At 42.7% G+C, this 69953-nt stretch overlaps 2 protein-coding genes across 2 annotated transcripts; both read right to left on the bottom strand.

Moving 5' to 3' along the window:
• Positions 1-11920: 11920 nt before the first annotated feature.
• LOC135885416 (perilipin-3-like) lies at positions 11921-16542 on the bottom strand. The gene is made up of 7 exons (XM_065413104.1): positions 16474-16542; positions 15908-16103; positions 14504-14586; positions 13944-14196; positions 13298-13494; positions 12941-13060; positions 11921-12328 (listed from the first exon to the last, which is right to left on the bottom strand). The coding sequence occupies exons 1-7, from the start codon at positions 16534-16536 to the stop codon at positions 11921-11923; spliced, it is 1320 nt and encodes a 439-aa protein (XP_065269176.1). The 5' UTR covers positions 16537-16542.
• Positions 16543-21629: 5087 nt separating this feature from the next.
• On the bottom strand, positions 21630-28689 carry LOC135882392 (perilipin-3-like). The gene is made up of 6 exons (XM_065409323.1): positions 28627-28689; positions 26735-26933; positions 26381-26454; positions 25615-25762; positions 23231-23367; positions 21630-21956 (listed from the first exon to the last, which is right to left on the bottom strand). Exons 1-6 carry the CDS (start codon positions 28687-28689, stop codon positions 21630-21632), a joined length of 948 nt encoding a protein of 315 aa, XP_065265395.1.
• Between the last annotated feature and the right edge of the window lie 41264 nt (positions 28690-69953).

The raw sequence follows: 69953 nt of genomic DNA, 5'->3' as shown, positions 1-69953 counted from the left end.
AAGAGGATTCCTTCTCATGGCACACAGTGGTTGAAAACCTTCTGGTTTTTTGAGACTACATTAAAGGCAGTAGGTGTCATTACTACTAAAGGCCATTTAATAGTTTTAACTACAGGGGAGGAAAGTTAAGAATGCGATCCTGTCTCACCAGCTAAGAGACTTAAGGCCAGTGAGCATTAAGCTCCCCAGACTCAGCTTCCCAACACCTGTCCTACCCACAGCTTCTTAATACAGACATTTACACATCCAAACATTTCTTAGTAGCATAACTGCAAAGCCCTGACCAAGGAATTATATAAACCATGGGGGGGAAAAAGACTAAAAAGCCTCACCAACAAGTCCCACTCTTTCAAGAACCAGCCCCAAACCAACCCACTGACCTTTCTCAGTACTCCAGACAGTGCTTTACTCCACTCACCCCCCTGGTCAGATTTTATACACCCCTGGTGATGTAATTGTGAGGGGAGGGAGTGAAATACTCAGGACTGACAGTTCAGGGAATCAGTGAAAAGAAGGCTTTGCTAACCAATAGGAGAATGCAAATCCTTTGGGGCCTGCAAAGATTGGGAGTGAGTTATTCCCCAAATGTGTTACCAATTAACCCCACTGGGTCTTTGCTGTCATCCAGCTGAACTCACTTTGAGTCCACAGCCTGCCTAGAAACAGTTGCTAGTTAGGATGGGTAACATTTTCAAAAACACCTGCGTGACTTAAAAAATCATTGATTTTCATTGCCCTTTCCAATGGGAAATGGGAGAGAAAAGTTTTTTTTAAAAAGGGTAAAAAATTGAAACAGAACTTTTCATTGTGTTAAGAAAAATCTAAAAAAACACCACCCCAAACAAATAAAAAATCAGCCAAATATAGACCATCTCTGGTGGTTAGGTTGCAGATAGCAATGTGCCTGCTTCACCTGCATGTTGGCTATAGTTTCAAAGTAAAAACTGGCACACTGGAACAAGGAGTGGCATATTGAAGACAGGTAGTTTTTTCCAGTGGTTAGGATACTAGCCTAGGATTTGAACTGGGTTCAATTTTAGGCTCTACCACAGACTTCCTGTGTGACCTTGTGCAAGTCACTTAGCCTCTCGGTGCCTCAGTTTCCCCTCTGTACAGTGGGGATAATATGGCTTCCATGCTTCATAGAAGTTTTGTGAGGTGCTCAGATACTCTGGCAATCAGGGCTATATAAATACCTTAGATAGATAGTACAGCATTTTGTTGGGGAACAAGAGTTAGGTAGGGTAACTGGAAGAACTTGCCCTTCTCCACCTTCATCCCCCTTTCAGAAAAAAGGAAAAGTGTGCCACTTTCTGTTTCAGGGAAGGGTGGGAAAAAAGAGTGTTTATCCTTCTGTCACCCCGTCATTGTTCTCCCTCAGTGTTTGAATTGGAATTGGATTGAATTGGAAAAAAAGGGGTGGTGCTGTCCCAAGTCCTGCCCACAATCCAAGCTCTCCCTATATGAGATGCTACTTTAGCAGATTGTGCAGGTGTACAAAACATGAGCACACATGCTCTGCTGGGTTCCCCTTGGGGCTTGGGTCCCTCTCTGTAAGGTTCAGCTACACCACTGGATATGACCAGATTAAAATGGAGGTACAATAGCCACATGCCTGGATCCCAGTCATGTGATTATGTCAATCTCAGCTGTCATTTAAAAATAAATGTTTCTACCCCACATGGCTGCAAAGAAAAGCTTGAGATTATCCATTGAATAGAACTGAGACCGTGATCATAGTATACCAGGATTAGAAAGGACCTCAGGAGGTCATCTAGTCCAACCCCCTGCTCAAAGCAGGACTAATCCCCAAACAGATTTTTGCCCCAGATCCCTAAATGACCCCCTCAAGGATTGAACTCACAATCCTGGGTTTAGCAGGCCAATGCTCAAAACACTGAGCTATCCCTCCCCCTCAAAGTGATGTCTGCCTGTATCTGCCCCCAGCCTCCTATGGAGGGAGAAGCAGCATCCATACCAAGGGAGGTAACTCTTTACCCCCCACTTGGCCCTTGCTGTTCTTGGTGTGCGCCCACCCACCTTCCCAGGACTTCGACAGGTAAATGCCTAGCTGGCCTCTGTAGGATTGGTGGCATCTGATCTTTTAGCCCCAACGGTCAGATGTTGGCCATGGGAGTGTGAATAGTTCCCTAATGACATCCACTCTCACCATGAAAATGAGATGCCACCCTAGGTAGATTATGCAGATCTGCAATCCTCCCTCTCTTTTCTTGCTTACTTTGATCAGCAGTGAAATAGTTAAAAATCTAGACATGTATATCACCAACACTTTGCATCGGAGTTACCCCACTTTGATGAATGGGGCAGTTCACACCTCTCTGAGCTTCTGTGTCAGGCTCTCTGCAGAGGCAGGCAGATGCCTGTGCATCCGTTTTTGCTCTTTTCATGTTTTCAAGGTTTTTTCCATAATCTGTTGCCACATTATATTGATAGACTTTAGCTCCATTAGCACTTGAAGACCAGCCACTCCAGATAATGCAAGAAACACAGAAATGTAAGTCTGGATGGGACCTCTGATGCACCCTGACTGTTTTGGGGTTCTCCCAGAATGAGGCCGCTTTATCATATAACTCTCAAGGCACAACGTTTTCCAAGTAACTGAATTTGGAAGTATTTTACTGTTCATTCTAAACATATGAAGCTGCATTTCTCAAATGTGCTTTCTGGCTGCATTTTGTAATGCTTAAGGAAAAGGCCTCTCCTCTCCATTGACAGTTTATATGCCTTCAATACAGATAAATATCAAGGAAATTGTAAACATTTGTAAAATGAGCATGACTGCATGAAAATACAATTTCCCATTGGATTCCTTCTTGCTCACTGGACAGTACAGCCTTGTGGCACAAACCACTTCATGGCATTCCTTGTGATATTTTTGAAGAGGTGTGAGGTTCTGGTGCAGTTAGTTGGGGCAGCAAAAGAGTCATGGATAATTCCAGAAGCAACTGAGATTCTTTAATTTTGATACCCTAGCCAGTGCTGAATCCATCTTAATTCCCACCCTTGTAGTCTTTTTATGTTAGTGCTATTGTAACCCACACATCTTCTGGGTGTGGTGTTCTGTCCCATCGAGTGGCACCGAGACCACTTAAAGAGAGAGCAATTAATGAGTCTGCTCTACAACCTTAGCTAAGGGCCAGTTGACTTTTAGCTCATGCACTAAGCTCCAGAGGTACCCAGTTCAATCCTGGTGACTGGGGTTTGTCAGCGTTACACTATCACCGTCCCTTCTAAATGTCTATCCCAAATGGGCAACTAGATTGAGATTCTGAGTTCCTTCCCCCTAGCTGCCACCTTTTCCACTTGACATTGTCAAGCAACATTAAAATATTTGCGTGCGGACTAGGTTTTGGGTGCTTTTTACCCCCTCCCTTTTTTTAAATCTAGCTAAATTTTGAAAAGAAACACCATTTCAAAATGAAAAAAAAAAAAGTGTTTCATTTCCAAATGGTCAAAATGAAACTATTTGAAATGAAAAGTCAAAACATTTCATTTTGAAATGACCAAAACAAACTGTTTTGACTTTTTCAATTTCTTTCCCCCATTGTTTACTTGAATTTGCAAATAACTTCTGTGTTCTGAAAAATGCATTTTTGGGCAAAAATATGATTAAAAAATATTTTATCCAGCTCTAGTGAGGATTCTTCATCCTGTGTCAAATTGAGCCTCTGTTACCTGTGCTGAAGAATCCAGGTTCCTTAGCAAACTCATACACCTCTTTAGGTGGACTGGCTACTGGGGTGGGGGACAAAATGCCCCACTGTGTTAGGCTGCGTTACACTACCATTCTGATGTGGCAGCATTTCACACCCACTGTGCACAAGGGTAAATGACTACACAAGGTGCAAAGCAGTGGAGAAGCAGGCCTGTATTGTGCAAGTGACCCAGGACATATAGTGAAGGTCTATATATTCTTCCGTCTGGTCTGCCCACTCTCTTCCCACCTGCATTGGGGAAGGCAGTAGCAGCCCCACAGAGCCTGATATCCCATCAGCCACAGAACAGTGATTCCCTACTCAGCCACTCCTCCTGACCTACCTGGCTATGTAGGGCAAATCTCAATGTTGCCCTTAAAGAGCTTTCTACTCACAAGAGTAGACAACTGGAACAGAATTTAAACTACAACAGGGTTCAAAAAAGAACAAGATATGTTCATGGAAGATAGGTCCATCACTGACTATTAGCCAGGATGGACAGGGACGGTGTCCCTAGCTTTTGTTTGCCCGAAGCTGGGAATGGGTGATAGGAAATGGATCACTTGATGATTACTTGTTCTGTTCATTCCCTCTGGGGCACCTGGCATTGGCCACTGTCGGAAGACAGGATACTGGGCTAGATGGACCTTTGGTCTGACCCAGTATGGCTGTTCTTATGTTCTTTAGGACTATGTATAGGACTATGCAATGGCACGTTCTGTTTGCTATCTGCTAAAATTCCTAAACTTCTATTAACCTCCCTGTTTTAAATTGATTCTGTTTGCCACACATTTAACCAAAAAATTTTGCTCAAGGTCAGACTTTTTATAGTTCCCTTTCCCCTCCCGCAGCCTGTATTTAAATGATTCCAAAGGGACTTTCAAAGAACCCAATTTATTTATTTACTTCCAGGCTATTCTGAGGCTCAGCTCTAATCTCAGAGCTGAGATCACAAAGATCAAAGCTTTCATTTGACAAACTTGACAGGTCTACAAATAAATTAGCTCCACTGGGAAGTCCTGTCCTGTAACAGCTTCCAAACGTATGCAGTCTAAATAGTGTCACTTGTTATGTGCGCCTTCTTATCCATATTCTGCAGTTTCTGTGGAGTCTGCTTATGTTCTACCTCTTAAAGCATTGAAGGGTCCCACAAACCAACAGAGATGTGTACTGTACACCACATACTCCAGCAGCTCATTCATATGTTCCTCCTCCTTGGTCACTTTCTCCCATATTTGGGAGAGGATTCGTCTAAACAGATCTTGGAAGGAATCAAGAGTGGAGACTGAAGCACGGAGCACTTCTGTGGTATGGGAAACTTGTTGCATCTTATCCTGAAAGTTGACGGGAAAGTGTTCAATAATAACCAGTAGGATCAGGTAGATGGTCTTCAGGGGTTGGGTAATTGTATGAATCAAGGCAATGATGCAATATTTCAGCAACTGCAAGAAGCAAATTAATAGTGTGAAGGTACAATTTTTAGAAATATCTCTTGAAATGGGAGACGTCTACAACTACACTATTGTTTGATCCTAAAACTGTTCCCCAATACAGAACCTTTGTTCCTGCTCTCTTTGATGTTTTCCATGCCAATCCAGCCCTGTTTGGTATAGTTCCCCCTGACCATTGAGGAGCTTCTGTTGAAACTATATACCGTGATACTCAGTGTTCAGTGGTCCAGGAGCCACATTAGAGATCAACATTACCCAGTAGTGTGAATTCATTGTTTCATTTACTAGAGTACTATATTACATTTAGTTTTATATATATATTACTCACACAGTACATCAGTTAATAACTTAGTGCAAGTGGATAACTTAATTGGTTAATAACATAGGAAAAGCATCCTGATTGGTAAATAACTTAGATTGGTTAATAATTAAATCACAGTGTTTTAATATCCCGTGTTGCAAAGAGCCACAGGAGACACATTAAAGAGACACTTACGGCTCGCGAGCCTCAGTCTGAGTATCACTGCTATATACGGTCTGGAATGGGCCTAGATAAATAAGAAGTCTTGCAATCTTTGACTCTCACAAAGACTGGATTGCTAAAGAACCTACTGGGACAAAGAACAACAATGAAACTGCCAAACCTGAAAAAGATAAGTAAAAACTGTCTAACTGAAGAAGCCAACTAACACTAATCCTAATGAAGAAGGCACTGGATGATACATTCTGACAAAACTGGGTCCATGGACCAGGTGAGGTTCCCGTTCCGTCTGCCACCATGGCTGGAAGGAACTGTGACAGTTGGTGCTCCACACCACTTTTATTGCTCTGCCCCGCAAACATTTGGAGTCACAAGAGGAGGGTGTAAGGTAGTGTTCCAATGGCGTTGGAAGGTTCCACTGATCCTGGCTGTGCCACAGGTACATTCAGTGCTTAATTTGTGTCAGGGCTTGCCAAGGCACCTTTAGGCTTGGCAGTTCATAACCCCGGCACTTCTGGGCTTGCCGTATCAGTTATGAAAGTAAAAAGATTCTTGATCGCCAGCACTTAATTGCTTGAGCCCCAGCACTGCTTTTATTACAAATTAAGCACTGGGTACATCTCAAGAGTGGGAATATGCAGAGGCCACTCAAAGAAGAAGATTAGTTATATTGTGGTCCTGCCCAGAACATCTCTGGGATAAGGATGAAGGGGAAAGAACTTTGTTCCTACCAGGGAACTAGTTTGAAGAGCCTCCCAGATGCTTTGGCCGGCATCTCTCACCTTGCTCTGGGAATGCTGGAAAGCACATTGCTGGAATTTGGTCATCATGGAGCCCAAACGCACCCAGTAACTGTCATAACCTTGCTGCTGCTGAGCAGAAGCCACTGCATGCCTTTCTGCAAAAGCTGTAGGTTTAACTGAAAGAAACAAGAGAATAAAGTTATGCTGCCAAATGAAAGGCGATAATGTCAGAATGGACCACAGCTTCGCCAAATCTTCATTTGAAAGCCTGACTCATAGATTCATAGATTATAAGGCCAGAAAAGCCCACTGTGGTCATCTAGTCTGACCTCCTGTATAACGCAGGCTATAGAACTTCCCCACACAGGGCCGGCTCCAGGCACCAGCGGAGGAAGCACGTACCTGGGGCGGCGAATGCTTATGGGCGGCATTCCATCCATTCTTGGGGCGGCAAACCGAGCGGCCTTTTTATTTATTTATTTCTTTTGCTTTGGCAGTTCGGGCAGCTTTTATTTTTATTTATTTATTTATTTATTGCTTGGGGCAGCAAAAATGGTAGAGCCGGCCCTGTGCCCACAATAATTCCTAGAGCAGAGCTTTTAGAAAACCTTCGCAGCACATGTTCTACCTGCACCTGAGATACTAAGGGTCAGATTTTCAAAAGTATTTAGGAACACAGAAAGGTAAATCGGCACCTGGTGGGATTTTCAAAAAGTTCCTAGGCACATAATTCCCATTGATAGAGATAGGCACCTCGCATTTTGAACATCTCACTAGATCCCTATCTGCATCTTTAGGTGCCTCAATACCTTTAAAAGGCTGGCCCTTTTGCAACAGCACTACTATTACCACTGTTTGCCACCAATCTAGTGATGGAATTGTTTTAATGAGAAATTGGGTAAACTATTATTGCTGTTATTTGAATTATGGCAGCGCCTGAAGTCCCCAACTGACTCAGGTCTTGTTGTGCTAGGCAGAAGCAGAAGACGGTCTCTTCCCCTAAGAATTTATAATCTAAACAGACAATGGGTGGAAGAGAAGATTATCCCTATTTTACAAATGGGGAACAGAAGCACAAAGAACTGAAATGACTAGTCTGAGGCCCTACAGGAACCCACTTCATCAGCTGCATGGAGTGGAAAATACAGGAGCAGGTATAAATACATGAAAGGATGGGAGTTGCCTTCCCAGGTCTCGTTAGTCTGACCTTACACTTGAGAAAGCAACTCCCATTCTTTCATGCATTTATACCTGCTCCTGTATTTTCCACTCCATGCAGCTGATGAAGTGGGTTCTAGCCCACAAAAGTTTAGACCCAAATACATTTGTTAGTCTCTAAAGTGCCACAAGGACTCCTCCGTTGTTTTTAGTTATGACTGTTTCTAGTCTTAGTCTAGACCATTTCTAATCTAATCTAGTGTGACTAATTTAGTAACTAACCAATTTGATTTGGTTTATCATAATTCCCAAACATCTAGGCTGAAACTGTGAAACACTCTGTAGGGTTTGCCTTACTAGGGAAAGTTTTGAATTTACTTCAGACTTAGCTACACCATGGTAGCTAAAGCCAACCTTTTTTTCTTAATATAGATACAGGAGCCTAGTCTAGAAATTGACCAGCTAATATGTTAGAGATGTTGCCTTGCGTCTGCACTAGGAAAATAGCTGAGTTTAGATCACTTAACTAGTATGCATTAGGTTACATGGGTCCAACCTAAACTCAAACTTTTTCTAGTTATTTTTATTCTCCTTTCTTCTCTCACAGCAGGTTGGGGGAAGAACTGGTAACTTTTCAGGAAAGAGAAAGGTAGGTGTCTTGGGATAATAGTTAAGGAGTTATTAACGGTAGTTTATGCATACATAAGGAATTCTGCAAGGTTAATAAATATCTTGTCTAGTCTGCCTTTTGCTGGCATAACTGAGAGTTAGGAATGCTATACCAACAAAAGCACCCTGTATAGATGCAGATATACTGGGGAGAAAAGCCCTTTGCAAATATAGCTTATTTCTAGGGCTGTCAAGCGATTATAAAAATGAATCACCATTAATCGTGTGATTAAAAAAAATATTGCAATTGTGTTGTTAAACAATAATGGAATACAATTTAAATATTTTTGCATGTTTTCTACATTTTCAAATATATTGATTTCAATTTCAACAGAATACAAAGTATATAGTACTCACTTTATATTATTTATTACAAATATTTGCACTGTAAAAAACAAAATAAATAGTATTTTTCAATTCACCACATACAAGTACTGTAGTGCAATCTCGATCATGACAGTTGAACTTACAAATGTAGAATTATGTACAAAAAATAACTGCATTGAAAATAAAACAATGTAAAACTTTGTCCCACAAGTCCGCTCAGTCCTACTTCAGCCAATTGCTCAGACAAACAAACTTGGATACAATTTGCAGGAAATAATGCTGGCTGCTTCTTGTTTATGTCACCTAAAAATGAGAGTGGGCATTTGCATGGCACTATTGTAGCTGGCATTGCAAGCTATTTATGTCCCAGATGTGCTAAAAATTCATATGTCCCTTCATCTTCAACCACAGTCCCATAGGACATGCTTCCACGCTGACGACGGGTTCTGCTCAATAACTATCCAAAGCAGAGTGGACGGATGCACGTTCATTTTCATCATCTGAGTCAGATGCCACCAGGAGAAGGTTGATTTTCCTTTTTGGTGGTTTGGGTTCTGTAGTTTCCACATCTGAGTGTTGCTCTTTTAAGATTTCTGAAAGCATGAAATATATGGCAGAATGTGGGTAGAATAGAGATGAAGATATACAGTACTCCCCCAAGGAGTTCAGTCACAAATTTAATATTTTTTAACAAGCATCATCAGCATGAAAGCATGTCCTCTGGAATGGTGGCCGAAGCATGAAGGGGCATATGAATGTTTAGCATATCTGGAACATAAATACTTTGCAACAGCAGCTACAAAAGCGCCATGCAAACACCTGTTCTCACTTTCAGGTGACATTGTAAATAAGCAGCAGGCAGCAGCACCTCCTGTAAATGTAAACAAACTTGTCTGTCTTACCAATTGGCAGAATAAGAAGTAGGACTGAGTGGACTTGTAGGCTCTAAAGTTTTACATTGTTTTGTTTGAGAGCAGTTCTGTAACCAAAAAAGAAAGTCTACAGTTGTAAGTTGCACTTCCCTGATAAGGAGATTGTACTACAGTACTTGTAGGAGGTGAATTGAAAAATACTATTTATTTTATCACTTTTACAGTGCAAGTATTTGTAAGAAAAATATATATAAAATGAGCACTGTACACATTGTATTGTAACAAATCAATATATTTGAAAATGTAGAAAAACATCCAAAAATGTTTAATTGGTATTCCATTGTTTAAAAAATTGTGCTTAATTGCACTGTTAACCATTAATTTGAGTTATTGTGTGAGTTAACTGCAATTAATTGTCAGCCCTACTTATTTGCTAAAGTCATAATGATACTGACAACAAAGATTTGCTGGAATAAGCTGCATTTCCCTTTCTAGTGTAGGCAAGGCATTCATGGTGGCTTTTATAGAACGTAGATATTCCAGAACCACAAGATCAGTTTTCCCCCTGTAGAAAGAGTGGCTTAGAAAAATGCATCTGGAACAGCTTCTCTCCCATTGATTTAAGGTTTGTACAATGTAGCTGTACTCAAGCACTTGTGCACATTCACAGCAGTAATAGTTGCAGTTGGGGGCCTCTGTGTGCTACCCTGCTTCAACTGGGCCCCTTTGTGCTAGTTACTGAATATAACCAGATTTCAAAATACTGCATGATTACAGAGAACAGTTATCCCCATTTTACAAGTGGTATCACGTGGCCCTTTTATAGAGGCACAAAGCATGGAAATGACTCACGGGAGTAGCAGGGCTGGGAACAACCTAGGACATAGGTCATTTACCACCTATCATAGCACCCTCAAGCTTGGCCTGGGTTTTAGATTAAAGAACTTTAAAAATAAAACTGGGTTGCTCTGCACTATAGAGTGTTTAAACATGGCTCTGCAAGACCCATGTGACAGCAACATAAGTCTCATTTCCAAAAACTGACTTCAGCACTTAGTGCTTATATCACTTGTAAATGAAAGTTGTCTCAGGGAGGTCCTGCAACGCTGAGTCAAGCAATGCCTAAATACCTTTAAGCACACGGGCCCCAATGTTTTGGCTTTCCCAGGGTATGGGCACTGTACCACCTTCATTTGAAATTCAAAAGCTCTTGTTTTAATCTGTATTATGTTAAAGTGTGGTTTGCTATGTAGTTCATAGCAGTGATAGCCTCTTATTTACCTGTCAGATGGGAAAGAGATCAGTGGAAAGCTGAATTACTCACCCTTTGATAACAAAAGGAATGAAGAGTCTGGTAGCACCTTAAAGACTAAGATTTATTTAGGCATAAGCTTTTGCAGGCAAAGAACCCATTTCAGATGCATCTGAAGAAGTGGGTTCTCTACCCACAAGTGTATGCCCAAATAAATCTGTTAGTCTTTAAGGTGCTACCAGACTCCTCAGTCTGTATCCACAAAAAAACCAAACACTGCTACCCCTGTGATACTTGTCACCCTATGATGTGGATTTAGAGGGCCTACTGTGCATGAGGACTAAATTGGCATGCATAGCGTTTTACAGTTCCAGCTGTGAAGTGTGGATTTATGTAGCCTTGATACAGATGCCAAGGGATTTTCTAGATGTTTGAGATTATATCTACACACTATGGCACATTCTTCACCAGAATAACCAATATTTCTTAGGCTGTGACATTTAGGCCCTAGAGCCCCTCTAGGGCCAGCCCTGTTTTATGAGATATGCCTGGATTCCTTTGCCTCATTTTCTCCTGGCTCCTGCCCCATGACTGAGCAACCCAGGTAGTGTCTAGCCAACCTGGGCTAGACTGGTGGTAGGAATTTTAAACCCACTGCCCTGTTTGCTTTTCAGAAGTGGTTACCTGAAATCCCAAGTGCAATTCTACCACAGCCATATGAGAACAAAAGTAACTTATTTCTGTTCTAAGTTTAACCAGAAACTAAAGCTTGTTTACAGGTGTGAGTAGTTGATCTAGAGCCTTAATTTTCAAGTAATTCTAGATTTGGTTCTAAGGTATATAGGGTAAGCTTCCCAGGCTTCTAAGTGTCTACACACTAATGCCAGTGGTTGCCACTACTGAGAAACAAGGCTACATATAGCATGACTAATTGCAGGCACATATTTCTACTATAGAACTGAAAGTCACCTCTTAGAAAGAACAGGTTAGACCTTCATTCAAATGCAGTGACATTTTATTTTGAAGACAGGGATATTAAACACAATCAAGTAGTATCGGAGCTGAGAAGTGATCTACATTATAGCAGTCACACACACCACCTCCAGAAATTAGTAGAGATCTAGGCACAGTGCTTACTAGTACTAGCCATTGGTGTCTTTCCTGCAGAAGGATGCTAGTACACATGAAGTCAGAAGGAAGATGGAATGAATTCGTCTTCTTCCTCAGAAGTTGAAGTTTCATGTTTCTAGGTCACAGGTCCTCCTTAGCCTTGGAGGCTGTGAGGACTTCAGCTTCCTCAGCCTCATTTTCTTGGTTTTGTGGTTCAATGGAATCTGCAGACACCTTACCAGATGGGGTGAACGGTCCCACAACCCAAGACAGAGGAGTATTCTCCATCATGTATGCCATCAGCTCATCTACATATTCCTGGGCCTTGGTCACCATCTCCTGGCTCTGGGTTAGGAGGCTGCTGGAGAGATCCTGGAAGGAATGGGCAGTGGAGAAGGAAGCATGAAGCTCTTCCATGTTGTGATACACCTGTTGCACCTTATCCTGAAAGTTGGTGGGGAGACCTTGAATGCTGGATACTAGCATCTGGCAGGCATCCTGCAGCTGCTGGATAATGCTGCGGGACATAGCCAAAGTCTCCGACTCCATCTGTTGGAGAAATAGAAGTTTAATCCTAATGTTCAAAACACAATAAGGATCAAGCTTGCCGCTGCCACCACCTCAGGTGATGTTGCAAGGTGCCAAGTTATGCTGCAAGGTACTAACGGCGGTCAAGGAGGTCTGATGGAAAGACCATTGGCACCAACAAGGTCTGCAATGGGTGTACCATGCACTCTTTCAGGAGAAATATAAAGAAACCAAATTTCCCCTTCCCTAAGAGAAGCAACTTGTGACAATGGAGGCTAACACCAGAGGCAATAAGCCATGTAAGCTAGGTCAAAACAGAGCTAAGCCAAGTTAGTTAACAGGGGTTTCACTGGTTGCAAACCCATGATCTACAATCCGTTCGCAGGCTGTGCTGAAGTTTTAAAAAAAGATGTAAAGGGACTACGCTTCTTGGGCAGACCTTGCTGGTGTGACATCACTTAGGGATGTCTAAGCAAGGAAGCCACCTATTTATTATGCTCAAAGGGAACAACTTTTTGTAATAAAACTAAGATCACCTGAGTTTATCAGCTACTTATCCAAAGATAGCCATTATTCTGAGCCTTGCAGGGTGGCCTAACCTCTCAGACCAGAGCTGCTCCCAAATGTACATACCTCTGGTTTTGCCAGATCTTTGATCTCACTGCCTTTTGTCTTTCTATTCCAGCTCACCCATATGTGATGGAACTTCTCCTGGACTTCTTGAAGAGTAACACCTTGCTTAAGGTATTCAATCTAGAAGTGGATTAAGCATATTGAGACAAACTGTTGAACTAGAATAACTGATGTGCAAATGACATGCCTTCACCCCACAGAGTGGTATGCTCAATGCATCAGGAGTAGAAGGGTCTAGTTACATAACACAACTATGAATGAGGTCTAAGCCTCATTGTACCACATTCTATACAGGTAGAATTCGAGGTGTTCCCTGCCCTGAAGGGCATCAGTTTTAAGAGGTAGTGGAGTTCCTACCAGTCCCATGGTTTGATGAAGCTGGGAAAGAGCCTCTTGGATGCTTTGACTGGTATGTCTCATCTTGTTTAGGGAATAGTGGTAGGCACGTTGGCGAAGTTTGGTTGACAGGGAACCTAAACGCACGAAGTAACTCCGACGCTCTTGTGGTTGTGCTGAAGACACTTCAGCCCCTTCCACAGATTCAGCAAGTTCAGCTAGAGGGAAGAAAGTTCAGGTTGTTCACCCTCTCAGATGGAGATTGGTAAAGGAGTACAAGCCCCCTACTGATCTGCTAAATCTTAAGCTCCCTTGTAACAAGCATTAGTCTTAGCACCTATCAAGTACCACAGACGTAGCTTCAGCCTTAAAAACAAAACAAGAACCCATGCACCACACACAGCATACTGTGATAATGAAACTGACTAATGAATAGTCATGCCCATTATTCCTTCTAGTACCACCGTCCCCACTTTTTGCTCAAATCATTTTTACATGCCCACCAACTAAAAGCTGAGACTGAGGGTTAAGATATGAAAATGCTGGAGGATGAGCCTGCATTTGGTGACAGATAAGATTGAGGAGAAGCCTAGAGAGAAGTTTGGCCCAAAGGGAGGATTACCCTAAACTTTTAAAGATAATAGACCTGTCATTCATGTGTTCTGACCTAGTTCTTCATCTGTCATGGGAAGATAGTGATCCAAAAGCTCTTCAGATTTCTCCAGCACTGCTTCCATTCCACTTATGGCCAATTGGCCCATTCTGGATTCCACAACTGTGCTCATGCTGTCAGTTACCACTGATCTGGTGGTCTTCATGCTATCCTGCACAGCCTCTTTGGTCATATCTACCATTCTGATCATGGTCTCCTTGACATCTGTCAGTCTGGAAGATGCCAGCTCGTGTGTTTCAGATGTAACCTAGAGAAGAGTGATCAAGGAAGACATTATACAGTATTCAGGGTGATAATACCCCATTGACCCAGAGATTGTGGTTGGGGAGGGGGATTACCACCTGCTCTGCCCCATAGATCCTAAATCTTCAGGGGAAGAACTGCATCTTGCTGTTAAGCACCAGACCAGAGTTATGTTTAAACACTAGCTCCTGCCTCTTGACCACTTTTAGGATGGAGTGTTCCTCTGCTGGAGGAAGCATCTCATTATTGGCACCCCTTTCATAAACACATGACAGTGTCATTTTGTCTAGGGAGAGGGTGGTGAAAGTTACCTCATCAGCAGTCTGTTGAGGGATTGGTAGACTATCCTCCACTTTGTCAGGTACTTCAGAAGTACACTCTTCTGCTGTTGTCACTATAGAAAAACCAGAGTTTAGTTTCTTAATTGGTCAATTTTGCTACTGCAATATTGACAGAAACTAGCTCACATCTGTAATGAGAGCTTCGGTTCTCCAACATGTTCAGGCAGCAATAGTTCTGGGTTGTAGGTGCTGCACACAGGGTCGGCACTACCTTTTTTTTCCGGGGGTGAGGGGAAAAAAAGCGCAGCTGCAGGGAGCATGTGGAGGGTGGTCAAGGCGGGTTGCAGGGGGGGTGAAGGGCAGCACCCGCCCGCTCCCTCCACCCATGGGCAGCCCTCCGGCCTTGGGGTGCCTCTCCTGGCTGCACATTTACTCTTGCAGTGATTCAAGACCTTCAGGGGGATTTTATTTCCCCCTTCAAGGTGGTTCCCTCCCTCTCCCCCAATTTATAAACTTATTGTAAAAAGTTCAATGAAAAATAGCATACCCCTCAATAGTTCATAGTTCCACGTTTCCTCCCATGCATCTTAATTCAGTTACCCAATCAAGATTGTTATGACTGGCATCTGAATACTTTCTCTTCCTATCTATACTGACTGCAGAATTGTCTCTTGCCCAAGTATTCTAGGCATTACTTTCCAGGCTCCCTCTCCAAGTGAGAGGTTTTTATGTTTTGAATAAAGCGCAATCATCTCACTCCAGTGTCTTACAGCTCTGAAGCTTTTTGATCAAATGTTCAAGATCCCTCTGGAAGGCACCAAGAAGTTTTCGCAATGCCTTGGCTGCGATAAGTCCAACTAACTGTTCTCATGAAGGAAGCAAGTTAGGGAGTGGCTATCGCTACTGAGCTATTGCCTGATGTTAAGAAAAGTTTAACAGTTGTAATCTGTTTGCAGTGTTGTTATAGCCATGTTGGTCCAGAGATTAGACAAGGTGGGGGAGGTAATCTTTTGTTGGACCAACTTCTGTTGGTGACAGACTAGATTTTGAGCCTCTCTAGTTGCAGAATGAGGAGATCTCATTTTGCAGTTAGGTACCTTTCAAAGGGTGTTGCTCCTTAAATGGAAAGAGCTTAACCCTAATCTCACCTCCTGGCTACAGTGAAGGTGAGTGCAGGTTCAGCAATAGTAATTAGTGTAAACAAAGCCCTTTGTTAGCCTCTAGTGGACGTTAGTTTACATGCACAGGCTACTGTATTATGCCTGTATAGTCACACCACCCCCACTGCCAGCTTCTCCCCCAGTATTGAAGGCATACTGATCTTCATGGCATACTGAGTTTTAGAGATGGAAGCTTCCTGACAGGGTGTCAAGATCCTACTGTTGAGAAATTGTACCATACAAACAGAAAGGTCTGCATATATGCTTTACTCACCCTCAGGTTCAAGTTTAGTTACAACTGGCTGTGCACTGCTAACTGCAACATTGGTTATGGACGTCACTCCCTTCTCTGCCATGTCACAGATGGACCTCACATAGGGATGGCTCTCCTTGGTGGAAGCGTAGGCAGTGGCAGCCAGATCATAGGCAGAGTTGACTAAAGGTAGGCTGGCCACCCTCCTCAAGACATTCTAGTGAGGCAAGGGACAGAACAGTGAGTCAGGGAGGCAATGTTCTATACTGGAGCTGAACCATTACTTTTTCAAGTGGTTTTACCCTTGGATGTGTTAGCCCCCAATCAAAGGATTGTTTAATGGTCAAAAATCTGAAGAGCTAAGAGGCCCAACAGCTGCTTCTGAAGTTAGAGTACTGGATCACAAGGTTAACTAAAGCAAGAAAAATTTTTAATTATAAACTAAGCTATTTTGCAGCATCTGGAAGAGCAACTGCAGAAATCTCTAGACATTGAGGTGTGCATATGTGAAGCCTGCTACCAGATAACAGCCAGCCATCTTTTGTAGTCACATGTTGAACCAGCAATGCTTAAGAGGGAGCACCTACCTGTTGCTCTTCCTCTCCAAGCTCTGGGGATGCCATAGTTGTCTCTTTTCCATTAGAAGCCATGGTATAATCAGATATACCTGAAAAGGGCAAGAAGAAAGGCCTGAAGTTACAAGTTAAGTTACTTAAGGAAAAGTTACAGCACCCTAAAGACAAGAGTCGTGTTCTACTCCAAAGAGGGAGTAGAAGAAATGGCAGGGCCCTCGGATTAATAAGGAATATTTAGAGGAATAGGGAACTAAATACATGGTTAATGCTTTTTTTTAAGCCAAGAAATATTTCAGTTCTACTACAGCTAAGGAGAAAGAGGATTCCTTCTCATGGCACACAGTGGTTGAAAACCTTCTGGTTTTTTGAGACTACATTAAAGGCAGTAGGTGTCATTACTACTAAAGGCCATTTAATAGTTTTAACTACAGGGGAGGAAAATTAAGAATGCGATCCTGTCTCACCAGCTAAGAGACTTAAGGCCAGTGAGCATTAAGTTCCCCAGACTCAGCTTCCCAACACCTGTCCTACCCACAGCTTCTTAATACAGACATTTACACATCCAAACATTTCTTAGTAGCATAACTGCAAAGCCCTGACCAAGGAATTATATAAACCATGGGGGGGGGGGGGGGGAAAGACTAAAAAGCCTCACCAACAAGTCCCACTCTTTCAAGAACCAGCCCCAAACCAACCCACTGACCTGTCTCAGTACTCCAGACACTGCTTTACTCCACTCACCCCCCTGGTCAGATTTTATACAACCCTGGTGATGTAATTGTGAGGGGAGGGAGTGAAATACTCAGGACTGACAGTTCAGGGAATCAGTGAAAAGAAGGCTTTGCTAACCAATAGGAGAATGCAAATCCTTTGGGGACTGAAAAGATTGGGAGTGAGTTATTCCCCAAATGTGTTACCAATTAACCCCACCGGGTCTTTGCTGTCATCCAGCTGAACTCACTTTGAGTCCACAGCCTGCCTAGAAACAGTTGCTAGTTAGGATGGGTAACATTTTCAAAAACACCTGCGTGACTTAAAAAAATCATTGATTTTCATTGCCCTTTCCAATGAGAAATGGGAGAGAAAAGTTTTTTTTAAAAAGGGTAAAAAATTGAAACAGAACTTTTCATTGTGTTAAGAAAAATCTAAAAAAACACCACCCCAAACAAATAAAAAATCAGCCAAATATAGACCATCTCTGGTGGTAAGGTTGCAGATAGCAATGTGCCTGCTTCACCTGCATGTTGGCTATAGTTTCAAAGTAAAAACTGACACACTGGAACAAGGAGTGGCATATTGAAGACAGGTAGTTTTTTCTAGTGGTTAGGATACTAGCCTAGGATTTGAACTGGGTTCAATTTTAGGCTCTACCACAGACTTCCTGTGTGACCTTGTGCAAGTCACTTAGCCTCTCGGTGCCTCAATTTCCCCTCTGTATAATGGGGATAATATGGCTTCCATGCTTCATAGAAGTTTTGTGAGGTGCTCAGATACTCTGGCAATCAGGGCTATATAAATACCTTAGATAGATAGTACAGCATTTTGTTGGGAAACAAGAGTTAGGTAGGGTAACTGGAAGAACTTGCCCTTCTCCACCTTCATCCCCCTTTCAGAAAAAAGGAAAAGTGTGCCACTTTCTGTTTCAGGGAAGGCTGGGAAAAAAGAGTGTTTATCCTTCTGTCACCCCTTCATTGTTCTCCCTCAGTGTTTGAATTGGAATTGGATTGAATTGGAAAAAAAGTGGTGGTACTGTCCCAAGTCCTGCCCACAATCCAAGCTCTGCCTATATGAGATGCTACTTTAGCAGATTGTGCAGGTGTACAAAACATGAGCACACATGCTCTGCTGGTTTCCCCTTGGGGCTTGGGTCCCTCTCTGTAAGGTTCAGCTACACCACTGGATATGACCAGATTAAAATGGAAGTACAATAGCCACATGCCTGGATCCCAGTCATGTGATTATGTCAATCTCAGCTGTCATTTAAAAATAAATGTTTCTACCCCACATGGCTGCAAAGAAAAGCTTGAGATTATCCATTGAATAGAACTGAGACCGTGATCATAGAATACCAGGATTAGAAAGGACCTCAGGAGGTCATCTAGTCCAACCCCCTGCTCAAAGCAGGACTAATCCCCAAACAGATTTTTGCCCCAGATCCCTAAATGACCCCCTCAAGGATTGAACTCACAATCCTGGGTTTAGCAGGCCAATGCTCAAAACACTGAGCTATCCCTCCCACTCAAAGTGATGTCTGCCTGTATCTGCCCCCAGCCTCCTACGGAGGGAGAAGCAGCATCCATACCAAGGGAGGTAACTCTTTACCCCCCACTTGACCCTTGCTGTTCTTGGTGTGCGCCCACCCACCTTCCCAGGACTTCGACAGGTAAATGCCTAGCTGGCCTCTGTAGGATTGGTGGCATCTGGTCTTTTAGCCCCAATGGTCAGATGTTGGCCATGGGAGTGTGAATAGTTCCCTAATGACATCCACTCTCACCATGAAAATGAGATGCCACCCTAGGTAGATTATGCAGATCTGCAATCCTCCCTCTCTTTTCTTGCTTACTTTGATCAGCAGTGAAATAGTTAAAAATCTAGACCTGTATGTATATCACCTTCACTTTGCATGGGAGTTACCCCACTTTGATGAATGGGGCAGTTCACACCTCTCTGAGCTCCTGTGTCAGGCTCTCTGCAGAGGCAGGCAGATGCCTGTGCATCCGTTTTTGCTCTTTTCATGTTTTCAAGGTTTTTTCCATAATCTGTTGCCACATTATATTGATAGACTTTAGCTCCATTAGCACTTGAAGACCAGCCACTCCAGATAAGGCAAGAAACACAGAAATGTAAGTCTGGATGGGACCTCTGATGCACCCTGACTGTTTTGGAGTTCTCCCAGAATGAGGCCGCTTTATCATATAACTCGCAAGGCACAACGTTTTCCAAGTAACTGAATTTGGAAGTATTTTACTGTTCATTCTAAACATATGAAGCTGCATTTCTCAAATGTGCTTTCTGGCTGCATTTTGTAATGCTTAAGGAAAAGGCCTCTCCCCTCCATTGACAGTTTATATGCCTTCAATACAGATAAATATCAAGGAAATTGTAAACATTTGTAAAATGATCATGACTGCATGAAAATACAATTTCCCATTGGATTCCTTCTTGCTCACTGGACAGTACAGCCTTGTGGCACAAACCACTTCATGGCATTCCTTGTGATATTTTTGAAGAGGTGTGAGGTTCTGGTGCAGTTAGTTGGGGCAGCAAAAGAGTCATGGATAATTCCAGAAGCAACTGAGATTCTTTAATTTTGATACCCTAGCCAGTGCTGAATCCATCTTAATTCCCACCCTTGTAGTCTTTTTATGTTAGTGCTATTGTAACCCACACATCTTCTGGGTGTGGTGTTCTGTCCCATCGAGTGGCACCGAGACCACTTAAAGAGAGAGCAATTAATGAGTCTGCTCTACAGCCTTAGCTAAGGGCCAGTTGACTTTTAGCTCATGCGGTAGAGGCTCATGCACTAAGCTCCAGAGGTACCCAGTTCAATCCTGGTGACTGGGGTTTGTCAGCGTTACACTATCACCGTTCCTTCTAAATGTCTATCCCAAATGGGCAACTAGATTGAGATTCTGAGTTCCTTCCCCTTAGCTGCCACCTTTTCCACTTGACATTGTCAAGCAACATTAAAATATTTGCGTGCGGACTAGGTTTTGGGTGCTTTTTACCCCCTCCCTTTTTTTAAATCTAGCTAAATTTTGAAAAGAAACACCATTTCAAAATGAAAAAAAAAAAAAGTGTTTCATTTCCAAATGGTCAAAATGACACTATTTGAAATGAAAAGTCAAAACATTTCATTTTGAAATGACCAAAACAAACTGTTTTGACTTTTTCAATTTCTTTCCCCCATTGTTTACTTGAATTTGCAAATAACTTCTGTGTTCTGAAAAATGCATTTTTGGGCAAATTTATGATTAAAAAATATTTTATCCAGCTCTAGTGAGGATTCTTCATCCTGTGTCAAATTGAGCCTCTGTTACCTGTGCTGAAGAATCCAGGTTCCTTAGCAAACTCATACACCTCTTTAGGTGGACTGGCTACTGGGGTGGGGGACAAAATGCCCCACTGTGTTAGGCTGCGTTACACTACCATTCTGATGTGGCAGCATTTCACACCCACTGTGCACAAGGGTAAATGACTACACAAGGTGCAAAGCAGTGGAGAAGCAGGCCTGTATTGTGCAAGTGACCCAGGACATATAGTGAAGGTCTATATATTCTTCCGTCTGGTCTGCCCACTCTCTTCCCACCTGCATTGGGGAAGGCAGTAGCAGCCCCACAGAGCCTGATATCCCATCAGCCACAGAACAGTGATTCCCTACTCAGCCACTCCTCCTGACCTACCTGGCTATGTAGGGCAAATCTCAATGTTGCCCTTAAAGAGCTTTCTACTCACAAGAGTAGACAACTGGAACAGAATTTAAACTACAACAGGGTTCAAAAGAGAACAAGATATGTTCATGGAAGATAGGTCCATCACTGACTATTAGCCAGGATGGAGAGGGACGGTGTCCCTAGCTTTTGTTTGCCAGAAGCTGGGAATGAGTGATAGGAAATGGATCACTTGATGATTACTTGTTCTGTTCATTCCCTCTGGGGCACCTGGCATTGGCCACTGTCGGAAGACAGGATACTGGGCTAGATGGACCTTTGGTCTGACCCAGTATGGCTGTTCTTATGTTCTTATGTATAGGACTATGCAATGGCACGTTCTCTTTGCTATCTGCTAAAATTCCTAAACTTCTATTAACCTCCCTGTTTTAAATTGATTCTGTTTGCCACACATTTAACCAAAAAGTTTTGCTCAAGGTCAGACTTTTTATAGTTCCCTTTCCCCTCCCGCAGCCTGTATTTAAATGATTCCAAAGGGACTTTCAAAGAACCCAATTTATTTATTTACTTCCAGGCTATTCTGAGACTCAGCTCTAATCTCAGAGCTGAGATCACAAAGATCAAAGCTTTCATTTGACAAACTTTACAGGTCTACAAATAAATTAGCTCCACTGGGAAGTCCTGTCCTATAACAGCTTCCAAACGTATGCAGTCTAAATAGTGTCACTTGTTATGTGCGCCTTCTTATCCATATTCTGCAGTTTCTGTGGAGTCTGCTTATGTTCTACCTCTTAAAGCATTGAAGGGTCCCACAAACCAACAGAGAGGTGTACTGTACACCACATACTCCAGCAGCTCATTCATATGTTCCTCCTCCTTGGTCACTTTCTCCCATATTTGGGAGAGGATTCGTCTAAACAGATCTTGGAAGGAATCAAGAGTGGAGACTGAAGCACGGAGCACTTCTGTGGTATGGGAAACTTGTTGCATCTTATCCTGAAAGTTGACGGGAAAGTGTTCAATAATAACCAGTAGGATCAGGTAGATGGTCTTCAGGGGTTGTGTAATTGTATGAATCAAGGCAATGATGCAATATTTCAGCAACTGCAAGAAGCAAATTAATAGTGTGAAGGTACAATTTTTAGAAATATCTCTTGAAATGGGAGACGTCTACAACTACACTATTGTTTGATCCTAAAACTGTTCCCCAATACAGAACCATTGTTCCCGCTCTCTTTGATGTTTTCCATGCCAATCCAGCCCTGTTTGGTATGGTTCCCCCTGACCATTGAGGAGCTTCTATTGAAACTATATATCGTGATACTCAGCGTTCAGTGGTCCAGGAGCCACATTAGAGATCAACATTACCCAGTAGTGTGAATTCATTGTTTCATTTACTAGAGTACTATATTACATTTAGTTTTATATATATATTACTCACGCAGTAAATCAGTTAATAACTTAGTGCAAGTTGATAACTTAATTGGTTAATAACATAGGAAAAGCATCCTGATTGGTAAATAACTTAGATTGGTTAATAATTAAATCACAGTGTTTTAAAATATCCCGTGCTGCAAAGAGCCACAGGAGACACATTAAAGAGACACTTGCGGCTCGCGAGCCTCAGTCTGAGTATCACTGCTATATACGGTCTGGAATGGGCCTAGATAAATAAGAAGTCTTGCAATCTTTGACTCTCACAAAGACTGGATTGCTAAAGAACCTACTGGGACAAAGAACAACAATGAAACTGCCAAACCTGAAAAAGATAAGTAAAAACTGTCTAACTGAAGAAGCCAACTAACACTAATCCTAATGAAGAAGGCACTGGATGATACATTCTGACAAAACTGGGTCCATGGACCAGGTGAGGTTCCCGTTCCGTCTGCCACCATGGCTGGAAGGAACTGTGACAGTTGGTGCTCCACACCACTTTTATTGCTCTGCCCCGCAAACATTTGGAGTCACAAGAGGAGGGTGTAAGGTAGTGTTCCAATGGCATTGGAAGGTTCCACTGATCCTGGCTGTGCCACAGGTACATTCAGTGCTTAATTTGTGTCAGGGCTTGCCAAGGCACCTTTAGGCTTGGCAGTTCATAACCCCGGCACTTCTGGGCTTGCCGTATCAGTTATGAAAGTAAAAAAATTCTTGATCACTAACACTTAATTGCTTGAGCCCCAGCACCGCTGTCATTACAAATTAAGCACTGGGTAGATCTCAAGAGTGGGAATATGCAGAGGCCACTCAAAGAAGAAGATTAGTTATATTGTGGTCCTGCCCAGAACATCTCTGGGATAAGGATGAAGGGGAAAGAACTTTGTTCCTACCAGGGAACTAGTTTGAAGAGCCTCCCAGATGCTTTGGCCGGCATCCCTCACCTTGCTCTGGGAATGCTGGAAAGGACATTGCTGGAATTTGGTCATCATGGAGCCCAAACGCACCCAGTAACGGTCATAACCTTGCTGCTGCTGAGCAGAAGCCACTCCATGCCTTTCTGCAAAAGCTGTAGGTTTAACTGAAAGAAACAAGAGAATAAAGTTATGCTGCCAAATGAAAGGCGATAATGTCAGAATGGACCACAGCTTCGCCAAATCTTCATTTGAAAGCCTGACTCATAGATTCATAGATTATAAGGCCAGAAAAGCCCACTGTGGTCATCTAGGCTGACCTCCTGTATAACGCAGGCTATAGAACTTCCCCACACAGGGCCGGCTCCAGGCACCAGCGGAGGAAGCACGTACCTGGGGCGGCGAATGCTTATGGGCGGCATTCCATCCATTCTTGGGGCGGCAAACCGAGCGGCCTTTTTATTTATTTATTTATTTTGCTTCGGCAGTTCGGGCGGCTTTTTTTTTATTTTTTTTTATTTATTTATTTTTTGCTTGGGGCGGCAAAAATGGTAGAGCCGGCCCTGTGCCCACAATAATTCCTAGAGCAGAGGTTTTAGAAAACCTTCACAGCACATGTTCTACCTGCACCTGAGATACTAAGGGTCAGATTTTCAAAAGTATTTAGGAACACAGAAAGGTAAATAGGCACCTGGTGGGATTTTCAAAAAGTTCCTAGGCACATAATTCCCATTGATAGAGATAGGCACCTTGCATTTTGAACATCTCACTAGATCCCTATCTGCATCTTTAGGTGCCTCAATACCTTTAAAAGGCTGGCCCTTTTGCAACAGCACTACTATTACCACTGTTTGCCACCAATCTAGTGATGGAATTGTTTTAATGAGAAATTGGGTAAACTATTATTGCTGTTATTTGTATTATGGCAGCGCCTGAAGTCCCCAACTGACTCAGGTCTTGTTGTGCTAGGCAGAAGCAGAAGACGGTCTCTTCCCCTAAGAATTTATAATCTAAACAGACAATGGGTGGAAGAGAAGATTATCCCTATTTTACAAATGGGAAACAGAAGCACAAAGAACTGAAATGACTAGTCTGAAGCCCTACAGGAATTTGTGGCAGAGCTGGGAATTAAACCCAGATCCCGCGTGTGTAACCACTTTTCCTCTGAAATTAGCCAGTGCTTTTCTAGAAAGGTCAGTGGTCCTCAAAGTATCTCCTCCCCATTTACTACCATTTACCTTTTGATAAGAAACATAACCATTGACCACACACTTATATTTCCCCTATCCATGAAGCATTAACACCCCCCAAGTGACAGCATGTGCTCCAGGATGTAAACACACTCAGCACCAGTCATAGTTTTATGGCTTGGGATCTTGCTCTCCCAGATGTGTGCATTTTACTGAGCAATCTTCAGGAAAACAAATGTTACATAACAGCTTAACATATGTCATCGCAGCTGCAGCCAAGTCTCACTTCACAGGATGCCTGGGGACATATTTTAAACTCACTCTCTTCTGTCAGTCTGATATTTGTCTTCCTTTTACACCCCAGTGTGTGAATGGATGAAAGCAAGGACTAGAATGAAGGAGTAGCTCATGGCTTAAAGCTAGTTCAAGTGGGAATCCTGTTAATTATTTGGTCTTATCAATGCAAGGGGCCCTTTATCCATTTACTGGCTTGTTATTATATCAGCCAACTCCAAATAGAGGGAAAGTCTAAGGTAACGAAAAGAGTGGAACATTGGGATGCCCCCATTTTATTTTGGAGCTATGGCAAAAATATTGACACCAGGGCTGGAATTTTCAAAAGCACCTATGAGATGTAGGTACTCAACTTTTACTGGAAATCAGTAGAAGCTGAACACTGAACTCCCTTAGGCTTCTTTGAAATTCCCAACCTGGGTGTGACCCACACAAGTTCTTACCCACTTCACCAGCTGTGGGGAGGTAGGGATGTGCTAGCTCTTCAGCTGTCTCCAGCACGGCTTAAACTTCATTCTTGGCCATCTGACTAAAGCTGGTCAGGAATTTTTCAGCAGAAAGTTTTTATATTGGAAAATACAGATTCATGAAAACCATTGACAGAAGTGTAGTGATTTGGATGGAACTTTGATCATGAAGGTTTCTCAGCTCCAGGATGGAATCAACCCCAGAACAGCCAACTCCCTGCTCCAAATCAGGCAGAGCAGGGACTTGAACTTGGGTCTCCCATATGCCAGATTAGTACCCTAATTACCAGGCTATTTTAGGTTGGGACTTGCTCCTGTTTTTTAATGAACATTTTTGAAAGGTCTCATTTTCATTCCACTGTGGAACAAAAACTAATTTCAAATCCTCCAATTTTGTTCTAAATCAGAATTCTTCTTTCCCGGCCAGCCCTACATACTTTTCATCCCATGACTGTACTCATACCATTAATCACTGCTGATTCGGGGGTCTCCACATTGGTCTGGATGGCTTCTTTTGTCAGGCCGACCACTCCTATGATTGTGTTGGTCACTGCATCATTTTCACTTGTCACTTCGGAAAACCTCATGAAGTCCTTTACATCTGAAACAACCTGAAAATAAAATAGAGGAAAGTTGGTTTTATACTAAAAAAAAAAAAAAGATCTTGGACAAAGTTTTCAGACTCGGGTGCCCAAAGCTAGGCTGCTAAATTCATAATGAGGGTATCTAATAAGGTGGGGGCAATTTTCAAAACTGCTGAACAACGGCAGCTGCATTTCTTAACGCTTTGACCTAAGATCTCATCTCAAAATAGGGTAGATCTCAATTGATGAAGGGACATCACCTTCCGCTTGTGGTGAGCTTCAATCTTCCATACAGGAGACATTTCAACATAATGTTGTTCTGGAACCTCTATGAAACGGGGCTTGTGTCATCCAATTTTATCTCCCCTTTCCTAGTTTGCAGTCATCAGAAAATGTGTGTTTGTCCACTGCCCCAACATTCCCTCCAGAGTTTGAATTGAAACTGCATAGACTGCCTGTTATTGTCTAGTGAAATCCACAATTACCCATTTTTTGATCAGATACGTTCTTGCAAAATAGGGTACAACTATCCACACCTCTCTGGCAAGGCATTCAGCTGCCACCACAGCTCTAGTTACTCTTGCTAATAGATCAGATCATAGCCTTCCCCTTTAAGGAGTCTCTAGTTGAATAAAAGATAATTACCTGATCGGCATTTTGACAAAGTATCGGCAGCTTCTCCTCCACTGACTCTAGACCCTTGCAGTTTACTGTTGCAGCTATAGAGAGGTAAATTGAATTAGTTTCTTAACTCTCTTTCAGTGTGAGTCGGAATAGATTGGCTTATGTTTATATGCCATCGTTCTCAGATCAGCCATATCAGAAGTGGAGACAGGAGGCCAATTTTCCAGCTGGTTTTAGGCACAGAAGTTGCTGAGAAATTGCACACCACCTATATGTGACAGTCAGGACTGAATGAGGAATTTCCCACTGAATTTTTATTTTGAGTTACACTTTCCCTTCCCGTTGAGAAAATCTTCTCTATCCTGGTTTACTTACGTTGAGGTTCCAGGGTATTCAGAACTGGCTGTGCACTGCTGACCGCAACTTCATTAATGGTCTTCACTCCTTTCTCTGTTCCAGTACACATAGATTGGTTGTACGAGTGTCTCTTTTTGATGGAAGTATATTTGGTGGAAACCAAGTGACAGACAGTGCTAACGAAGGGTAGGCCACTCGGTTTCTTCAAGACATTACACTGAGGCAAAACAGGAAAAGTCACATCAGCAAAGATTCACTGGCAGGTTAAGAAGCAAACTCAAAACTCTGATTGATCTATCTGGCTTTCCAAAGGATTAGGACCAGCTCCAGAGCTAGTTTAAATGGCAGCACTTCACTGAAGTCAATGGAGCTACACCATGTACAGTGGTTGTGGATCTGGAGTTGCAGAGGAAATGAAATCCTATCATCTGCTCAAAGAAATTCAGAATCCATGGTCTGCGTCAATACGTCTTTTTAAACTAGGTAATTTGAAAAGTCTAATAAAATCAAACATCTAGTCCTATTCACATTTCTGAGCAATAAGTACTGTATGTGCATACACTGAGAAGACATTGGGTTTTGGAGGTGGAGGACGGGGGTTTGCAGCAATTTGAGTCCAGGTACAACTTCTTCTAGTTCTGTCTTTGAACTCTTTAAACAGAAAATTAAGATGAACCAAAATCAAAAGATTATTTTACCCCTTGCCCTTTAAGGAGGGGGTGGAATACTTAGTTATGACTGGTTTCAGAGAGGTAGCCGTGTTAGTCTGTATCAGCAAAAACAACAAGGAGTCCTTGTGGCACCTTAGAGACTAACAAATTTATTTGGGCATAAGCTTTCGTGGGCTAGAACCCACTTCATCAGCTGCATGGAGTGGAAAATACAGAAGCAGGTATAAATGCATGAAAGAATGGGAGTTGCTTTCCAAGTGTAAGGAGACCTGGGAAGGTAACTCCCATCCTTTCATGTATTTATACCTGCTCCTGTATTTTCCATTCCATGCAGCTGATGAAGTGGGTTCTAGACCACGAAAGCTTATACCCAAATAAATTTGTTAGTCTCTAAAGTGCCACAAGGACTCCTCCGTTGTTTTTAGTTATGACTGTTTCTAGTCTTAGTCTAGACCGTTTCTAATCTAATCTGGTGTGACTAATTTAGTAACTAACAAGAGATGTCATTCTCTTTGCTGTGTACTGCACCTTCAAAATCCACCCCTTCTTGCTCACTTTGGGGGCTCTTATGAGACAGTTGCTTTTTTTTTTTTTAGTTAGGATGCAGTTTTATGCCAATATTACTTCACACCAGTAACATAAAACTGGTGTACAAGTGTGGAGAATCAGGCCTTTTATACATGTTCTTTGTTGTTTTCCTTAATCAAAAATCTAAGTCAGACAGACTAAAAACAAACATTGCTTTGGTCTTTGTGTATGGAAAAACATAACAAGAAATCACTGAACAGTGGAATGGCTATTTGGAATAGACTTAAGTCAGCTGGACTTCCAGAAACCACCTTTGAATTTGCTGAACAATTGTTAGATACAGATAATTTTGCTGTGTCAGTCTTGGCCTTGCCATATGACACCAGCATGGATGAGAAGAGCTGAAAAGTATCAGTCCTGATGCTACTTATAAACCTAATGTGAGACCCTCAACTGGTATAAATCAGCACTCCTCCAATGACAGACAAGCCAATTTACACTAGCTTAGGACCTGGTCCACTATCTTTCTTGGCACAGAATGGAGAATTTAGTATTCACATTCATTCAGTTCTGGACTCATTTCAACAGTCACTAGGCACATTTCTTGACACTTCTGTGTAGGGGTGGCCTGAATTACCTGTTGGTTGGTGCTTAATAATGCAAACCAGTATCCTACCTGCTGAACTTCATATTCCTACAGGATGTACCCACCTGCTTCTTCTGTTCCCAGTTCTCTGAGGAAGCAGTGTCTAGTTTGGTGGTCTTAGAGGACATGGTGCAGTCAATTATAACTGAAAGTCAACAGAGAGACATGACAGTGTTAAGTTAGGGTTTTAATGGAAACCTCAGATAACACACAAGGATAGAGAATCTCACAGACTGATCAAAGCCTAAAAACTATGTATTTGGCCAAATCCCCACTGTCAATCTGGAGTAACTCCATTAAAGTCAATGCCCCATGTTCTCTCTCTGTGTGTCTCTCTGTGTCTCATACACATACACATAGAAAGAGAGTTTTACTATGTAAGTTGCTCTGATGGAATGTGTGACATCCTCCCATTTCACATCCTAATTTAAGTCCGATGTAATTCCAGTGAGGAGGGCAAGGGGGAGGCCTGGTACCAGGAATCAGTCTGAGGGATCTGTGCAACTGGGGTTTTCTATAGTTAGGTTCAACACTTCAGGTTGTTTGTAAAACGATTTGAAATAGAAGCCCAGTTTGTAAGCATGGAACAGCCTCCAGCATGGCACCCATGTTCTCTTTCTTGCCTAGTGAAATTGTGTTGCACACACTTTTACTTTTGCTTGGTTTTCTGAGGATGCAATTTAACTGAGTGAGCAGAAAATTCCGTGATAGTTCTTAGTCCAATCCCTTACGCGCTGTAAGAACCTATTAAGTGCTTGATCCTGACCAGTGCATGTGAGGGAATGTTGTGCATGTGAGCACAAGCTAAAAGATGATGAGAAGGACAGGGAATGCAAGGGAATCTGATTCTGCCTTAATGAAAGCACTGCTGCATAGCCACTGCCTTTCTCCTCTTCCTAAGTAGGAGTAACTCAAAGAGGAGAGTATATAATGTTTCATTTACATGTTGGGAGTCTCTCATAAGCCTGTTTCTTCTCTCACACACCTATTTCTCCTCCTTTTTTCTCCCTGCAATCAAGAGGAAGGTAGCAAATGCACATGGAATTTCAGACTTAGACCCTCCCGTACTCTCTGCTCCTATTCAAGACGGAGCACAGCAGCCTTGCATGTCCTGGTGCACATCATCCAAGGCCTAAGTGAATGAAAAATTATGATCACGACTAGCCAGGGACCATTCACCTAACTAACTCCTAGTTAAGAGAACAATCATCACGCAAGGCAATTTTTCAACTTGAAGCCAGGTGATGCGACTGTTCATGCAGGGCCGGTGCAAGGAAGTTTCGCGCCCTAGACAAAACTTCCACCTTGCGCCCCCCCCCAGCCCTGCGGCAGCTCCCCGCCCCCCCCTCCGCCCTGAGGTGCCCCCCCCAACAGCAGCCCCCCCCCCGGGGAGCCGTGCAGCAGCTCCCCACCCCAGCTCACCTCTGCTCTGCCTCCTCCCCGAGCACGCCGCCCCCGCTCTAATTCTCCTCCCCTCCCAGGTTTGCGGCGCCAAATAGCTGATTGGCGCTGCAAGCCTGGGAGGCGGGAGAAGTGGAGTGGCTGCTGCGCTGGGAGAGGGAGTCTGAGCCGTACGTGTCAGTGCGCCACCGGCAACCCAGCCCAAGAACGCTGTAAAAAAAAATTGGGGGCACCGCTTTTTGGCGCCCCCAAATCTTGGCGCCCTAGGCAACCGCCTAGTTTGCCTTACTGGTAGCACCGGCCCTGTGTTCATGCCACAGCCAGGTGATTAGTAGCTTGGGATTCACACTGGATACAGAATGCCACCCCCTTGTATTGGTCTCTAGTCTTCTCACTCAGCAAGATTAATTCAATAATCAGTCCTTGTGGGATGCAAAACTATTCAAAGAACTTAAAATACTTCTCATACTTTGAAAATTTTGTTCTCCTACTATGATTATGTGTATTACAGTAGCCCTTATCTATCTAGATATGGAGATATGCTGATCACCTCACAATCTTTCATGGATTTTAACTTCACAATACCCCAATGAGATAGGGAAATACTACCCCCATTTTACAGATTGGAAACTGAGGCACAAGGTAGATTGTATGACCTGCCCAAAGTCTCACAGAAAGCTGGTAGCTGAGCTTGAAATCAAGCCAGGGTCTCTTGAGTCCCAGTGTAGTGCCCTATGCACTACACCAGGGGTCGGCAACCTTTCAGAAGTGGTGTGCCAAGTCTTCATTTATTCACTCTAATTTAAGGTTTCGCGTGCCAGTCATACATGTTAACGTTTTTAGAAGGGCTCTTTCTATAAGTCTATATTATATAACTAAACTATTGTTGTATGTAAAGTAAACAAGGTTTTTAAAATGTTTAAGAAGCTTCATTTAAAATTAAATTAAAATGCAGATCTTATGAGCTTCGTGCAGTGGTTCTTAACCTGGAGTGCACGCACCCCCTGGGGGTGCGAGATGCCCTTTCTGGGGGTGCGAGATATGCGAGATTTTTTTAGAAGGTAAATCATCAAAAACACAAATTAAGCACAGGCACATAAGTACAACTACTTTGTTTCATCAAACCTATGTATTTATTAACATTATACATGTTTTAACGATTACTGTAATATACAAACAAAGTTTTTAAGTTTTCAAGTTTTTAAACTAATTGTAGTGTAATTTTTTATAAGGGCTGCAGAGCGCTGGGACCAGGCCAGGAGCAGAGCCCTGTGCTGGCTGCCGGTACCCCAGGCCAACCGGAGGGCTGAGCAGGGCTGGAGGCCCAGACCCCGGCTGTCAGGGGGCCAGGCGGCTGGAACCCCAGACCAGCAGCGAGGTGAGCGGGGCCAGCGGCTGGGGCCAATGGGTCCCAGCCACCGGCTCCGCTCAGCCGCTGCCAGCCGGGGGTTCCGTCACTCAGGCTGGCAGTGGGCTGAGCGGGGCTGGTGGCTGAGACCCTGGCTGACAAGGGGCTGGCGGCCGGAACTCCAGACTGTCAGCGGGCTGAGCAGGGCCAGCGGACGGAACCCCAGACCAGCAGCGGGCTGAGCGGCTCAGCCTGCTGCCGGTCTGGGGTTCCATCCGCCAGCTCCTGCCAGCCGGGGTCCTGGCCACCACCCCCGCTCAGCCTGCTGCCGGCCGGGGGTTCTGTTCACCCATGCCGGCAGCGGGCTGAGTGGGACTGGCGGTCGGGACCGCGGCTGGCAGCAGCGTGCCAGTAAAAATCGGCTTGCGTGCTGCCTTTGGCACGCATGCCGCAGGTTGCCGACCCCTGCACTACACCATGCTTGTACCCCAGCAGCCCCCAACCAACAGCATGGCCCCATTGTGCCAGGCGTTCCACAAACACCTAGTGAGAGACATTCCCTGCCCTAAAACGCTAACATTCTAATTGGATCAGACAGAGAGAGACAGAGAAAAGGACAGAACATTCAAGCAGAAAACTGGCAAATGAGGCACAAAGAGATAAAGCGACTTGCCCAGAGTGATCTCAGATATCTGTGGTAGAGCTGGAAAATGAATGCCTGTCTCCTGAGTCCCATTCCAGTGTCCCAACCATAACTCAGTTCTTCCTCCAATAACAACCACTTCCCAGCTTCACTGAAGCAGCAGCAGCTCTGATTACCTGCCAGTGGGTGATACCGTGTTTGTTTTCATCATTGGCGGGATGGTCTACAGGTGTACAAATTATTCCGTTAGTCTTATTCTTCACCCCCTGAACTCACGTAAGATAACATTTTGTGCATGTTACACCATTCTCATTCAAGGGATACTTTAACACCGTTCAAGGGATACTTTAACTCCAGTCAAGCACCTGTTACCTGAATATTTCAAAACCCGACCCACTAAACCTACAAGATAATCACACCTTGTAATAGACAAGAAAATTCTGCCTCATCATTGGCTAAAGATAGTCATGTGACAAAACATGGCATTTCTATTGTTTACCTTCACAGATGTAAATACTGGCATAAGAAACAATGTTGCCCAATCAAATCATGTATGCAAATGACTACATTATGATTGTCTGCAGCTGAGTTCGGTGGTGGCTCTCACCTTTGCACCAATCAGCTGTTATATGCAAATCCCTGCTTCCCCATTGGCTCAGAAGTGAATAGTTTTTTCTCAGCCTTTAATTTTATTGCAGTTTTTTGGGGAACTCCATGATTGTATAGTTTCAGAAGTATCTGGTAATCTCTTTGTTATAGCTTCGTATGTCTTATGAAAGCACCCATGTATATAATGCTACATGCATTTGCTTTGTACTGTAGTGAGCCTTAGTCACTAGTTACCTGTCATATCAGGAACCTTTTGATAGTCAAGTCAAAAGAAATACATATATAGCTGCTATTCCCATTTTAATGGGAAGTGAACTAAGGCATCTGAGGCTGTGTGACTGTGGGTAAGTCACTTAACATGCCATTGAAAGCGCTAGCACGGAATCCTGTCTCCTATCTTTTGGTTTATTGACTGAAAAACACTTTCAAAGGGTCGGAGCATAGCTCCTGGTCATGTTGAGTCATACGGATGGAATGTATTTATCCCTCCTGTCAATTCAAAAAGTCAGAGTGTACCTCACTGGATACAAACAACCCATATTTGTAGCTTAGGAAAACATTTTAAAAATGGGTCTAAATTAGCTTCGTGCCATTCCCCACACAGCTCAGCCTGAAGGAGCACCTTAGCAACAACACTTAGCACTTTGCAAACATTTGCTATTAATTACAGGATCCTAGAACAACAACTCACAGCTCCAGACTCTAAGGAAAGAGGCCAAGTGAGGCCTCAAAAGTGAGCCCTACACTCATAATTTAAACCAGTACCTTACAAATCCTCCAATGTACGTTGCAAATAAGTCTTGATACTCTATTCTAACAGCTCTGAAAACTTTTAAAAGCCCAGCTGCCAAGCATTAAACTTTCAGACATAGTTTAAGGGCTCATACGCCCTCACTTGTCAATTGACTCCATTCTCTCCTGCACACAACCTTGTCCAAACAGTCCTCCAAACTCAGAAAATCCCCAGGCCCCTCAGCTCCCCACAACCCAATCCCCAGCTACTTGAGAATACCCCTCAGCCCACCCCCCATCTATCCCCTCCTTCAACTTAACCACTCCACAGCGCAAAAACACCCTTCAACTATGAAATCTCTCCCACTCAACACTCCCAGATGCAGAATAACCATCACCCATCCCTCCAGGCTCAGAATTCTTCCTCTCTCTACCTAACACCCACTGCCATCAGTCTCAGAGGACCCCTGCCCTACCCCTTTATACCTATTTTTAAAAAACAATGAGCAACAGGTGGTATAGTATTGCATCCCACGGCACATCAGCCACAACACACAGCAGTGACAATACTGAGAGGACATAGTACCCCTAATTGAGGGCTGCCCCTGGTGGTGACCATTTGGGGCAAGGCCAGGTACCCATAGCAGTAGCCCCTGGTGAATCACACTGGGGAATCTGGTACACTGGGGAAGAGTCGAATGAGGGATTTTGGAGGAAGCAGAAGAAATCCATAAGAGACCCAGGGCTCTGGGCATTTGTGCTCATCTCTTTTTAGCGAGTTTCAGCAGGGGAAAGGCCCATTGATGAGTGAATGGGAGATAATTTTTCCACTCTATTCCCCTGACAGACACCATAGCTGTTGTCATCCCCAGCAACATCTCCAGGATGAAGTCAGCTGCCCAGTCTTGCTGGGTAATCTACTATGGCTAGAAAGTATTATTACACAGTTTCCACTGAGCCTGCCTAACTTGCTGGGAGGAGTTGGAGAGAGACTTCTTCCTCAGAGCAGGAAAAGGCTTTGGGTGAGAAACTTCAGGCCTAAGTCGGGTGACCATATGTCCCATTTTGGCTGGGACAATCCCTTTTTTAAGCCCTGTCCCTGCCATCCTGACTTTTTTTTTCCAAAAGGAGGCATTTGTCCCGTTTGCTCTGGGCGGCTTGATCAGTTGGCAAGAGCAAATGGGACAAATCCCCACTTTTGTCAAAAAAGCGGGTGCGGTGTGGAGGAATGTGGGGGGGAGGCACGAGCAGAGATGCCAGCCCCCTGCAACAGGAGAGACAGAGCTGGGGAAGGGGGGCACTGGCAGCGTTCCAGCATAGGGGGGCAGCAGGGTTCCAGCAACCCACCAACAGCCTCCTGAGGGGCCCTTGGCAGGGTTCCAGCCACGGAGGGTGGGGAGTACATATCAGGTGAGCGGCTGGGGGTGTCCTGTTTTCTCTTTGGGAAATATGGTCACCCTACTAACAGGCAGCTGGGGAATGTGGTCGAAACTCTAAAGGACATCAGGTTAATAGTAGTGAGGAGACCCAGGGTGACATCCTGACCCTAACGAAGACAATGGGAGACTAAGTGGGAAACACTGGAAGGGAGTTTTAAAACTCTTCTGTGATGAGAATCAAGCTCCCTCTGTGGGTTTTGTAGTGTCCCAGGATCACATGTTTCCTTGTGCTCCCCTATCTGTGTGGCATAGCCATCTGCTGTATTGTGAGCTTGGCACCTCTAGTTAACACTAATACATAATAAAGTGAACATAACTCCCATTGAGTTCAGTGGGTTTTGCACCTGATTCCAGGAGGGCTAAATTGAGCCCTGTACATCTAACACCTCACATACAAAAGTATATCCACTTATCTTGGGGACAAGGGTCCTGCCAAGCTGCTGTGTCCCCTACATCCTCTGGAGCTGCTGAGACCCATATCTCCTAGAGCAAACAGCCATGTGGGGCTGCTGGGCCTCCCAGCCCTGTACAAGGAGTGGATGTAGGTAGGGCCATAATGGATGAGGCCAGTAAGGATTGGGCCTATTAAGAGAGTGGACCCTAATTTTTTACTGTGTATAAAGCCACAGATTCATTTAATCCATCTTGTCCCTGGAGGCTGAAACTAGGTCTGGGTGAACAGGTTCAGACAAGGAAAAGACAGAAATAAATGTTTGTGTGAAATTGCAGCTGAACCCAAAACTATGGGGCGGTTTTACCCCTGCACTTCCTCATTTTGGACTGATCCACACTTAAAAGTTAGTTCCATATTGCTATCTCGGTCCTGGGATGTGAAAAATCCACATCCCTGACTGATGTAGCTATGCCAACCTAACCCCCAGTGTAGACACAGCTCTGTCAATGAAAGACTGCTTCCGTTGACCTACCTACTGTCGTTTGGGGAGGTGGTGTTCCTAATCTGATGGAAAAACCCCTTCTGTTGCTGTAGGTTGCATCTACACTATGGGTTTGTGTCATTATAGCTATGGTGAAGTAGCTATGCTACTATAGTCTCTTTAGTGTAGACATACCCTTTGACTAGAAGCAAAAATATCAATGGGAGATGGGTCTGAACCAAACCCCCATATTTGAGCTCGATCTTTAGTACCAATATACATTATTATGAAAGGCAGATCTTATGGTATTTCTGGCCCTGCTGGAAGTAGAAAATCTTGGAAATCTTGTTCCCCTGAGACTTCCAAATCCCTAGCAAAGGACAAACACAGAGAGGAGGTTTCAACCACAAGGTATCAACATCCTTTGTTACTTTTAAATGTAATTGTTTTTTCCAAAAACAACGTGAGTTTAAAAAAAAAAAAAGATTTTCCCACATGATAGTGCAAAAATGTTACATCTATCGTACAGTGGAGATATCTTGCACTTGAAAGTGGTTTGGTTGTCTGACATTCCCTAGATGATGCTGATAAGTAATTCAGCCTTAATCCTTATGACAGATAGATTTAAATCTGGCTTTTTTAAAGCCAGGATTATAATCAATGGCATCAATAAACACATTGTGCACAAACACAGCATTATTGAAGTAAGGGTGAGATGAATCACCAATTACAAAATCAAAATATCCAACTAGAAATGTAAAAAGGGCCAAAGTTTAGCCTCCACTTCAGATCCAATGACAATCAGTTTATTTGTAACTATACTGTATAAATCATATATGATTGCCTTAGCCTTTGGAGATGTGCCTGTATTTATTTCCACTTACTGACTTTTCTGGGTAATAACAAAGCAGAGCCTCTGCTATGCTGTCTGTTGAATGACCTTTTTATGCAACAGTTTGTGATTTACAGAGGACTGCTTCCTCCACTAGTGTTCTTCTATCTTCCAAGTTCAAAAAAGAAGACTCTCCTACACAACAAAAACCAACACAAAAGCTCATGGCCAAATTCATCATTAGTTTGACTCCACTGGAGTGAAGTTCTATCTATCTATTTTATACGTTCCCCATTGCTGCAGTGTCTGATACTCCTGGGGGAATTCTGTGCCAAAAAAATAAAAATTCTGTGCACAATATTTTAAAATTCTGCATATTTTATTTGTCAAAATAACACAATATAATCATGCCAGTTTCAATTATTTTGGTAATTTATTTCAAGATATCTGTCATTAACTATGTCTGTAACAATACAGACCAATAAAGAGATTCTGTTTTTTTTTTGTTTTTTTTTTTTTGACAAATAGATTCCTTATGAGGCATATTAATACAGAATTTAGAGTAATTCATTTAAATTGCAATACAGAACTGTATTTCCTGCACCTGTCAGAAGCAGTGCAAAGGCTTGGGGGAGTCAGGAGTAACATAGGAGCTGATTGAGAGGGAAGGAGCCTGGAGGGAACTTGGAAGGTTGTTAGGTGTGGGTGGGAGAAGTATGGAACAGGTTTTTTTCAGGGGGGAGGCTGTTAGGGAATTGGGGAGCCTTCCCCATGCAGACCCTGGCTGACCCCAAGCCTCTCCCATTCAGTCAGGCACATCTACCCTGTCCCCGCATCCCCCATCCCTCTGGGTCTCTGCAGCCTCCTCCCCAATCCCCATGTGTCCCTGCAGGACCCCCCATCCCCATCCCCATCCCCTTGTGGCCTTGCATCCCCACTCCCATTGAGCCCCTGGCTTAAACATTGTTACCCCAGTAGCTCCTGAGCCTGCGCTCCAGTCTATCCCCCCCACTAGCCATTCTGAACCCCAGTCTGTGACCCTCCCCCCAGCAGCCCTGTGTGCCCTACTCTGTCCTAACCTGGCTCCACAGGCTGGGTGCTGTGATGATCTTCTACTCCTGGGGGAATTCTGTGTCACTGTGCACATACACAATTTTTTTTTACCCACAGAAAATACATTCTGCCCCAGAAGTGCTGCAGTTCTGCCTTTTGCCCACCAGAGACCGCTGTGGTGCTAGAACAGAAGGCTGTGTTCATGCTGCTGGCTGTTCTGGTGCCACAGCAGCCTCTGGTGGGCAAAAGGCAGAACTGCAGCACTACTTGGGCAGAATGTATTTTCTGCAGGGAAAAAATTCTGCAGGACACATGAATTTTGTGCATCCGCAGTGGCACAGAATTCCTCCAGGAGTAGTCTGAGCAGCTCCCAAACATTTCACACACACAAACAACAGTAACAATATCTCTTTTCTCCCTTTTCCCTCTAAGCCTGTTGGAGAATTTGCTTGATTAGTTTATAGTTTTGTTTGTATTTATGTGAGAGGGAGAGAGAAGTCAAAGGAATGAGTTTTATATTTACTGCTGAATATGGGGAGGCTGATAGTCATTGTTATCTCTTGAGAAAGTGAATTCTGTCGACTAGATCTAGCTCCTGGTGTCCCGCAATCACAAGTCTCCCATTGTTGGTTGATTATTTTATTGTGTCCATAGAACATAGCTGCTGTGCTCACAGATGATCACTTGATGATTTCCTGTTCTGTTCATTCCCTCTGGGGCACCTGGAATTGGCCAATGTCGGAAGACAGGATACTGGGCTAGATGGACCTTTGGTCTGACCCAGTATGGCCGTTGGCTTCTATTTCCTGATTAGCATCACACATCTGGCTTTACTGACTCTATATACTTTTCGCTAATACATCATGTGAGTTCAGGCCCAAAGCTGTACAAAACTTTTGTAATATACTCACACCAGATTAAATGTACCTGCTTTATTTACTGACTCTGCAAATCTGAGCAGATTCATTCAAAGGTTCACGAGGCTGAGTTTTGGAGGTTCCCACAGCTCCCCTTGTATTTCCAAGCACCAACAGATCCTAGGAATCCCCTTATCTTGAAAGTTTCCTGGTTGGGATTCTCAATGGTCATTAATCCCCTTCAGCTCTGCTGTCTTCAGGGTGGCCTCTTCTTGCCCTTCTAGAGTCTTCAGTGGGATGAAAGTTTAGCCCTTGGTTTCCTAGTGTAGACTGCCAACGATGACCATTAGTGCCAAGATTTTTGGGATGTGGACACTAAGCCCAATGAAGAATATCATAACCCACTGTCCTGTCATTGTGCCTCACAGAGAACTTCCAAGGTCTGCAGAGCTTCTTCCATCACACGGCTCAAACCTTCTCAGTCTTTGAGCAGTGGCACTTCCCCCTGTAACCCCATGTCGAGCTCTTGGAGTGTTTCCAGAGACGTTAGCCAACCTAGCGCAAAACCTCAATCTACATTAAGCACCAACATGTGTTGCTTTGGTATAGATTCAACTAGGATCAATGTTGCTGATGAGAGTAAAACCGGAGGGGGTAGCAGGAGATCTGATGCAAACTGGGAAGTGATCTGGTGATGTCACAGCAGTGGGAGTGGTAGGCTCTGAGGAGAATGGGCATATAGTCCAACTAGTAGAGAAAGGAAACAAACAGCTCAGATCCACAACCAAATTGGGATATAATCAAGCAGCATGTTCTCATTGCATTAAGCGGAGTTCATCTTGTCTTCTTTATACAGTCCTAATGTTATCTTTTCCTTGATGTAACCAAGCACTATATTTGCTGAAGAAAGGGTGAGGGGAAACTGGTAGATGTTCACAAGAGAGTCTTGCTCCTGAGAAGTTTGCAAACAGCTGCTATATCCCATTTAAACTGCATGGTGGGGCTTTGGAGGTAAACTGGGGTTAACACCCTTATTCTCAGGGAAAGGGCCAGTTTTAAATCTCATCTAATGTTCATTTTAAAATGTTTATAGTGTAGAAAAGGTTAAATATCACCTGTCTGTACAAATGAAACGGTACCATGCTGAGGAGATGTGGGGCTATGGGCAGGTAAACCAGCATGAAACAACTACCTATTACTGGGTTTACATAGCACTGATTACAAAATGTCCTTTTTGTTTTCTTTGAAAACGTTTATTCCACTTCAAAGTGAACAGCAGGGTCAGTGAATGACTCATGTAAATGCTCTGTGGCGAGGCATACGGTATGTCTTTAAGCCTTCAACTGTCAAAAGCTCTACTGTTTTATCCATAAAGCGATTTAACAAGTACTGTAAAACTCAGTGGCAGTACAGCCCCTAAGCAAGGTCAGCTTCCCAAGTTTTGTTATCAGCCCAATAGGCACATCTCATTACCCTGAAAGGATCAAATGGTATCTATGTCCCCGCCAACGTGATTCAGAGCTCAATCTGCAGCCCACAGTTAGCTCTGAGTCATCCACTTTGTCTTTTGGGGGGGAAAAAGAAGAGGGGAAAAACACAACAACCTTATATTAAAATACACCAAGATGGACTTGGCAGCAGAAATGAAAAGTTAACCATCCAAGGCAAACTAATAAAAAGCAATTAGACCTAAGTGAAAATGCTAAGTGGAACACAATTTCCCTTCCTTTAAAAAAATAACTGAATGTTATTGTGTGCTTTTGAATGGCATTACATTACTGACAATGCCAAGCTCCAGCTGATAAAGTGGTTCACCGGTAGGTGAAGGTTTCAGGTAAATGAAGCAGATTGCATCACTCTCTGGGGAACATCTGTTTCTCCAAACAGGTGTGAGAATAAATGCACAGGGATTAAGACTGGGCAAACTGGTTCAAACAAAAGATTACCCAATCCTACTTGACCCTTCATGCAGAACTCAAATCTTAACCTTTTATTGTTATGGGAAAATTAATATATGGATCTCCCCACTTCATCTCCCTCTCCTAAAGGTCCAACCATTCCCTTGCTGCCTATCTCACCTCTCACAGGAGGTCTTTGAGGAGGAGGCCCCGTGGTCTTTTACCCCCTTCCAGTCAATAACTTTAGGGGCTGGATAACAGGAACATTCCTTCTCTATAGATCTCAAAGGGACAGTCATCTAACATGTCTTTTGTGTGCATGTTTGGGTGTGCTCTGTAGAGCCAGTAGTTGTTCTGCACTATTATTTATTTTAAGTCATATGTAGTGTTTTAGAAAGGTAGCAGCGTGACAGTTCTAGAAAGAAATAAACATAGGAACCTAGAAGTTGCCATAGTGGACCAGACTAATGGTCTATAATGTCCAATGTGCTCTCACCAGCAGTGGTTAACACCAGGTGCTTCAATGGAAGGTGCAAGAAACTCTGTAGTACAGGAGTCGGCAACGTTTGGCACGCGGCTCGCCAGGGTAAGCACCCTGGCGGGCCGGGCCAGTTTTATTTACCTGCTGACGCGGCAGGTTCGGCCAATCGCGGCCCACACTGCCCGCAGTTCGCCGTCCCGGGCCAATGGGGGCAGCGGGAAGCCGCGGCCAGCACATTGCTCGCCCGCGCCGCTTCCTGTCGCCCCCAGTGGCCTGGGACGGCGAACCGCGGCCAGTGGGGGCCGCGATCGGCCGAACCTGCCGCGTCAGCAGGTAAATAAAACTGGCCCGGCCCGCCAGGGTGCTTACCCTGGCGAGCCGTGTGCCAAACGTTGCCGACCCCTGCTGTAGTAGGTAGTTACGACATAGTCTGACCCTACGGAAAGTTTCTTCCTAGTCCCCAATAGTTAGAGGTTGTTTTATGACCTGAAGCATGAGGGTATATATTGTGACAGTTTGGGAATTATGTCTGTGTCAATTTGTGAATTTCATTTTGTATCTGATCATACTCGGTGTCCTATGTTAACAGCAAGTTTGAACTGATATATGTGTAGCCTGTTTATGATATATAGCAAAGACCAGAGAAGGAAGGGGTGTTTCTAACCTTCAGGGGCAGATTAGGATTTTGTGGGGCCCCTGGGCCAGAGGAAGTGGTCGTCCCTCCCCCTTCCCCTCCCCCCCAGCGTCCCTCCCGGCACTCCAACCAGGGAAGTGGAGTCAGGGTACAGGGGCTTGCCCTGTTCCACCCGCCCAATGCTCCAGGTGGGGGCAGGGTGCGGGGGCTTTCCCCGCTCTGCCTGCCCACCCCCCGACCTTGGTCCCCATCTGGAGTGCCAGGCAGGCAGGTGGAGCGAGGCAAGCCCCCACATCCCCTGCTCCCTGGCTGGAGTGCCGGGCAGGTTGAGTGGGTTCAGGGTGTGAGGGTGCCCATTTTTCCGGGGCACCCCAATTGGCCTGGGCACGGGCCCCAGTTGCCCAGTGGCTAATCCGCCACTGCTCACCTTGTGGAGAACTAACACAAGAAGAATCATCCAGACGTCTCCCAAGGACTACTGACTCACTCATAACTCTTATCCACTTTACCACCTCCTAGGAACTAAGGGTGTTGTGCATGTGAACCCAGCATGACTAGGGCATCAGATTTCCCCGCTCACTGGCAGTTTCACTGGAAAATTTCTGACCAGCTCTAGTGGCAACAAGTTTCCTGGGCTAACTGTGCATTGTATGAAGAATGTAAATTGTACATTGCAAAGTGTCTGTTTAATTCTGATTAAAGACGTCATCCTGACAGCCATAGGGGTAGACAGCCGCTGTGTAGCCACAGAACAGGTAGAGATTGGTATGTGGTAGTGTAATCTTCCCCACCAATGCTCTCACCTCTAGGAATAAGAGATTTCTTCCCTCTCCATCCACATTCAGTTCTTTAATTTTTAATTAAATGCAAGACTCTGGTACTAGTTTGGGGGATGTTTGGATTCAGAGCACCAGGTGTAAAATCAGTAGTATTTATTTTGACATTCAACCCCTAAAATGTCACTAAAAGGGAACCGCAGTGGTTTTCCTTTGCTTCTTTTATGTATAGTTAACATTGGCCATGCCCTCGATATCTTTTGCCAAGGCTGCGAAACTAGCCCTGAAATAGCTTAACATTCTGAATATCTTTAAAAAGAAAGCTCAGTCTTACAAAAGATACAAAGTTTGCAACTCTGTGTGTGTCAAAATGCTCTCTCCAGAAATTTACTGAGGCACTAGAGGTTTTTATTTTCTATGGCTTGAAACAGAGAAGAATAAGCTAGCATAGGGCAAGGCAAATCATTTATTCCAGTTATCCTGACTGCCAAAATGTTACTCGAAATCTGTTTGAAGGGTATTGGAAAAACAACAAGATCAATTGTTTAAAATGACAGGGATAAAAAACTGTGTTCATCAGTTTACATTTTTGCCCCAATCAGCTTCTCAAGAAAAGACACCTTTTCTCATAGTTTGGTTTAGTTTTGCTTTGTTTACAAATACTCTTTGAGAGAATCAGAGCAATTAGCACTTTGGGTGGTTCCTACAATGTTATCTCTCCAAAATGTAGTGGTGTGCTCCAGCTGCATTCTTGTGTTGTGACCTTCAAGTATTCCGGAATTTGATTGGCTGTCCATTCTATTAAATCTCAAAGCTTAAAGAAAGTGTTACTTCTAAATGTTCTTTCAAAAGGCCAGCTCCCATGGGAAGACAATGGGAGCAGGACTGGGACCCAAGTATAGAATACACTGTAAAAGCAACAGTATAGAACTGTATATAGCAAAATATCTAAACTTGTTGTTTGGAGACCACCTGTAACAAGAGTTCAAGTAGGAGAAAAACTTCCCTGTGGCAGCAAAGCAGCATGTCTTCTTGAAATAGTGCTGCCAAATTTTAGAAGAACTGGTGACATTGGTGATTCACTAGTGAGCACTTTTTGCTTCTCAACACTGCAGTGATTCCTATGTGGGCGCAGCCCCATTAAATTCAGTAGGCATCCATGCACACACAGAGGTCCACCTATGAAGAGCACATTGTACGTTTGGGGTCTGAGACAGTACTGAACCAGTGGCCTAATATGGAGTTAAGGCACAGGAACCATGGATTGGAATAATAATACCTAACTCTTACATGGTGCTTTTCATTAGTAGATTTCATACTGCTTTACAATGGTCATCAATATCAGTCTCCTCATTTTACAGTTGAATGAGGGGGAAATATAATGAAAAACAATCTGACCCTGAGAATTATTGGGATGTAGGTTAGTTGGTGAAGAATATTACTTGGGACACTTAAAACTAGACCAGATGAAGGAATCTTGTAGGGGCAGAGAGATGGGCTGGATGACCACGGAGGGGGGTTCTGTCTCTAATTTTTAGAATTAATGAATTAATCCTCTCACAACCCCTTTGAGACAGGGATGTAATATTGTTCCTATGCTAAAAATAAAGAAACTAAGTCACAGAACAGGACTTGCCCACATTCACAGCAAAGCAGTGACCTCACCAGGAGAAGAACAAGACCTTTTCGCCTGCTCTAACTGCTAGACAATGTTTACTCTCTTTAGAGTAAGAGTGAAAGGACTAAAGTAGCTAAAAACCAGTTTAAGTGGATGACAGCCAAAGGGAAAGAAGCAAATAAAGTTTAGATAAAGTTAAATAGAAGGAATCTGGATCAATAGGCTCCAGGAAAATAAAACTAAGGCAATCTCCATGGGAAGAAAAGACAAAGAAGTTTTATAGATTTAAGCATAATAGGAAGGGATTGAGTTATGTTTGCTCTTCTGGGAGACAAATAATAATAATATTCCAGAATCCTTGGATACCAATGACAGAATGCCAGAGGAAAACTGAGTCTTAAAAACTTTAGAGCAATCTGCTGACACCTTAGCAAAATGCAATAGCAAATTTGCATTCTCATTAAACAAGGTATAATGGAGCTAATAACATGTATTTCAGATCATAAAATGATTGAAGAGGAAAATTCTGCAAATGCCTTTCTGTGGAATGACACATTAAGAGGTGCCCAGGACAGAACCTAAAGTGATGTGATGAAATTTAATCAGAGATGGGCTGAACTGCTCAGTTTACATCTGAGTCTGACCCTCCCCAGTTTAAGGATGTTCCCTTCTGAGATTGGGTTCTGGCCCATCACTACATTTTATTCTGGCTCATGTAAATATCAGCCATTTAAATAACTGATTTATCCCCTGCTTAATCCTATGTAAAATAATGAAGTGAACTGTGTCAAAGCTTGAAACAACTCATTTAAACATAGCTACTGACAGTTGGGAATCTGGATTATAAGAAATGTCCAACTGGAACTGGTTGATTCCAAGAAAACTCTTAACAGTTGGAAAAGTTCTCTGGTGTTAACTTCAGAATTTCAAGAGGGTGATTGCCTAAGAAATGTTTGATGGCATGATCAGAAGCTACTGCAAAGTGTTATGAGAATGGAGATTTAATTATACGCTCAGCTATTCCCTTGCAAGTGCATGCACTGGACAGTTCTGCTCACAGTAAGTAAAGACTCATGAGTATAATAAGTGTTACTTCAGGCAAAGTCATCTGCTGCAATATCATATTGTAAACTCATCTAATTTATCTACTGCTTTTCCAAGGAAAAAAATTAAACTGCAACCATGTTTGTATTAGTTGGCAGTCCCACAGCAGTACAATAATTAAAGCTAACATAAGCACACTCCAAACAAATTCAGTTCCCTTAAATAAGCACCATTGAATAGGCATTTTGGATTGGTCACTTTTTCTGGGCTTGGGCTAAAGAATCTGAAATACCTATATGAACTTGGCTCTAGGTACAGAAGAGATAAAAGCCTGATTACCTTGTGAGGCAGGGTTAACCTTTGTCTTAGCCTTTTATCACCCCAGAGCATATCCACTCATATCTTCTTCTTTGGAACAGTGGGACCAATTCAGATATTTCTTGGGCAAACTCCAGTGTCACCCTAGCACTGTTCTGGTCCCTGCTCATCTGCGTCCACCTTGTCCCACAAGGGACCCCAAGTCTTCCTCTGCTGGGGAGTCTCCACTCTCTCTTACCCACACAATGCATGAGCCGGTGCCACCAGGAATCGAGATCTTAGCTGACTCCCCTGTGCTCCATCATACAGGAACAGGCTCCACACAGGTTTACTATGGGACCACTGCTTAAAAGTTGTTGGGCCATGACTCTCACTCACCTTTGCTGCCTTTAGAACTTTGAGCAAGAGCAAAAACCTGGGAGGAGGTGGTATTCCCCCTGCTAACACCCTCAACAGGCACTGTTGCTTAAGATTCGAACCACAGCAGTCCAGGCAAAATTCTTTTCCTAAGTCAACACAATTGGTCTTGACTAATATTATGCTACCTGTCTCTACACATGTGGATTTCCCATTGAGATCACTGATTGCCACTGATTCATGCATGTTGTAGGACAAAACATTAGAACTGAGAACATCCACCATGCAGAACTGAGAGGAGAATTTTGCCACTGGTTTACAAAAGTGAATTCACATTTTTATGCTGTCTGCACATCCAATTCATCCTCTCTGCGGGCTCTAGAGTTCCAGTGGCATTTCTTTCTGTTTACAAATGTTTCTGAAAAGCAAACAAATTACAGAGCTCAACAGACACATTCCATGATATGTATAAAGCAGTGCGGTCTGTAAGACAGAGCAGAGTGTTGGAGACAGGAACTCCTGACTTCTAGTCTCTGTTCTACAGCTGGGCTTGTATGACTTTGAGCAATATTTTGAAAATCTCTGTGAGTTTTTCTCCCAAATGTAAAGTGGGCATAATACAATTAAACTCCCAGGGGTTCTATGACTGTTGACATCAAAGGAATGGTGCCACCTTATACCTGCAGATAGTCTGGCCCGACGATTGTACAGCACTTTGAGCATGTAAAGTTCTAAGTGTTATTTTTGTATCACCAATATTATTATTACATGTAAGACTATCATGGACATTTCAGGATATGCAACCCCCACAAAAAGCATGATATATCTAGGTTCTAGACAATACTTGCTAGGCTCTTCTCTTGAACCAGGGACATAATAAGATTTGTCATGGTGGAAGTCAGATACTACTACGGTGAGTAAATAATTAAATGCCTGAATAAATAGCATGTTTCAAGGTCCATCTAATCTGTCAGCTTGCTTCCAGCAATAGCCAATACTTGATGCCTCCAAGGAAGATGTAAACAATAATTCTTAATATACTTAGAAAATGTATACCACAGTTTTTTGTAGAGGATGGGCATTAGTTGTGTATAACCCTTAAAAAAGTGTAGGTTTTTTTTAACGAATTGGCCTTTAATCTATAAAATACTTCATTGAAAAAACTAACCTTCCTCTTTGCTTTGGGCTAGACTTTTTGCATACCAAGTAGCTGCAAAAAAAAAAAAAAAAAAAAAAAAGAATTGGAACAGTGATTAAGAATAAAGGAAATGTATACCAAAGCCAGATTATATCTGTTTCACAGTGAAACCCAACCCAGTATCACAAAACCATACACTGTTGCTGCTACTTTAATTTTGGTGACTACAGCTTTGATGTAACTTTCAGATGCCATTATCCTCAGTTCTTTCCTTGTCCCTTCCATTCCCCCCCCCCCCCCCCCAGTCTGGAGGATTTTGGCTTTTTGTGTGTGTTTAGTTTGGGGGGGTTATTATTTATTTTTAACGTTATCAGGGAAAGTTCCAGTAGTTCAAAAGCTGTAGGGAGCATTTGCTACACAGAAGCAGTCAATCTCAATGGGGTATTACAATACCAGATACACATGGGCCACTGCTGGACGTAGAACCAGATTTGTTACCCTTATCAAAAACCTAGCCAGTTCATTTCATTTCAGTAATGACAGCAAAATGACTTCATAACCGCTTTCCTCTTTAATAATGGATGGGACTGGGAGTGCGGCCAGGGCTCTCTACAAGAGACATCCACGGACTTACTTTGAAAAAAAATAGTCAACCGTTACTCGTGCTTTTTCATTCCATAGCCCTGAATAGTGTTTGTAATAGTAATGTGAAACCTTAAGCAAAGTATTGTTTGTTAACAAGCATGCCATTTTGGAAGAGGTGACTGCTTAAAGCTTACTGAAAATGTACATGAAAATATGTCTGTGAACATCTAAGTTGTAAGTTGGGGTGCCTCTAGCTGTACTAATAAACTATACAAATATTTTTGTTAACATCTCAACACCCAAAATCAATAGACTAGATCCCCATTTATTTCTCTTCCTTTGGTTGCCACTGTCTATTGTCAGAGTCCAATGTACTCACTGTTTCATGGGCAGGGAATTTTCCATAGAATCCACTTCTGGCCACACTACTTTAGATTTCATTGATAAAGGTGAGTTTTACCTTTATAATTTCAAGAAGAACATCCAAACATGAACTAAGCACAAACTGAAGAAGTACTGAATGCCTGAATTTGCAGATAGCCTGAACCAATAAGTCTGAGAGGAGTTAAATGCCTTATTCATCTCAAATGGTAAGTTAGAAGCCTAATGATGAGGATTTAAATACACCCTTAATTTTTTCACTGCTCATCTTTTCAGCAGAGATTCCATATAATATACTTATCCCACAATCCCAAACTCCCTCCCCCTCACCAAAAAAAAAAACCTTCCCAGGTTCCAACACCCAGTTGTCTCTTACCCAAATGTGAAAATCACCAACTTTCTTTCCTGGAAACTTCTACTACATGGCTGTGTGTTAAATGATTTTGCAGCACATTAAAAACCAGAAAATGTGATGACAGCATGAAGCAAATTACATAACACCAGACTAACCTAGAAAAAGAATTCTGAACTGATATTATTATTCATTTTCATGTTAATGCAGTAAAGATCTCCAGTTTTAAACATAACTGAAGCTGTCACCAAATCTCCATTTTTGTTGCACTGGAGAGCCATAGAGACCAAAGGTCTTAGATTGATTCAGAATACATGGGGACTTATCTAGTGTTCCTTCCCATGGCTTCTCCCTGTCTCTTTCTCATCCCCAGATGTCAGGCCACAACAGGGCATTTGTCCCAGCCAAGTACAACTTGTCTTCTCCCATCACCTGCACTACTAGGGGTGGAGTCCCAGCACACACACTTCTGTGTAGACAGTCTGCACTCTGGGGATTGGTTCTCAGTGCACCAGAGTCTTCTGACTGGGCACCATCTTGCAGTGGAATTCTTTCAAGAGCCACGTGAATGCCTGCAAAGAGGAACCCTAGCCAATTGCCTATTCAGTTTCTAAATATGACAAAAAGCAATTGGATTTCCTTAACGCAAAAAACAAATCATTTTAATTTAAAATATTCTCAACAATATCATTTCCATAGCATTTTGGTTCTTTTACATGGTTTATCTTATTACAGAAAAGTTATATCAGTGACAGCTATCTCATCAGGTGGTGGGCAAATACCATAGAATAAAAAGCATAATAATAGTGTATTCACTGGAACACATTTGGGTGACTCAAGGTGGTTGGTAATGGGTTAGTGAACCTTTGACTTCTGGATCATTGCCTGGAATCTGGCACTTAACAATAATGACTAGTGATAGAGCAACCATGACAAGGTCCAGGATACGCATCCAAACTTCTGGACAGGCCAAGGCATTTATCCTGAGGCCCACTTGCTAGTTACTCCAGTACACAAGATGCAGCACCACAATACTATAGATTCATAGATTCTAGGACTGGAAGGGACCTCGAGAGGTCATCGAGTCCAGTCCCCTGCCCTCATGGCAGGACCAAATACTGTCTAGACCATCCCTGATAGACATTTATCTAACCTACTCTTAAATATCTCCAGAGATGGAGATTTCACAACCTCCCTAGGCAATTTATTCCAGTTTTAACCACCCTGACAGTTAGGAACTTTTTCCTAATGTCCAACCTAAACCTCCCTTGCTGCAGTTTAAGCCCATTGCTTCTTGTTCTATCCTTAGAGGCTAAGGTGAACAAGTTTTCTCCCTCCTCCTTATGACACCCTTTTAGATACCTGAAAACTGCTATCATGTCTCCTCTCAGTCTTCTCTTTTCCAAACTAAATAAACCCAATTCTTTCAGCCTTCCTTCATAGGTCATGTTCTCTAGACCTTTAATCATTCTTGTTGCTCTTCTCTGTACCCTCTCCAATTTCTCCACATCTTTCTTGAAATGAGGTGCCCAGAACTGGACACAATATTCCAGTTGAGGCCTAACCAGCGCAGAGTAGAGCGGAAGAATGACTTCTCATGTCTTGCTCACAACAGACCTGTTAATGCATCCCAGAAACATGTTTGCTTTTTTTGCAACAGCATCACACTGTTGACTCATATTTAGCTTGTGGTCCACTATAACCCCTAGATCCCTTTCTGCTGTACTCCTTCCTAGACAGTCTCTTCCCATTCTGAACGTGTGAAACTGATTGTTCCTTCCTAAGTGGAGCACTTTACATTTGTCTTTATTAAACTTCATCCTGTTTACCTCAGACCATTTCTCCAATTTGTCCAGATCATTTTGAATTATGACCCTATCCTCCAAAGCAGTTGCAATCCCTCCCAGTTTGGTATCATTTATACAAAATTAATACGCGTATTTTCTATGCCAATATTTAAGTCATTGATGAAGATATTGAACAGAGCCGGTCCCAAAACAGACCCCTGCGGAACCCCACTTGTTATACCTTTCCAGCAGAATTGGGAACCATTAATAACTACTCTCTGAGTATGGTTATCCAGCCAGTTATGCACCCACTTTATAGTAGCCCCATCTAAGTTGTATTTGCCTAGTTTATTGATAAGAATATCATGCGAGACCATATCAAATGCCTTACTAAAGTCTAGGTACACCACATCCACCGCTTCTCCCTTATCCACAAGACTCGTTATCCTATCAAAGAAGTCCTATGATCTGTTACCTTTCTTTCTGGCAGCACCATCTCCTCTCATTAGTCAGTCACAAGCCGCAGAGTTCTCTTTCTGGTAGCAGAAAGCAAAAAATAAATTGGGACTTTTACCAGAGCTGGCAGGAGGAACCTACTAACCTATATAGCACATTCCAACTATGACCTATTATCAATGTATCAGTATTCCCAACATTCAAAAATCATGAGTTAGGCTTAAAAGTCATGAAATTGACCTAATCATGGGATTTTAAAAAACAATAAATGTTGGGTACTTTTTGTCTTTTGGGGTTTGAGGCTATATGGTATACACAGGTCATGTTTCCAGACAACCATGAAGAATAGAGGCTTACTTATTTTCATGAAGTCACTTGAGTCCAGAAGCTCTACTGTGACGAAAACCATCAAACATTGCAAAAGCCACAAAAACTCATGAGAGTTGGCAACTCTGATTTATCCTGCCAACACTCCTCTCACAATACTAATGGATAAGTATTATCCATGTTTTACAGGTGGAGAGATGGTGACTTGGCCAAGGCACCAGAGTAAAGAGACAAACTATCGGGCCAACGTTAGAATCCAAAAGTTAATGGGTTCTAGTCCTATGTTCTGGTCACTCTAAGGAAAACCAGCTGATTATATTCACAGGTTTTAGGAGTGCTGTGGTTCATAACAAAATCCATTGTGGTTGTGCAGTTCTTTTCATTAATTGGTACATTTAGAAATATTTAAGCATCCAGCTATCTTTTGTTGAAGTAAAATATGAAAAAATATATAAGAACACATAAGGAGAAGCTGGATTGGGTGGACAGAATTCCCTCACCACAAGTTAAAGGACTGAAGAAGTGAATCTGTGGCCTCATAAGAACGTCATAGTAGTCACCACTCCAAACCATGGCCTTTCTGAATTTAGTGGAGATGGAGATAGAATCTAGATCCTTCTTCTCCAAAAGCGCAAGTCCTTATGCAGGGATTAAAATGGAAGGGAGTAGAGGGGGAGCAGAGCTCCTTCTAAAAGCAGTGAGGAGCTCCCCCTCCACTCCCAGGCCTGGATACGCAGCTCTCTCTCACCCACATAGCTTCCTCTTCAATTCCTGGCCTAGACAAACAGTTCCCCAACACCTCCCTCTCATCCTTGGCTGGTGCAAAGAGAGCTCCCTTGCTTGTTTTAAGCTGCTTGAATACCTGCTCCTAGCACCTAAGCTCATGAGGAACCTCCTTTGGCTGAGGTCTGCGTAAGGCCGAAGACCTCAGCAGTTCTGATTCCATTCAGTAAAGGACAGTGGTACCCATATATTGGTCAGCTCATTACAATTCTATAAGAAGCATATTTAAATCTGAAGCAACAACCTGAATTTGAAATATTTATTTAAAAAAAAACCACTCATCTCTTTTCCTGTCTGATATTTGGCACCTGCAGCTAAGTTTTGATCACCTCATTTCAGCACATTCCTACATCCTGCTTGCCAACTTCAGACCATAGACATAAATAGACTGCAAAAACTGGTAGTTAGTCCAAGAAGCCTCAGTGTGGCGATGCCTATTAACAGAACACTAAGCAGATGCAGTGTTTTCACTTAACAATGAGAGATAAGGAAATTATGAAAGTGCTGCTGCAAATCACTTGTGATGTGGGTATTCTCTCTGAGCATCAGTCACCAAGGTTTGCTCCCTTCTCTATCCAGGCATGAGGAATGGTGTTAATATTCATCCAGTTAGGATACTGAATTATATTAAATAACGAAAGGCTATATTGTAAAGTATATTCTCAAGGAGATTATGAGACCTTCCCTCCACTATGAATTACCTGATTTAGGTATGACCTGTATCTCCCTTCATCATAACTATTGGCATTTTTTTAATTCAGTTAGATATGTCATCTACAGCATCTGGATGCTTTCCCTTATGAAATGCTTTCTACAAACAAATCACTAATTCACTCATGATCATATACACTGAAGCCTGTACAAGGCAAACATCTGTTTTAACAGACCACCCCAAAGTACCCCCAAATGTACTGACTCCCATTCTGCTCCACCTTTACTAGAAGTCAGTCTTGATAAACTATCCATTATTTTTGGTCACTTGATTGGTCTCTGAAAACAGGTGTCATCGTAACTCACTATGTTCCTGGAACAGAGTACCATTGGCTTCATCTTTCACATGTTCTCTCTATTCAATACTTGAAATCATTCTAGTAACCACTATGTTTAGGTCACAGGTTTAGTTAATATTATTTCATTGGCTAATGTGGAGAGGGTCCTATATCTGAGAATCATGCTATATAAAAGAGCCTTCCCCTGGGTAGTCTATAGAATAATTTTAGGGAAAAGCCTATACCAAAGCGTTTGGATCTGAACTTTCCCACTGTTCAGAGCTGTTAAGCTCCAAGGCTTTGTAGCATGGTTCTCAGGAGAGAAAATTTCTTGTCCACAACTAAACATGAGTGAATCAACCACCAGGTCAACAGGTACTTTAAGCAACCACTCTCCTATATCAGTCATTAATGGACAATTCATATTTGTTGCTGAGAGACTATCTGACAAGACACTGATATCCAGTTGTGTCCAAGAACAGCAGATGTTCTGTAGAGTATATTTAGTGCAACCGCAAGAGCATGCTGTGTCTAGAAGATTTTTTATTCTAGTTATGCTGTTGTCACAGCCAGGTCAGAGGTAGCCAGACCTAGTGGTCAGAGCCAGAGTCCAGCCACAAGACAGGAGCCAAGAATCTACTGAGTCAGGATACCAGGAAATCAGAAACAAGAGACAAACTGGAGATAAAAAACACAAGTCAGGAATCAGAGTCAGAAGCAAGAGACAAACTGGAGATCAGAACCATGAGTCAAGCCAAATCAGGAGCCACAAGTCAGCTGCTCAGGGTCAAGCTGGGTCAGGAGGCCAGTAAATCAAGTCACAGCAGCAGCAGGCACACAGCCCAGAATAAAGTAGATCCCAGCTGTTTAAACAGTTTCCTGTTCCTGTCTCCGGCTTAAGTAGGGCTAGTGGGCCAATCAGATGCACTGGGACTCTGCCAATTGAATCTCAGGGTCACAGCCTCACACTGGCCATGGGCTTCTTGGGTCCCAGGTAAGCCACTAGTAGCAGACTCCCAAGTGGAGGGTTGGAATATGGCTGCACCCATAACCCCTGCAGGCCTGGGTTTGAGACCTACTGGTTGTAAACAGCAGTAGGATGTTAAGCTGGGAGTTGTCCTTTGGACAGTTGTACTATTAATGAGCCCTGATATTTCACGTGAGATGAATAAAAATGCATTTATGCTGGAGTAGCTTCCAAACTCAATCTGAAATGAAACAGCAGTGCTCTGTCATATGTACAATCTTGGAAAGGTGTAATGCTTTAGGACCATAAGGAATCAAGATAGCCTGGTCTTATTAATCAAAAAATCTGCTTGATATGTAGGATGATTTCTATCTCAACCTAATCTACAGCAAACCAGTCACTTTGGTATCTGTTATAAACTGTAGAAGTATTTAAAGAGTGGAGGGAGGGAGTGGAAGTGGTCAGGTAGTTCAAGGGTGGTGTAAGGGTAAGAGTAATGGAATAAAGTGAAGCAAAGACAAGTCACACATGAATATCGAGAAAAACTTCCTAATGGTGATATTGAGTAAATTGTGGAATAGTCTCCTAAGTGAAATATGGGAAGCCCTAGTTCATAATAATGAACTTGACAAAGAACTAGCAAAGATATTGTAGATGAAAAATATACTTTGGTGGAGGGATGCACTATGTAATTTGCATTCATTTCTAATTCCTTTACTCTGTGAATCTTCAAAAAATTTGAGGCAGGCACTTTTGGGATGAAATATTTAGCTATTCAATCCCTTTTAAAATTTTCCTTCTGCTGTTTTGTGAGGAACTGAATCAAGGTTCTTACTTGCTGTGTATTTGGTGTGCTAAGTGCCTTCCTTGGAATTTCCCATTCAATCTTGTGCTCATTAACCATCTTTGTTCAATAGTGTGATTGTTGAGAAATTGTGAGCTCTAGAGGAACTAAAGATTATCATCATCTTCTTGAACATAAAAGGCTGGTGAACATGGGTGAAAATCAGTAGTACTCAAGACTTAATTTCCAACATTGTGATATTCCAAAAGATAGGTTATAGAGACTATTGTGGTCTAGCTATTACTTAGGCCTGCCATGAGTGCCGGGGACTGGACTAGATGACCTCTTGAGGTCCCTTCCAGTCCTATGATTCTATGATAGTGCCAAATGTTGGATCTGCACACAAGTGAGTAAACAGGGGTATTCTGTGGAGGCCTGGAGGAAAGGAATCCTCTCATTTATGCTATGGTGTAGCAGCAGAATTGATCCACAGCTTCTGCTACAGCCTTAGCTTAGAGTTTCAGTAAACCCCCTGGTGTGTTGGTTAGTGCGTCTCTCTAGTCACAGAGCCACCAAATCTGCTTCCTTGTGTGGTGCATGAAATCCCTTCATCACCCCACCTCCCTTTGATGTTTGGATGAGTATTTATTTTATCCACACTTTTCACCATTCCCTGACTGAAACATAGGGAACAAGTCACTGACTCTGAACTACAAACAAAAATTCCATTTTAAATCGAGATGGGCCAGAGCGGAGATCTTCAGAGCTGGAGTAGGATCTGATTGTCCCCAAAATTCCAGGGGGGGGGGGAATTCAGGTCCATGGCTCTGGCTGTTATTAAATCACTCGCAGAATAAAACCAACATATCCCTAGGGCAGAAATTATAGGGACACACTATCTGTCTTTCCAGGGCAGCACAAAACATTTGTAATTAATATGAGAGTGTCAGCAGAAGCAGCTAAATCACATCAAGCATTCAGCCTAAATACTGAAAATGAGACAAATAATGCATTTTTCAGAAGTGCCTCAAACCAAGCCTTAAAAATGGCAAATAAGGGTTGAATAAGTGCTTCTTAACAAATTCTACATTTTCCCCCTGAATACATGTATATTTCCAGCATTAATGGTTTTGAACTGAATGAAAAAAAAATCCTCTATCAAATTGACTGCTTATTAAGGTCATTTATACATGCTAATGTTCTCATTTTTATGCCACTGCTGTTTCATGTATACCTAAGGCATATTGTGGATCTCATTTGAAGCACAAAGACAAATTTTTACCACCCCTAAGCCATCATCTCTAATTACTTACTCTCCCATTTCTCTAATGACATACACTTGTCCAGACCCCAAAGAAGAGGGTAAAGAGTCTGGTGGCCCTTGTAATTCTGCAGGAAGGATTTGAGACAAAGACAAAAGCACAGAGGGGAAAAGTAAAGCAGAAGAGGTTCTTCTATAGACCCAGATTCCGCTAGTATTTGGGGCCTAACATGAATAGTCCTATTGAGAACACATGGCCTGAGTTACAAAATTTTGCTCCACAGTCGATTCCAAATTGCCTCCCAAATGCTGAGGGATGTTCACATTATGGTTTAGGTTTAAACCCATCTCTACTAAATTTGGAGGAATGCCTGGAGATTGGGAGCAGAGCACTTTGGGGAAATGCAAAGGCAGAGCACCTGGAAGGCTGTATTAGAGATCTAAACTAAGGGATAACGTGCAGGGAAAAGATGGTACCTGGGGAGCTCTGTAAAGTACTACTATGATGCCCTAGGACAAGTCTGAGGGAGAGATCAGACGGATGGGAAAGCAGAGACAATTCCTATGCTCCTGTGCCCTTCTGATATGGAGATTATGAAGAAAAAACAAGGGACCTACTTCTGGAGTGCTGCAGAGATCTCCACTGGGAACAGGGCATAGGGGAACTGGGAAATCAAAGGCTGCTGTAAAGCTACAGGGTAGATGTGAGCCAGAGACAATATAATGAGACAACACTTTATGGAAAATTGGAGTATTGCAAATCAGACCCTCCATGTTACTTTTCTTTCTTTCCAATGCAACCATGGATTGCATTAAATTCCCCTTCTTTAACTGAAGAAACACTTTGAGTCAAATTCATCTCTAGATTAAATCCATTTCTTAAATGGATTTATGCCGGGGATGACTTTATCCCCTTTATTTTTTCCTTCGAATAAGTGCCAGTACTCAGATTTGCTCACTGCTGCTGTCAACTGTTCAGAAACATAACATTTAATTGACAAGGCACAATGCTGCTTTGATGGCACAAATTATTACAAGTCTTCTTATAAAGAATTTATGAATTTGTAAATTACAGTGCAAACCACACTGAACACAAAAAGGAGACTAATCTGTTATCAAAATATCAAAGGGCCTGTTGTATTATTTCTTTGAAGATTCCATGTAGGCATTTTAAGAGCAAACTCTTTAAGGAGTACTTGCTGCATTAGTCACAGTTTAAAAGTTGTTTATCATCTATGTGAAACGAGAGAATATTATTTGGTGATCTTTCAAAATGCAGTTTACGTCATTCACTGCTCAGCAGCCCCTCTTCTGAGAAATAAGAATAGAGTTCTGAATGATCTTATAGCACCATTGTACACAAGTACAAGAAATGCTGTTAGGAAACTAATCTTTTCATGATTAAACTCTTGTTCACCAACAGCACTTTCTGGAAAATCAGTCCCCTTTAAAGGTGTCTTAAGTTGCTCATTAGCCACTTATGAAAATGCATAATCTTTGTAATGTAAATGTAATATAATATAAAACAAATAGTTTTACATACATTTAACCTATATTTTGTGTATCACTGGGACAAATTCTACTCTTTTACACCACTATAAATCCAGAGTAAACCAAGACTTACTCTGGTATACACAAATGTAAATCAAAGCAGAATTTTGCAGGAATACGTTTCATTATAGCAAACTAGAAAATTAAATCAATACCACTTGGAGGTTCCATTCAATGTGGCTATTTCTTATGCTTAACCAAATCTTTCAAGGTCTCTCTTCTGCCTTTCCCCCACTGTGTTGTCTTCTGGACAGTAAATTAGGAATAGATGACATGGCTGAGAACCTCCAAAGGTCATGGCTGTTCAAATGTGAGGTGTTTGGTTCAGACAACTGCAAAGCTAGCAGGACTCTTGCAAAATTTGGATATGGTTTCATAGATCAAAGGGTCCCAAGGTTTAAGGGTGTTCTGAATCAGAATGTCATTTTGGGACCATCTCTGGTTTAGATGTATTAAAACAACCAGCACCCTGATTCTTCACCTATAACTTGACATGAGCCTGAACCTTGGGGTTTAAAATGAAAAAGGCCAGTTAATTTTTCCATGTTTGTTTTGTTTGTCCCTCCACTCTGAGTTGTGCTGAGACCAGAACTAGAAGTGCCAGAACAACAGCCCCACCAGAATAGTGTGAGGAGATTGTTCTTACAATGCTCCCAGCCAGACAGGAAACACTTCAGCTCTCACGAGAATCTTTTCAAACCTCTAAGGCTCTGAACCTGTAAACAAGCTCCATAGAAACATACTCCAGTATTTTCCACAGGGCCCCATTCATATCAATGGAGCTTATTGCTGGCTCATAGCCTAAATTTGGGCTTTAGTTCAGTTCATATTTTGAGCTTGTTATTTCATCCACCACAGCCTGTCCAACCCAATTAATACCAGCTCTGATGACAATGCCTGTTAGAAGCAGGACTGAACCCACCAGCTCATTTTACATAGGGCACTAAACAGCCAGGAAGTGGTAATGACTTTCAGTATTTGAACTAGTGACCTACAAGTGACATGCAGGTAAAACTGTGCTGACTGGAGCTGTGCTGTATAAAGCCATGATCAGATAAGTTATTATGATTTCTCTATGCTTGCCATGATAATAAAAGCACACAAAGCTTTTCTTCAACATATAAATGAGGTTGGACTAAACAATTCCTGTGGCTCTTTTAAAAAATTACATGGTTGGAAAAGAATTGTCAATCATTTTTATAAGGAACAATAAATGTTAAACCTTATTCAAGACTGATTTTAAATTGGCCTTATTTTCTTAGGACTGAGTCCATTTTAGTGGTTCACATCCCAGATTGTATTTTCATGGCCTGTGCTATGGAAGATTTCATCTTTCTTGCATTAAATCATATCAGGGAACTGAAAGATCTTTTGATTTAAGCAGCACACGTGTTTGAGAATTGCAGAAACAGCATTTTGAATTCCAAATTCAATTTGTCCTTAAAAGCAGTTGTATAATAGTTCCATTTTAACATCTGAGCAGGGCGCCTTGACAGATGTAAAGATGCCACAAAATCCCAGGGTTTGTTTTCCTTAATATAATCAGACTTTCTGCAAAACAATACCCAGCTGAATAACACTCTGATATATCCATTCTTTTAGCTGGTAACACATTGGAGAATCTGAACAATTTGTCAACCTTCCCAGTTTTAAAGAACCCTTTTAAAAGAAAAACATCAGGTATGTTTAAATTGCGCCATCCAAATCATCATGAACATGTTAATCCTGGAAAGGTGGTGGAGTTTGGTTCTAAATAGCAATTTGTGTTCACTTTAAAAGGCATCATGAAGTGAACCCCCTACCTGCTGCTGGTGAACACTGAGTCTGTATCCACCTGTCACCAGGGCCATCACTTCTGCCCAGCTCCAAAACGTGCACTGCCACACCCAGTCTCAGCCAAGGAGGTTTATTTCATAACAGAGGTTAACAAACAGAACACAGTCCTAATTCCATCCTTGGTCCCAGGCTTTAAAGCCACCCCTCCCAGGAGTCTCTGGCACTTCAGTTCCTGGCAGCTTCCTAGCCTTTGCCAACTTTGTTCACCTGTTTGGAGGAGCAGCAGCCACAGAGCTGCTTCCCTGAATCCCTGGCTCCAAGGATCCATCAAAAGAGTGAGCTCCACTCCAGTGTAGCTTTTCGCTTCCCAGGGATCAGCCTATCTTAGCCTTTCCTCCTTCTTACCATAGAGATCCTAGTCTAAAAACTTCAATTCCCTCTATAAAAAAACAGGTCAAGTTATCACTTGAAATACTAGCAACAGTCAATCATCCATGGCTGAAATACATTCCACTTCTACTATCTATTTCTCCATTCCTTCCATTCCCCCCACCAGAAAAAGTATTATTCGTTAAAAATTGCAAACTCTTTTTCAGTGGTACCAGATGGCTTCTATGCATTCACCCGGCCTCCCCTCCCCTGCTCAAAATCCTGCTAGTGGTCAAAATCCCAAGGCCCTTCCTCAATTTTCTTCTCTCTGTAGTCTGGCAACACCCCCATTTACTTTAATAGACTGAGTAAATTCAGGGCCTCACAACTTGGGATTTTATGAGCTCATCACTTCTCCTACTAATTGGGAATACACTAGCACACAGACAGTTATAATCCTTCTGTGCATAAAACCGTGCATCACTGTTTTGAACAATGTGTTGTTGGCACAACTAGCAAAATAAGTCTTAGTAGTGGGTACCATGAGCTTTCTTGTGCTCACCCCTGAGGTAACACCAGTGACATAAGTGGAGTTACATGAGGGATGAATTTGACCTTATATGTCTCAGTTTAAGGTAGAATTACACATCCTTTAAAAAAAGCCCAAAACCCCAATCCTGCAACAAATCCTTGCAGGCAGACCTTTGCACCAACATAGCACTTCTTTCACCTTAATGGGGTTCCAATCAAGTGTAACAATCTGCTTGTGTAGATTCAGTTGCAGGACTGGGGCCCATGTGAGATGATCTCTTTGAATTTAGAGTTGCTGAAGGAAGTTTTGGATAGTTTAGTAATTTTGCAGGCCAACAGAAGCAGTTATAATAACTTCCTTTTTATATTTGCATTCCATAGGCCACATTCACCTCTGGTGGAAGTCTACTGACTTCAGCAAAGTCATTTCAGGGTTGAATTTGGTGCGATGGCATTAAATCCACCCTGCCTGATTGCAGAGAGTAGGCATAAATGCTTCTGGCTTTAGCTTGGTGGAACACATCATTAGCAGAACAAAAAGGTTCTGAATTAGCTCTTGTTGGATGCAATGAAAAAAGGCTCTTGGCACTAGCAAGAGAGAAAGAGAGACCCAAGCTTGATGCTTGAACTCCCAAAGTAGGGGGATATGTTGCATCTGTTAATTTAACCACCCTTATTCATCATATTCATACAGTGCCGCATGTACAGTGCCCAATCTATAAAATGGGAAATACGGACAACCCGGGGAATTACAGACCAGTCAGCTTAACTTCTGTACCTGGAAAGATAATGGAGCAAATAATTAAGCAATCAATTTGGAAACATCTAGAAGATAATAAGGTGATAAGAAACAGTCAGCATGGATTTGTCAAGAACAAATCATGTCAAACCAACCTGATAGCTTTCTTTGACAGGGTAACAAGCGGTAGACGTGGTATATCTTGACTTTAGTAAGGCTTCTGATACTGTCTCACATGACCTTCTCATAAACAAACTAGGGAAATGCAACCTAGATGGAGCTACCATAAGGTTGGTGCATAACTGGTTGGAAAACCATTCCCAGAGAGTCATTATCAGTGGTTCACAGTCATGCTGGAAGGGCATAACAAGTGGGGTCCCGCAGGGATCAGTTCTGGGTCCGGTTCTCTTCAATATCTTCATCAATTATTTAGATAATGGTATAGAGAGTACACTTATAAAGTTTGCAGACAATACCAAGCTTGGAGGGGCTGCAAGTGCTTTAGAGGGTAGGATTAAAATTCAAAATGATCTGGACAAACTGGAGAAATGGTCTGAAGTAAATAGGATGAAATTCAATAAGGGCAAATATAAAGTACTCCACTTAGGAAGGAACAATCAGTTGCACACATACAAAATGGGAAATGACTGCCTAGGAAGGAATATTGCAGAAAGGGATCTGGGGGTCATAGTGGACCACAAGCTAAATATGAGTCAACAGTGTAACAGTGTTGCAAAAAAAGCAAACATCATACTGGGATGTATTAGCAGGAGTGTTGTAAGCAAGACACAAGAAGTAATTCTTCCACTTTACTCCACACTGATTGGGCCTCAACTGGAGTATTGTGTCCCATTCTGGGTGCCACATTTCAGGAAAGATGTGGACAAATTGGAGAAAGTCCAGAGAAGAGCAACAAAAATTATTAAAGGTCTAGAACAGTGGTTCTCAAAGCCGGTCTGACGCTTGTTCCGGGAAAGCCCCTGGCGGGCCGGGCCGGTTTTTTATCTGCCATGTCCGCAGGTTCGGCTGATCACGGCTCCTACTGGCCGTGGTTTCCGCTCCAGGCCAATGGGGGCTGCGGGAAGGGCGGCCAGCACATCCCTCGGCATCGCGCCACTTCCCGCAGCCCCCATTGCCCTGGAGCGGCGAACCGCAGCCAGTGGGAGCCGCAATTGGCCGAACCTGTGACGCAGCAGGTAAACAAACTGGCCCGGCCCGCCAGGGGCTTTCCCTGAACAAGAGGCGGACCGGCTTTGAGAACCACTGGTCTAGAAAACATGGCCTATGAGGGAAGAGTGAAAAAAAATGGATTTGTTTAATCTGGAGAAGAGAAGACTGAGAGGGGACATGATAACAGTTTTTAAGTATATAAAAGGTTGTTGCAAGGAGTAGGGAGTAAAATTGTTCTTCTTAACCTCTGAGGATAGGACAAGAAGCAATGGGCTTAAATTGCAGCAAGGAAGGTTTAGGTTGGACATTAGGAAAATCTTCCTATCAGGGTGGTTAAGCACTGGAATAAATTGCCTGAGGAGGTTGTATAATCTCCATCATTTGAGATTTTTAAGAGCAGGTTAGACAAACACCTGCCAGGAATGGTCTAGATAATACTTAGTCCTGCCATGAGTGCAGGGGACTGGACTAAATGACCTCTCGAGGTCCCTTCCAGTCCTATGATTCTGTGATACTGTGCTTCATGTTCTTCTGTTGAAGTGTTCTTATGAACTGAAAACGAGATTTTTTTTATAGCTGTGCCCTTTGAAATGTCTCCAAATGTTCATTCCACTAACTCAGTTCAAGAGATGTTTACATCAAACCAGACACAGTCTTTAAGAGCTGTAATACCAGTGGGTGTGCATGATCTACTTTTAATGAGACACACCAGCTAAAGCAAATGTTTGTCTATACAGAGACAGGCTGTCGCAAATTAGTAAGTAAATTATTGTGTGTTAATTTCTAACTCTTGAACATATATTAATGGCCTGGGAATGCAGCAGCTTGCAGCCAGTAAAAAAAAAATCTAGCAATAATCCAAAGTATTCATGTTTGCCTGTTCTTAGTTCTACCAACTACCAGCAGTTCTTACTATCTACCAACCTACTCCCTGAAGAAAATCCTTAAGTTTAGCAGTGTCTGATAATGAGCCGTTGGTGTTTGATCTGCAAGGTGGTCTGATAGAGCAGAGAACTTCTGGGGGTGTGTTCATCATACATTCCCTTTTGATTCTGTGGGTATTTTGCCACGGTTATAGTAATAACTAATTAAATAACTCAGTTTACTTTATATATATGTATTAAGTATTATATAAGTACATTTAGTCATCAGCATGGGGGCACTGTTTTGTGACATGAATCAGACATATCCTTGACTCTTTGATTGGCAAGTTTGTCCTGTGTAACTTGGACTCTGCAATCTGTTGGAATGACTCATCAAAAAATACAGTTGCCGTCAGCAAGGCCCTTTCTGCAGGGATAATGTTTGCAACAAGAAAGCAAAATAAGATAATATAAACAAACAGAAAACTTCCCAGCTTGGGATCCTGCCCAGTCCTAAGACCTCTGATCGTGCATCCCGGCCTTCCCAAAGACATTCTCTTCCCTCTGTGTCAAGTGATTTGCTTGCTTACTAGACACCGCCAGTAAGGCATGCCACCGTCTATTTATTTTATTAGTCACAGTCTGACAGTGTCATATTCTGGGGGCCCTGTGTCTCTGATATGGGGAGGGTCTAGACTAATTTAACAGGCTCCAGTGAAATTCTTGTCAGAAATGTTTATATTTGCAGATAACAGGTAAAATTTTCGAAGTCCCATTTTCAAATTGATCTAGGCACTTAAGAGCCTAAACCAAACTGAAAGTCAATGTGACTAAGGCTCCCAAGTGCCCAAGTCACTTCTGAAAATGGGACTTAGGCTCCTATGTCATTTAGGGCCAAATTTTAAAAGGTATTTCATGGGAGTTAGGCACCTTAATACCTTTAAAAATCTGGCCGTAAGTGACTTAGGAGCCTAGGTCCCGTTTTTCAAAAGTGACTTGGTTAGGAGCCTGAGTCCCATTGACTCCCAAGAGGAGTTAGGTTCCTAAATACCTTTAAAAAACTGGCCCTTAGGCAAGTTTCCAAATGTTACAAAACATCTCTTCCCCATTTTTGTGGTTGCACAGCAAATAAAGCAACTTAATATCTAATTGCAACAGATAATTAGTTAGTTGTTGAAAAGGAGCCACCATGTGGAGAAGGGAGAAATAATGAGAGAAAGTGTTTCCTGTTAGCTCTTTGGGACTTCTAATAATTCTGAGACTCCCTGAGAGCTCAGTTAGCTTATATGATTAACGTGGTTTATGAATGAAATGCAGTGGATCATGTGCTATAGCAGGTGTCAACATTGCTTTTATTTTTGAACAAAGGATGAGCGTAAAGCAACGCTGGAATTAATTGTACAGCATCCCTCATTGATAAAAGACACTTAGGCTACGTCTTCACTACGGGGGGGGGGGGGGGTCGATTTAAGATCCGTAAATTCAGCTACATGAATAGTGTAGCTGAATTTGACGTATCTGAGCCGACTTACCCCGTTGTGAGGACGGCAACAAATCAACCTCCGCGGCTCCCCTGTCGACGGCGCTTACTCCTACCTGTGCTGGTGGAGTACAAGCGTCGATTCGGGGATCGATTGTCGCATCCCGACGAGACGCGATAATTCGATCCCCGAGAGATCGATTTCTACCCGCCGATTCAGGCGGGTAGTGAAGACGTAGCCTTAGATTAGTCCACTTCCAATAGATGTATTTAGAAAACTAAATCTTTAAATAAATATATATGCTCAGGGTTTAGCTGATTGCCATATTTGGGGTCGGGAAGGAATTTTCCTCCAGGGCAGATTGGCAGAGGCCCCAGGGGTTTTTCGCCTTCCTCTGCAGCATGGGGCATGGGTCACTTGCTGGAGGATTCTCTGCACCTTGAAGTCTTTAAATCACAAGTTGAGAACTTCAATAGCTCAGACATAGGTCAGGGGTTTGTTACAGGAGTGGGTGGGTGAGGTTCTGTGGCCTGCATTGTGCAGGAGGTCAGACTAGAAGATCATAATGGTCCCTTCTGACCTTAAAGTCTATGAGTCTATATATATCTTTAGAAGCATTCTGGCTGTTTTTATTTGACACAAGGCAAGTATAGCGTTGTTTTGGCAATAAGGATTGGCTATGTACCCCACAAACACTAAGAAAACAAAGAACAAATCAAAGGAATAAAGCAGCAGAAACACACAGGAAACTGGTTGGTTTTATTCAACCCATAATATTCCCGAGTAATGTAGGGTTTACCATACCAGATTAGCTCAAGTCCAGCAGCCTACCATTAGCAGGTGCCACTAGCTGATGCTTCAGAGGAAAATAAAATTTATTCATAATGCACCTAACCAATTATGCATTGCTCTGTCTGGGAAGATGGTGGCCAATTCTTCCACAATTCTGAGATGATCTGCTTAAGTCTGAAGCATGAGATTTGATTTTCCTTTTCTTAGCCTGTGCACATATAAATGGTATTAGAGATAGTATCAGCACTCAGAAACCAAAATGACGATAGACACAATATACAAACCTAAGAAAGAGAGATAGATGGGCACCTCTCTAGATAGCTACAGTTCCTAACTACCTCAACTGCCAAAAAAAAAAATAAAAAAAAAATGCGGCTGTGTCAGGAGTGCTGATTCAGGCCCATCTCTAGTTATTAGCAGGCTTAAAATGTTACCCCACTGATCTGTGTTCCAGTAAATACTAAAATAACCTGCACTGGAGCTGAAAAAATTATACATGCTAGAATATGCTGCTGTGGTGTGTATTTTTAATCTCACACATGGCTGGAATTTCTAGTACAGACTGGCAGTTTTGTCTTAGTACTTCAGCATCACAGTCCCATAATGATAGGTGATCCAACCCACAGTCCCCAGGCCTGCTGAGTAGCATGCATCCTGGCTGGATTCTCATGCATCCACTGTGGCTGCACATTTGCAGCAGAGTTTTCCTGCAGTTTACCCTATTGATAATGAGAGGACACTGTGGTGCCTTCTAAACAGGCATCCTCTCCACCTCCATTTTCACTGTTCCCTCCTGCCAGGTGTCCAGCAGCTGCAGTTAGCAGGGAAAGGGAGGAGGAGGCAACAGCAGTGACAAAAGATGGGACACCATGCTAGTCCCATCTGCCTAAACACCCCCTTCACCATCAACTCCCTAATCCTAGGGCCGATCCACCTGCTCCACCATTGATTCCTACCCCAGACATGCACATTGACCCAGGTACTCCTAACCTCCAGCTGCCTTATGCATTCCCACCACCACCACTGCCTCTCCCCAACACATACATACAACTGCTCCAGGCAGAGGCGTAGCGAGCGCCCTCCGGACCCTCCGACCGGAGGGGGCCCCGCAAGGAAGGGGGCCCCTAAAAGTGGCAAAATAAATACCGCATTCCAGTTTCTGCATTGTAAGAGGCCCCGCCCGGACATATGTTCGGAGGGGGCCAATGTTCGGAGGGGGCCACGTTCTTTGTTGCTACGGCCCTGGCTGGGGGAGTCGCTGCACGCAGCAAGAAGCGTCGGATTTCCCCACGGCACTTGCAGCTGGCCATTCACAGCAACTCACAGCTCAAGAAACTGCTGGGAGGTGTCACCATCTCTCAGGGCGGAGTCCTGCACTTAAATCAGCCTGTGGTTTTACCTTCCAAGAAGAGGAATGGCAGGAGAGCCATCAAGAGAAGGATTGCCCCTGCTCCTGTCCCTGTTAAGTGAGAACAGAGCAAAGGGGAGACTGCCACCCCAGATTTGGGAGAAATGACATTGACTTGATTGCAAGGCTCTTTTCAAATGCATCAGTATGGTCTAATAAAAGCAGTTAAAATGCCTGGTCTTCTTTTGTGAATTAATTTCCTCTTTTACTATCCTACAATTTTAAGGGATCATTCAGTTGGTCAGGTAGCTGCATTGATAATATGGTATAAAAGCCTAGAAAGATAGAACTCAATCATTTCATTAAGAAATTTACATCAGAAATTGTCTACATGGTGTCAAGTATCAGAGGGGTAGCCGTGTTAGTCTGGATCTGTAAAAAGCGACAAAGAGTCCTGTGGCACCTTATAGACCAACAGACGTATTGGAGCATAAATGTCTAAATCGTGTAGATTCTGGGAGGTGATTTCTGTGTGTTTTTCAGGCATTTCCCCAATAGATTGACGATTAGGAACATTTTTCCCATAGTGAAGTTGATGTGTATTGCATGTTTTGTGAAAACGGAAAAAAGAACAAACTCATGACAGAAAAATTTAATCCATTACACATGAAGGATAAAGCCTATGGGCCTGGTTTTTCTTTTTGTTTTGTTTTGTTTTGTTATTTTTTAGTTACCCCATTATAAAACCATTGACTCGTTTAGAGTAATATCAGATTTATACAGTATAAGTGATACTAGAATCAGGCTTTCTGAAATTATTAATACCTGGAGGGGTTCACATAAACTTTGATCACCTTTTTAAAGGGAAAACATTACCCACTTGCCAGCACACAGGTATACAGGGAGACTTACAAGTAAAAGAGAGCCATCTGCAGACGATTGTCCTGGTTAATGGGAGTCATCAAGATTCCAAACCACCATTAATGGCCCACACCTTGCATAATTACAATAGGCCCTCAGAGTTATATTTCATATTTCTAGTTTCAGATACATGAGTGGTACATTTATACAAATAGGATGACCACACTCAGTAGATTATAAGCTTTGTAATGATGCCTTACAAGAGACCTTTTGCATGAAGCATATTCCAGTTACATTATATTTAACTCATTAGCATATTTTCATAAAATCATATAGCGTGCAACATCACACAATGGATTTGGCCTGATGTGAGGGGTTCTCTCCAGATGCTGTTTTAAAACCGGTCTCAGAAAATAGCTCACGAACAAGAGAAGCGGCTAATCAAACCTGAGAGTGACAAATGGTGAACACTTGGGTTTCTGGAATGGCAAAGAACCCTTACCATGGGCTTGGGTGCCATGAGGGTTCTCTAAGAGACGGGAAGCATCACCAAGTTAAGGGCTCCAGAGAAACTGGCCAATATTTTCAAACTTTAGGATGCCTGACTTTCAGCCCCTAAACCCACTTTTAAGCAACTAACTAAAAGTGACCTGATTTCCATAGGTGCTGAGCACTCAAAACTCCTAGTGAAATCAACAGGAGCTGTGGGTGCTCAGCTCCTCTTCAAATCAGGCCACTTATAAGTTATTTAGGTGCCTAATTTAAGGCATCTAATTTTCAAAATGTAACCAAAGCCTATTTCATGCCGTTACAGGATGAGTTTTGCTAATAGCAGATATCACTGACTAAAAATCCAACACAAACGGTGAATCAATGGGAATGATGTCATAAAAGGATGACATATGCCCTCTGGCTTGGGTAACAAATGAAGTAGCTGCCCATTGGTTCTCAGACAACCAATCAGAAAGTATGTTTTCTCTGTCTGCACTGAGGTTATAAAAGGCTGCAGGCTCAGACAGGGTCAGCATACTACTGTGGTGATTTCAAGAGGTGGCTTAGCCAAGCCACACTTTGTCAGGCCAGTCATAATCAGGCCAGACCAGGAAGAAATCAAAGAAGGCAAAATAAGAGAGAGAAAACCAAGTGAACAGAGCCAGGAACAGAAGGAAAGAGAGTCAGGCAAGCCAAGCAAAGAAAGACACAGGCAAGTGGAGCCAAGCAAGGAAACATCCACTGAAGCCAAGCAAGTCAAGAAAAAAGCTAGGCAGGCCAATTCCTGAGTAAAGACTCAGGTAAACCAAGCAGAGAAAACAAAAGAAAGCCAAGAAAGTCAAGCCAAGTGTTGCTGGAACACTAGAAGTCTGCAACATGTCTGAGTCTGAGTCTGAGTCTGAGCACTCTGGTGAGACCTCAACCGCAAAAGAGCCTAAGGCCAAAATCACCCGTTCTTCCCGGGCTGGGCTGCAGTTCTCGGTCAGTCGCATAGACAGATTGCTCCGCAAAGGACAATTTGCAGACCGTATTGGAGCTGGAGCCCCAGTATATATGGCCGCGGTGCTTCAATACGTGACTCATGAGATTGTGGATATTGCTGGGGAAGTCGCTGCACGCAGCAAGAAGCGTCGGATTTCCCCACGGCACTTGCAGCTGGCCATTCACAGCGACTCACAGCTCAAGAAACTGCTGGGAGGTGTCACCATCTCTCAGGGCGGAGTCCTGCACTTAAATCAGCCTGTGGTTTTACCTTCCAAGAAGAGGAATGGCAGGAGAGCCATCAAGAGAAGGATTGCCCCTGCTCCTGTCCCTGTTAAGTGAGAACAGAGCAAAGGGGAGACTGCCACCCCAGATTTGGGAGAAATGACATTGACTTGATTGCAAGGCTCTTTTCAAATGCATCAGTATGGTCTAATAAAAGCAGTTAAAATGCCTGGTCTTCTTTTGTGAATTAATTTCCTCTTTTACTATCCTACAATTTTAAGGGATCATTCAGTTGGTCAGGTAGCTGCATTGATAATATGGTATAAAAGCCTAGAAAGATAGAACTCAATCATTTCATTAAGAAATTTACATCAGAAATTGTCTACATGGTGTCAAGTATCAGAGGGGTAGCCGTGTTAGTCTGGATCTGTAAAAAGCGACAAAGAGTCCTGTGGCACCTTATAGACCAACAGACGTATTGGAGCATAAATGTCTAAATCGTGTAGATTCTGGGAGGTGATTTCTGTGTGTTTTTCAGGCATTTCCCCAATAGATTGACGATTAGGAACATTTTTCCCATAGTGAAGTTGATGTGTATTGCATGTTTTGTGAAAACGGAAAAAAGAACAAACTCATGACAGAAAAATTTAATCCATTACACATGAAGGATAAAGCCTATGGGCCTGGTTTTTCTTTTTGTTTTGTTCTTTTTGTTTTGTTTTGTTTTGTTATTTTTTAGTTACCCCATTATAAAACCATTGACTCGTTTAGAGTAATATCAGATTTATACAGTATAAGTGATACTAGAATCAGGCTTTCTGAAATTATTAAATACCTGGAGGGGTTCACATAAACTTTGATCACCTTTTTAAAGGGAAAACATTACCCACTTGCCAGCACACAGGTATACAGGGAGACTTACAAGTAAAAGAGAGCCATCTGCAGACGATTGTCCTGGTTAATGGGAGTCATCAAGATTCCAAACCACCATTAATGGCCCACACTTTGCATAATTACAATAGGCCCTCAGAGTTATATTTCATATTTCTAGTTTCAGATACATGAGTGGTACATTTATACAAATAGGATGACCACACTCAGTAGATTATAAGCTTTGTAATGATGCCTTACAAGAGACCTTTTGCATGAAGCATATTCCAGTTACATTATATTTAACTCATTAGCATATTTTCATAAAATCATATAGCGTGCAACATCACACAATGGATTTGGCCTGATGTGAGGGGTTCTCTCCAGATGCTGTTTTAAAACCGGTCTCAGAAAATAGCTCACGAACAAGAGAAGCGGCTAATCAAACCTGAGAGTGACAAATGGTGAACACTTGGGTTTCTGGAATGGCAAAGAACCCTTACCATGGGCTTGGGTGCCATGAGGGTTCTCTAAGAGACGGGAAGCATCACCAAGTTAAGGGCTCCAGAGAAACTGGCCAATATTTCCAAACTTTAGGATGCCTGAATTTCAGCCCCT

Source organism: Emys orbicularis, chromosome 1 (assembly GCF_028017835.1).
Source record: "Emys orbicularis isolate rEmyOrb1 chromosome 1, rEmyOrb1.hap1, whole genome shotgun sequence".
Classification (NCBI taxonomy): domain Eukaryota; kingdom Metazoa; phylum Chordata; order Testudines; family Emydidae; genus Emys; species Emys orbicularis.
Note: the sequence above shows the minus strand (reverse complement) of the source record. Positions and strands in the feature narration are given on the sequence as shown.

Bases quoted from the DNA above. Each gene is read 5' to 3' on its own strand.
- LOC135885416 (XM_065413104.1), bottom strand. From the start codon at position 16,536: ATGGCTTCTAATGGAAAAGAGACAACTATGGCATCCCCAGAGCTTGGA. The intron at 14,587-15,907 runs GTGAGTAAAGCA...GTTTTTCTATAG, and splicing joins AACTAAACTTGAACCTGAGG to TGACAACAGCAGAAGAGTGT. The intron at 12,329-12,940 runs GTATGTACATTT...TTTCTCCAACAG, and splicing joins AAGATCTGGCAAAACCAGAG to ATGGAGTCGGAGACTTTGGC.
- LOC135882392 (XM_065409323.1), bottom strand. From the start codon at position 28,689: ATGTCCTCTAAGACCACCAAACTAGACACTGCTTCCTCAGAGAACTGG. The intron at 26,455-26,734 runs GTAAGTAAACCA...ACCTCTCTATAG, and splicing joins GAATACCCTGGAACCTCAAC to CTGCAACAGTAAACTGCAAG. The intron at 21,957-23,230 runs GTGAGGGATGCC...TGCTTCTTGCAG, and splicing joins TCCAGCATTCCCAGAGCAAG to TTGCTGAAATATTGCATCAT.